Below are 72,089 nucleotides of genomic sequence, written 5' to 3' on the forward strand. Positions count from 1 at the left end.
TGAATAGATGGTATCGATATGCAAGACGCCTTTAATGAAAACTCCAAGAAAAGCTTTGTGCTATTCAATACAATTACAAGAGAGAGCAGAAATAGTGCAAGACAACTGCGTATTATAAGACTGGGGTTATTTTAGGGAATCATCACATTATGTTTGACCACTTGTCTAAGTATTTTGTCATTTGAAATATACAGACTGGACCAGGTGCTCGGGCATTAAGAGTGCCCTAAAAATACTCTGAGAAGCTTGAGGAGAAGGACAGACTGAAGGATAACAGAGAGAGAAGTCGGTCCGCTCAATATCCCAAAGAAATAAACTGAAGCTCCTCTTGCATCTATCATGGGATCCATAAAGCCACAGCCGAGTCTGTTGATGACATTTTAAGCCCATGCAGAGTTTTTGTTAATTCATATAGTGAAGAAGTGTTGAAACAAACGGCATGAGTTCTTATTGAGTTATCTTAGTTATTATGAGATAATGTTATCAGTCAGAAATACGAGAATCCGAGTTGTTCTGTCGTCAGTGACTCTTGGTCCAACACTTTTCTGTGAGGTTGATGGACCTTTCATAGCATACAGTATTAAAGGGCCAATACCCCCGGAATAACCTCATCGGGGTCAAAAAATACCACAGAAATAAAAAATAGCATTAAATGCCTCAATAAATTCTTTCTAATTACCAAAAAATACCATAACAAATTCTTTATTTTAATTTGGTTTATATTTAAGTCAAGTCAAGTCACCGCTTTTTACAATATTGTTTCAAAGCAGCTTTACAGATAGCAGGAAAATAATGCAACAAAATTTATTTCTAGAAGAAAATAGCGTCATAGTTTACCTTCAGTAAGTTCAGTGATGGTTCATTTGTGTTGTAAAAAAGTTATTAATTTAGTTCATTTATATATACTGTATATAGCCGCTGGAGAAAACAGTGATGTCATCGTCCAGCTCAGTTCAGTTCTCATATAATGGTGTCAATGCAGGCAGATCAATAATATTGTTGAATATTAAATGTCCCCAACTAACCAAGCCAAAACACAAAGGCGAAAATTTAACATCTGATGTATTTCTTAAAACTCTCCTTCCAGGCCTATTTTAATGAACTGGTTAAAGTGTAGCCTATATATACAGTAGGCCTATACTAAATTAAAAGATGGAGATGGATTTTTCTATTGCATACATTAGTCATCATAAGGGATCCGATTGAGCGATGCGTTTTGATAACAGAGCGTCACGTCAAAAAACGCGTGCGTTCTGTTCCATTCCGTTGCGCTCAGTGTGTATGAAGACATCTCAAGGAGTTCGCCTTGCCCATCACACCCCTTATATAGACATATAAACGGTCAAATGTCGAGCAGTAGCGAATCGCCACACAGATCCATAAAAAAAGACAGGGGCCTGGAGAAGCAGTCCAATGCGGTTGTTTCCAAAAAAGTATTGAATGTCCAGAGGAATTCAGTAACCCCTCCCGTGAAAGTACGTATTTGAGAGCGCGCACAGGAGCGGGCGCTCGCACTCCAGCACTGCGTTCAGTCCCAAGCGCGTCTGACCGGCACTCCTCTGTGGACATTTATCCGTCTCCGCTCAACAGCCCATAATAAGCAGCCATGGATGCCATTAAGAAGAAGATGCAAATGCTCAAGCTCGACAAGGAGAATGCCTTGGACAGAGCTGAGCAGGCTGAGGGGGACAAAAAGGCAGCGGAGGACAGGAGCAAACAGGTCTGCGGTTTTAATGAGGACTTTAAAAAGTTATCCATAACGCGCACGCGTCGGTCTCGCGCGCTACTTGATAAACGGATTATTACTGCGCCTGAGTGGATTAGTAACGGGAAAAGTGTAAACTTTTCATTGTCAGTTAAAACTATATCTATTTATATCTATCTGTTTAGTGTTGCTGTAATAATAATGTAATAATTTATATGTTGTCATTCATCTAATGCAGGGAAATGTAGGCTATGCTGCCATTAATTAATTTAACCCTCGTGTTATATTGAGATGGACTTTTGTCTTTTGGTCCCCGAGGATAAATATTAAGCCCATGTCTGTAATTTCTACTCGAATTTATTTGGTTTTCAATGTTTCAAAAATATTTTCATTATTGATATGCTACTATTACATTCAAAATGGTTCAAAATGTGTAACTACAAGGTTGTAACCTAACCTTGAGATCACTTACACTTGCTTTCGCTATTTTTAACAGTGTAGTAATGTCTCCCCTTAAAATATTCCTCTGATCAAACCAAAACTCTTCTGGCATATATTAGCCTACTGACAACTCTATATTTTGCTATAAGAGACCACAGATCATGACGAAGGGTTAAATAGCATCCATTTAGTATCCGAAGTAGACATATTTAGTGTTTTAATAGCATTTGTAATAAACGTTTACCTTTTCTGTTGTGAAAACTGTCGTTTATGCATGTGTAGTTAGAAGACGAGCTAATTCAGTTGGAAAAGAGGTTGCGCGTAAGCGAGGACGAGCGTGATAAAGTGCTTGAGGAGTACCAGGGTGTCGAGGAGAAGCTCCTGACCGCCGACGAGGTCGCCACCAAGGTATTTCCCCGTGTGTCCCTGTCTGAATCTCCCTAACTTTTCTTTCTTTCCGTCTCTTTCTCTGCCTCCACACTGCGCGCGCACTCTGCTTCCCGCTCTTCACTGCTGTCAATCACTCATTTGAACACGCGCAGCTTGAGGATGACCTCCTAGCACTGCAGAAGAAACTCAAGGGCACTGAGGATGAGCTCGACAAATATTCCGAGGCTCTTAAAGATGCCCAGGAGAAACTGGAGCTGGCTGAGAAGAAAGCCGCAGATGTGAGTATATGCAGCTTCTTCACCGCCTTCAGTCACGCATCTTTTCCTGACACTTTTGGCATGACACTTTTTTTTTAGGCCTATAGCCAATGTCTGTCATATATCATATTTGAAGATGGTTGTGGTGTGGATATTGTTTTCGGACCCAGGTTGCACTTAGGAAACTTCTCAATTATGTTTCATTTAAGTAACACTTTCCTCACACGTCATTTCTTGAGATAAATAAACAATAAAGTGACGTCACGCCACATGTTTTGGGCTCATGCAGTTGCACTGTATGTGTGACATTATTTCGTGATCAGGTATCTATAAGGGCAAAGAGTCGCCTATGGCTTGGTGATATAAACACAATCTGCATACCTCTGACCAAACATGGAGTGTTAGGGTAAGCAAACATTAACATAAGATTCGCGATTTAAATTACAAGACGTGCATTCCAAGACAGAAGAGAGAGAGAGAGAGAGAGAGAGAGAGAGAGAGAGAGAGAGAGAGCAGCCCGGCTGTTATATTTAGCCCAGTGCTTTATATGGTCAAGACTCAGCTCGAGCTCAACTCCTTGGGCTCTGCCCTCCTCGACACAGACTGAACGCCTGGAATACTGTCTTTTTAAATGGCCATTCATTAAGTGTCCAAACTAAACTGTATTGCGAGTATTGCATGAGTGGATAATCCAAAGTCTTGTGAAGTATTTGCATAGCTTTGCATGATACAAGGTCGTGCTCCGAACATCTAGCTTCAAAGAATCGTTAGAAACGTTCAAAGTCGTTTTGTTCCGGTGATTCGACATCCGTTGTTAAACAATGAAGAGAGTTATCTCGAATAAAATGAAACGCATTAAAATAAGTTATCTGTGAGTAGCAAAATCGTATAAAAAATACATTTTCACTCGGTTTTGTTGTGTGAAAAATAATAGATATTTGACCTGTGGTCTTGGATGGTGCTCACTAGGACTCCCCCTCGTGTACAATGACAAAACTACAATAAGGGTGCGATATTTGGTTGTACTTAAATTTCAAATTAAAATATTACAATATTTTTAAACACATAATATATTTATATAAACACAAACTTTTATGTTACATGCAATAAATCGATATATATTGATTAATTGCATGTAACATAAAAGTTTGTGTTTATATAATGTGTGTAGCCTATATATTATATGTGTGTGTGTGTGTGTGTGTGTGTGTGTGTGTGTGTGTGTGTGTGTGTGTGTGTGTGTGTGTGTGTGTGTGTGTGTGTGTGTGTGTGTGTGTGTGTGTGTGTGTGTGTGTGTGCTTGTGTGTGTGTGTGTATATATATATATATATATTATGTGTAAGTGTATATACACACACACACATAAACTAACTTTTATGTTAAATGTAATTAATCGTGATTAATCGATTTGACAGCACTAATTATATATATATATATATATATATATATATATATATATACACTGTACATACATACATACATGACAATGATCATTTATTATAACAAATTAATGTAATATTAGTAATTAATATAACAATAATAATATAAAGTATATAGCTTAGTAAAATATTATTTTGTCACTTAACAATCTATTACAATATCAAATTGTTTAGAAAAGAATACAACAGCAAAGTCAGATCTGGTCGATGCTGTATTTATCCCTATAGAGGGCGCAACAGGACAGACCAAATAGACTGGAGGCCCAGGACGGCGCACTCCCTCCCAGTGAAGCCATTCCATATTTAGCAGCTCAGTTTCAGCAGCAGCAGCAGCATCCCAGTCCGTGTCCATCAGGCCACTGATTAACGCGTTCATTCAGGTGTGCAGCAGGTAGTGCATATCCTCCAAATGACTTTACAATAACCTACGATTTTAACGAGTTAATAAAAAATAAAATAAGTTTTAACACATTAAACATGCATTACATTTCACCTCTCGTATGTCTCACATGGACATTACTGTTTGATGTAAAGCGGCAGATAAGCCCTAGTTTGTGGTAATGACGTCGTATGGGGCTCGCCTATGAAAACATGGTTACTTCCGGTGTGATCTGTAAACGTTGCTCCGCGCACACACACACATACACAGATCAGAGGCAGCAGCGTCTCTGAGCTGTGCTCTTAAGGAAACGCGGTACAATACGAGGCTTTTAGGGGTTATTTAAAATTATAATGGCGGCTACATCGCTGGAAGCAGTTAAAAGGAAAATAAAGCTGTTGCAAGAGCAAGCAGACGGAGCTGAAGAGAAAGCGGAGAAACTGCAGAGGGACTTGGCGCTCGAGAGGAAAGCCAGAGAAACAGTAAGAACGCCACATTATATAAAGTGTGAATGCATGTGTTGAAACGCGACTCGCTACAGTGTAGCGTCACGCGCATTCCGACGGGAATCTGTTCATTAAACGGTCGCGCATAGAATATGCGGATATGATGTGATGTGCGCGTTAACGTAGCGGAATTTCTCAGACGCCCTCTACGCGCTGTTTGTCTGCCCGTTAAACGGCGAGATGTAGACTACATCACGCCCGGTTTTTAAATATGTAATTTAAGAGCTCCGACTTAATGACAAGCAGGAGACGCGAATCAAATGCTTGCCAATGTGATTATATACTGACGCATCTAAATGGAGTTTAAAGGTGCTGAATAACGATGTCCGACTCGTATTCGAACGAGTCGCAATTTTGAGTCGGATCTTGTTTATGAATCAGTTGAACTGGTCCACAAATTTCGTCGGAATTGAGTCACAAAACGGACTTAAAATCTACGACTGTTTTTCTGATCAACAATTCATTGACTCACTGCGAGATCTATCTCTTTTGGACCGACCCGACTCATAATAAAGCGAAATAATGAACTGGAAACATTTCGTTTAAACATGATCGATTCACAGCAGTGAGCCAACTGATGAGTGAACTCCTAACATCTGATGTGAAACGTTGCCATCATGCAAAAAAACACAATCAAATGTATTTAAAGTAGCTGTTTTCTAAATAGGCCTAGCAAAAACTTAAAGACTAAAGGGTACATTTGTTTAATATGATTGAAAATTATATTGATGCTATAAATTGACTTATTAAATGATTCGTGATTCATGGCTGCAATAAACTGAACAGAGACTTGTTAATTAAAGTTAATCTGAAAAAAAAAAAAAAAAAAAAACGTTTTTGAGTCGGTTCTTTGAATCGAGTCGCTCGAAAGAATCGAGTCGCGGGAGTGAGTCGGACTTCTTGAAACAAGACGTTTAAACAACAGAGACAATATTGTTTTCACCCAAAACTTTACAGACATCCGTGTACAAGACTGTTTTCTGTCTCTTGTTAACTGTTGTAATTGGAGAGTGTGGGGTTATTATAATCCAGTTAGTTGCACTTCTCTGAATAGGTCCTTGTTTGATGACCATTTACATTGAACCAGATGCTCTGAGTGCAATCATTTCAGGCTAATGCCAACAGCAGTTTAGTAGTGGTCCTGGAACTGTTTATGTAGTGGTTTTATCGTAATGAACTGGCAGTGTTGCTGCCTCAGGCTCCGTGTGGACATCTGATAAAGCATTTGAGCAGTTTCCCTTATATGGCCAGTTTGCATTGTCACATACAGTGGGACTCACCTTAACTGTGCAGAAACAAACAGTGACAGCTCTAGTTTCTTGTAGAAACATGACTTTAGTAATTGAGACTCTGGGCCCTAGAAGGAAATGTAGAAGTCAAGGTTATCGGAGTTGCTTTCCAGTTTTTCATATCTCAGCTGACAATATAACATGTACTTTGCCCTATGTAGCTCCCTATAGTATGCCTTTGCCTATCACTGGGCTGGGACTTAAAGGGACAGTTCACCCAAAAATGACAATTCTGTCATCATTTACTCACCCTTAAGTTTCTTTCTTCTGTTGAACACAAAGGAAGATAGGCTATTTAGTAGAATATGGGTAACCAAACAGTTGGACCCCATTGACTTCCATACTATAGAAAATATACTATGGAAGTCAATGGGGTTCATCAACTGTTTGCTTAGATATTTTGCGAAATATCATCTTTTCCATACTTTCCTACTATATAGTAGGTGAAAAACAATTCAAGAAAAACAAGAAAGTCATACAGGTTTGGAACAACTTGAGGGTGAGTAAATGATGACAGCACTATCCCATTAGGCAGAGGTTATTTGTTATTCATGCTATAAAAACATAAATGCAGCTTTGTGGTTTGATGGTGTAACAAGACAAGATAAATTTGCCATAACTCTTATAGCCCAAATTTTATATCTGATGTAAAGTAGAGACTCAACATATAGGCTAGTTTGTCTAAAATGTCAACAACAACAAAGATCATAATTATTAATGTGGCAGATGAGTTTGATTAGGGCTGGGTTTCACTACAGGTTTTCAGATTCAGTTTAATTCAATTCTGATTCATTTAGGAATATATCAATTACTGTATTTACCAAAATGTTACTTTTTTTACTTAATGGTAAATGTCAGACAAATTGAAACCGGTAATTTGTCTTTTTGAATTCTTCATTAAAACAACTGACACATCATTCATTTTAGGAATTGGTTTCAATGCATAATATACGTGGAGCATAAAATTATCTATCTTTTCTATGCATGAATTGTACAGCCAGTTATACTTTATTATTAAAATTTAGCATCGTCAGAACAGAACTGCAATCCAATTTTGCTTTACAGCCACCGGGAACCCACAAGCTTCATAAAGCAGCATTGAGTTTCACTGCAGTCAGCAAAATGATGTTTGTAATGATCCAGCTTCTGTATATGCCAGGTAGCAGGAGCAGCCTGCAGTTCTCCACTGGTCGTGTGTGTTTGGCCTTAGGCAGTGTAATCCGTGTAGGTCCGTTGGGACTCCCTCCCACAGCCCGTTAACTTTGTCCCAGAGGCTCGGTAATGATCTGATGGCCTAGTCCTGTCTCATCCATTAGCATTGCTGCAATTACGTGTTATATGGTGTGTGTGACCACAGCAGAAGGAATCGCTCTGTCTCAGTAGGTCTTAATGGAAGCTAGTGAGCGTAGAGCAGTTTATATCCAAAATACACCATCACCAAAAGCTGCTGGATAGTTACAAATACAAGCTTGACCATTTTTTACGCTGAATGGGAGCTGTCAGCATTTTTGGGGTTTGGGTGTCACAGTCTATGTGACGTGTGTGTGTGTGAGAACATCTGTGGGTTTTATCTGATCTTGAGCATTTATAGCAGTTGCTCTGTGCTCTTCAAGGCTGAGAGTGATGTGGCGTCCCTGAACAGACGTATCCAGCTGGTTGAGGAGGAGTTGGACCGCGCACAGGAGCGTTTGGCCACTGCCCTGCAGAAGCTGGAGGAGGCCGAGAAGGCTGCCGATGAGAGCGAGAGGTTAGTACAGCACTCTCACACTCGCTTTACAGAAAACGTGCATTTGCACTATAGATGAAATGCATTTGATGTCAAATATCTGCAAGGTTATTTTTGTGCAGAGCTAGTAGAATCTCATTTGAATCTGTTTTAAGTGAGTGAATCATTCTTATTTGGTTTTCATTGAAGTGTCTCCTTTCTGAAACACTTGACTTCTTTCTTGCCTACGAAGGCTGAATGTTGCATAAAACATTATGTAGCACAAGTGTGAGCTGAGGACTGTTTCATTGGTTGCACCAACTGGACGAATATGCCGTTTACTGAATGAATCGGCATCTTTGAGTCTGAACATCTTGATGAACGCGGAATCTCATTTGTGAGGAAACCGGATGAACGCCGTATTTTGTTTGAGAACTGAACCGAATGAACGTTTTCGAGCGAACCAAATGAACGCAGTATCTCATTCATGAATGAATAAATGGATCACTCATTCTGGATCGATGAATGAATCATTGAACACATCCAGCAGAAACTCGTTTGTGAACGAACCGAATGAACGCTATATCTTGTTTGTAATCGAATCAAACAGAATGAGCACCGTATATCATTTGTGAGCGAATGAATGAACACTATGGCTGCGTCCAAAATCGCATACTCTTGAGTAATTCCTGGATACAAAAGTATGTTTAATATCAAATGAATGTGTGTAGTATGAATGTAATCTGGACATACTACAATCACCATGTTGTCATTATCATGTGACATACCGACATCAGTTGTCACTTCACTGCCGTTCCTGTGGCCTAGTAAACGGTCCATCGGATGCACACTTCAGAATCTCACTGGAAGTAGTAGGTCATCCAGGTACTTTTTGCCTACACTTTTATAAGTACTGTGATTTCGGAGTCGGACATAGGCCGCCTACTTTTGTCACATACTGTTTTTCACCTTTTATACAGTAGGGAAGTATGCAATTTCGGATGCAGCCCATATCGTGTTTGTGAGTGCACTGAATGAACGCCGTATCTCGTTTGTGAACAAACTTAACTGAATGAACACACCATATTGTTTTTGGGAGCGAACCGAATGATTGCAGGATCTCTTTTGTGATTGAATGGAACCGAATGAACATGGAATCTTGTTTTTAACAGAACCAAACCGTATGAACAAGGAATCTCATTTGTAAGCCAACCAAATGAACACAGTATAAAGCAAACCTAATGAATGGATCACTCATTCTGTATCTATGGGCAAATTCCATCTATGTAGGCGAAAAACGAAAGTGAACAACTGGATCCTTTCACAAAGAGCCCTTCCACAAGGCTGTTAGCGAAAGGAACATGCGATGATCACTTCAAGGAAGTAATTTTATCATGTATGGTCATGTGACCCAGCGAATACTCGTGATTCATTTTAAAGCTAGATGGCGGGATTTTTGTCATTGTATGTTTAAGTTTCATAGGTAAGAAATGTTTAGTAAACGCAGGGTCCAAAGATGACACGGCAAGTTTTAAAGTTGGATGCATTTCATTTAGCGGATTTTCGCTAACAGGATATCGCTCACATATTTCGAACTTCTTTTTACCCCTAAGCAAGAACGAAAAAGAGCTTGCCATTAGTATATTGGGGCCTTAAAAATGACTCGCCCAAAGATTCATTCTCTCTATATCCCTCGAGCCTGCTCTGCTCTGATTGGTCAGACGGCCCAGTCTGTTGTGATTGGTCAATCGCTTATAGCACGTCTAGGAAACCAAACACCCCTTACTATAACTGAACTTCAGCTCTGGAGGCTTCCTCAGTCCTCGGCGATTGTACACACTGTAAAGACCGGATTGATGTCGTTGTTTTACCATATCAATCCGAGTGCTAGTCCGATGATGAAACATTTGAAGAACTAGTTATTCAACCCGAACCTTCATCGCAAGGACGACTCAAGCAGGACGTTTCTTAGGGTGTATTCACACCTGCCTTGTTTGGTTCGATTGAATCGAACTCTAGTTCGTTTCCCCCCTTGGTGCGGACCTTTTGGGCAGGTGTGAATACAGCAATCGAACTCGGGTGCGGACCAAACAACCGAACCGAGACCCAGCTGAAGAGGTGGTCTCGGTACGGTTCCAAACGAACTCTGGTACGGTTCATTTACGGTGTGAACATACCGACCCAATTGCAAGAAAGCACTGCGCCTTTGAGTTAACAGGCTTCCGTAGTCGGAGATTTTGGCATAATGGTTTGTGTTATTGTTGTTCAAGTGCGAAAGAGAATTCCATTCCGGCGCGCTGTCTGGCCACACGATACTGTTGCGCGTCTTTCTGCGCGCCGTGTGTGCGTCATTGGAATGGAATGAATGAATGAGTGTGTGCATCAGGACATTCACATACAGAGCGTTCTCTTTAGTCTAATCGCGCATAGATGCAAAAAAAGCTTTTGCAGTTCATATAATGTAATGATAGTTACAATACAAGGATGATCCTGCGTTAAACTGGACAAACTTAATCGCAAGCGTTAACATTGACAGCACTTGTTAGCAGTATATACAATAAGAATCTCATTATTTGAATGTGTGAACATAGCCCCTCTCTATGAATGAAAACTTTATACCTTATCCGTCTTCTGCGCAGTTTCTTCATATTGCGTTTGTACAGAATAACACAAAATTAGTAAAATAACAAATATTGCAGTACGAAATATCTCCATGCTGAGCCTTTTTTGCACTTCCTGATTTCTCTACTTGAGAATCCTTGTCCAATGAATGGACGACCTTAGCACACGTGTGGTTTTGTTTACAAATTTTGGTTCACTTGCAAAAAGAGCAGTGTGAAAGCGAACCGTAAAAAAAAAAAAAAAAAACTTTTATTTGGTCCGGACCAAAGCAAGTGAACTATCGGACTTTCCTGGTGTGAATACAGTGTGAATTTCCTGGTGTGAATGCTATTCAGTTTGACATACATTATGAGATGTTGCAACTGTAAATCCTCACCATCAGTATCAACAAGTGTATGTCCATAAACAAGCCGATGTGTATATTTCTAATTTATTGAGGTGCACATGTGGGAACTGTATCAATAACAGCGCATACGTTAGCCGAGCACAAACGTGAATGACTGATGTAACATTATAGTTTGTATAACAAATTTTGCTCCATCCTTTATCATGAAGCAAGATTTGCTTCATTTGCATTTCCAGCAAAAAACACTATTTTGTGATATACTGCATTTTACTATTACCATAATTACGTATGGCCATCCATGGCATATGAGATTGTCCATACTGGCCAGCCCTAGTATATACAGTACAGAGCTATAGCATGCCATACAGTTGTGTTGTAGAGTACAAGACTATCAAGTGTGGCGTTCTGCAGGGCTGTCAACCTGATTCACTTAAGCAGAACAAGTCAGTTGACTGGTCCACACCCCGTCCCTCCCCCTCTCGCAGTAACTGTGGTTGCTGTGTGCAGAGGCTCCACCACTGTGTTGCTATTGAAATGACAACATGCTGCCACTTCCTAGCCTGCACCGCACATCTGGTGCCCTGCATAAAGACTGTTTGTGTGCGCGCTGAGTGTAATTCGCTCATCACTAGGACCACGAGCCTACATGAGTAGTTCGGAAACGTCCTAGTTGTATTTAGGCAAGTGATATTATTGCTTTACAGTTGTTGTACACAGTGTGTGTGTGTGTGTATATACAGTTGTGGCCAAAATTATTTTAGAACAGTAAGATTTTTTTAATGTTTTAAAAGAAGTCTCTTCTGATCACCAAGGCTTCATTTATTTGATCCAAAATACAGCAAAAACAGTAACATTGTGAAATATTTTTACAATTTAAAATAACTGTTTTCTATTTGAATATATTAAAATGTAATTTATTTCTGTGATGGCAAAGCTGAATTTTCAGCATCATTACTCCAGTCTTCAGTGTCACATGATCCTTCAGAAATCATTCTAATATGCCAATTTGCTGCTCAAGAAACATTTATTATTTATTATTAAACATTTAACATTAATACATTTTATTATAAAATTAGTTGAAATTAGTCGTTGCGCACATCCCTAGTAGGTATGCATGTACACTCACCTAAAGGTTTATTAGGAACACCTGTTCAATTTCTCATTAATGCAATTATCTAATCAACCAATCACATGGCAGTTGCTTCCATGCATTTAGGGGTGTGGTCCTGGTCAAGACAATCTCCTGAGGTCAGAGGAGAATGGGCCGACTGATTCAAGCTGATAGAAGAGCAACTTTGACTGAAATTTGCAAGGCTACAATTTGCAAGGGCTCACCAAAATTGGACAGTTGAAGACTGGAAAAATGTTGCCTGGTCTGATGAGTCTCGATTTCTGTTGAGACATTCAGATGGTAGAGTCAGAATGAGAACATGGATCCATCATGCCTTGTTACCACTGTGCAGGCTGGTGGTGGTGGTGTAATGGTGTGGGGGATGTTTTCTTGGCACACTTTAGGCCCCTTAGTGCCAATTGGGCATCGTTTAAATGCCACGGCCTACCTGAGCATTGTTTCTGACCATGTCCATCCCTTTATGGCCACCATGTACCCATCCTCTGATTGCTACTTCCAGCAGGATAATGCACCATGTCACAAAGCTCGAATCATTTCAAATTGGTTTCTTGAACATGACAATGAGTTCACTGTACTAAAATGGCCCCCACAGTCACCAGATCTCAACCTAATAGAGCATCTTTGGGATGTGGTGGAACGGGAGCTTCGTGCCCTGGATGTGCATCCCACAAATCTCCATCAACTGCAAGATGCTATCCTATCAATATGGGCCAACATTTCTAAAGAATGCTTTCAGCACCTTGTTGAATCAATGCCACATAAAATTAAGGCAGTTCTGAAGGCGAAAGGGGGTCAAACACAGTATTAGTATGGTGTTCCTAATAATCCTTTAGGTGAAGTGTATATGTGTGTAGATAAACTTCTATGGTTTATTTTTGTATTCAATTAAATGTATACATTATTTAATCTATATAAAAAAATATTTTTTATTTATATTAATAAAATAAAACGTCATTAATATATAAAATATTTGAAAATATATAAAACATTTAGTATTATTTGTCTGTTTAACCTTTTAAAGCATAGACTGTGCTTTTTTAAGCACTTGAAATGCTTCTGCATATAGCATAAAAATCAAGGGCAATGCAGACGGTTGTCATTGTGTGATGCTGTTTTTGGCCTAAACAACTGACGTGAGCTGTGTGCGTAGAGCCAGTGGGTTTCTCTGAATAAACAGCAATTTGTAGAGGCACTAGGCTGCGTTTCCCTTCCTTTGTTTACCCACACAGAGGCCCTCTCTGTGTCCGTCCCAGTGCGCCTGCATAGAACCACTCTGTACCGAGACCTGGTCCAGCTCTTAAGTGCTGCTTCCCTCCCATTCATCTCTGACAGTCACTGTTCTGACATTATGAGCAAACGTGGGTTTAGAAACCAAAAGCTCAAGAAAACTAAAACGGTGTCTTTGATTCCAGAGCTTGTTGGCGTATTTGAATGTAATTTGTGGCGAGTTATCGATCCAGATTGAGTCAGAGAGAGATTTCTTTCTTCCTTTCACTTCATTTCTTGCTTCCTCCTTCCAGAGGCATGAAGGTCATTGAGAACAGAGCTCTGAAGGATGAGGAGAAGATGGAGATCCAGGAGATCCAGCTCAAGGAGGCCAAGCACATCGCTGAGGAGGCCGACCGCAAATACGAGGAGGCAGGTTTCCTCAGCCACCGAAACACATGCACACACACAAAAAAAATGAAACAAATGACTTCCTGCCTTATCACATGACCGCTCACACTTAGTATGAGCAAGCAGATGCTTGCAGTTCAGATTGAAAGATTTGCTGTATTTTGTAATCTGCTTAAAATATCGCTTTGAGGTTGTTGTTTTTTTATTCGTTTTTTGTCTTTTCGTGTTTTTTTGTTTAGGTTTTAGTTTTTTGTCATTTCATGTTTTTGTTTTGTCTTGGGTTTTTATTTTGTCTTGGTTTCATTGTCTTGTGTTTTCGTTTTGTCTTGATTTTTGTCTTCAATCCCCTTTGTATTGTTTTTTTTTGTTTGTTTTGTCTTGTGGTGTTGTTGTTTTTTGTCTTGTTTTCATTTTCTTTTTTGTTAAATCTTTTTTGTTTAATGTGTAGAAAGTGTACTTTTCTTTCTTTGATTGGCCACAAGTCCAGGCTGGTAATTCTCCCGTGATCTGGCCTGTGTGTGCAGGTGGCCCGTAAGCTGGTGATCGTTGAGGCTGAGCTGGAGCGCACAGAGGAGCGTGCTGAGCTGAATGAGGGGTACGAGGCGTTCCCGCAGCCTCTTGCATGTCTGCTCAAACATATACACATTCATATTGATATGCATGTGCCTGACTCACACACACAACCTCTCAGATTTTATGTCAGTATGCCTACACACAGGACACATTCAAAAGACGCTAACTAGCTAGCTAACCTGTTCACTTTTCTGAGGTAAAAGAACCAAAGTGTAGTAATCGCTAAAGATAAAAAAAAGATTAATATAAACATTGTTTTTTCTGTCGTACAGTCCATCGTAACTATAAGAGTCGCAGATAAATGTTACTTTTGTAAACTGTCAAAATTTAGTGCGCGCTGCTTGTCCCGCCCCCTTCTTTTTCTGATTGGTCCATTGTTTAAACTGACACGTATCATGCTGTAATGTGCTTTTTTTAACTTGACATGTAACTGCATTCATGAATGCATCCTCGGGTCTATCCCTCCATCTGAATAGACCTACTTCCCTATTGTCTCGAATGTGAAAAATCAGTACATCAAATAAGTAGTATGTACAAGTATTTATAAAACAGTAGACGAAAAATACCTGGATGAGCTCTTACTTCCGCTGAAACTGAAGTGTGCACCTGACGCAGATACCGACAATTGCTCAGATGTAACTCAAGAATGTGTCCTGTGTGTCCGTCCCCTCAGTGTTTTACTCCCATTTTGCTGTTGGCTAATACCTGCCTCACATTCCTGTTTTGGTTGTCTTTTATAACGTTTTATTTTTTGCATGCACCGTTAACTTGCATGTGGCCCGCGTCTGGAATGGCCTTCCCCCTGCACACACTAACAGAACCAATCGGAGATTACAGGATGAGCTTCGAGTGTTGGATCAAGCCTTTAAGTCATTAAAGGCATCAGAAGAACAGGTACTACTGCACATGACTCATTAGTTCACACATCTAACTGTCCCACCTGAATGTGTGTGCCCTGCTTGCTACCAGTGCAGCCTTGTTTTGGTCCATCTTTTTGTTTTTGTTTTTGGTTTCACGCCCTTCTAACTTAGCAGGAATGCTGCTTCTTGTAAGGTGTAACCGTTTGCATGCAGCAGATCGTCACATTCCTGCTGCGTTAAGGGGATTTGGGATTCCCCTTTGTCCTCCAACCCTGTTTTGATTGATTTTTTGGGGTTTTTGTTTCTTTTGTTCCTCTGTTCTGGTTCCCTGATGTCAATCCATCCAACCTGCTTCTGGTTCTCCTCCTCTCAATGTACCTTTCCTCCTCTTGTTCCTCCTCCTCCTCTCCTCTGCGTTCTGTGTGTAAAACACCAGCAAATGCTCTGAGCTTGAGGAAGAGTTGAAAACTGTGACCAACAACCTGAAGTCCCTGGAAGCCCAGGCTGAGAAGGTAGGTGTGCTTTTGCTGCCCCGGGCACACCATCCACCCCTCCTCCTGAACCAACCGGGATAACCAGTGTGTTATAATGTTTCACAACCCATCTTTGTCTGCAAAATGTCAATGAGCCTGTCAACAGAGGGGTTACGTCCTTTGCTGAAAATAGCAGCTTAATTTTCTGATTTCTACTGCTTTGCTGCTGGTTTAGCTGGTGCATCAGCGTAGCCTCTTTTTAAGCTTGATGGTCTTTCTGAATGACCAAGAAAATCTTGTTAACAGTGAAATCTGGTTAAGCTGGTTAAGCAGCCTAGTGGAGGCACCAGCATACAGAACGCAACATATGCTTGTGACCAGCTAAAGGTCAGGGTCGTCTTCAGTGTAAAGGCCCGTTCACTCCAAGAACTATTATGACGATAACTATATTAGCATCCACACCAGCAGACGATAAAGGTTCTGTTATCATATGCGCGCACTGCAGTTTTGTCATCTGCCGCTTTAAATGCTCGAGCAGCAGGATGGATTCTGATTGGCTGTCAGTGTTTTTATCATTGGGAAAAAAATTGCTCTGAAAGTGATTCCAACGATATTGTTACTTTGAGCCGTTAGTTGTGTTGTGGACTCTGCCATTTCATTTATATTAGGACGATTTTTAGTACTTTATCATTATAGTTATCGTCCTTTGTGTGAACGGGCCTTAAATGGATCGTTCACTTTGAAATTTATTTTTGATATGTTTTAGCTTACCTCAAGGGCATCCAAGATGTAGGTGTCTTTGTGTCCACAGTATTTTCAATTTTGATATTTTTAGGTCAAACCGTTCTTGTCTGTCAGTCATATAATGCAGGTCTATGGTCACCACCTCAAAGAGCATGCACAGAGAAGTCCAAATTAAACATGATTTAATGACTCGTAAATGTAAGTACACATTGATGGCCTAAGACACGAAACGAGCGGTTTGTGTGAGAAAACGAACAGTATTTATATCGTTTTTACCTCTTGTAACCACAGACCGAAGCGCCCGCGCCCTCAGATCACTTGAGGTAAAAACGATATAAATACTGTTCGTTTTCTCACACAAACCGCTCGTTTCGTGTCTTAGGCCATCAATGTGTACTTACATTTACGAGTCATTAAATCATGTTTAATTTGGACTTCTCTGTGTATGCTCTTTGAGGTGGACCCCATAGACCTGCATTATATGACTGACAGACAAGAACGGTTTGACCTAAAAATATCAAAATTGAAACTACTGCGGAAACAAAGACACCTACATCTTGGATGCCCTTGAGGTAAGCTAAAACATATCAAAAATTAATTTCAAAGTGAACTTTCCCTTTAAAGATGAATTATACCATGGTCTGTCTGAGTACTCTATTCTGATTGGCTGGAAGGCGTGCAATAAAACTGTTTAATGCACTGGTAGTTCCAACTCAGTTTAATCACTGTTCTACATTAGAGGAATAGTTCACTTAAAAATGAAAATTCTGTCATAATTTACTCGTCCTCAAGTTGTTTCTTTCTTCTGCTGAAAACAAAAAAAGATATTTTGAAGAATGTCAGTAATCAAACAGTTGATGGACCCCAATGACTTCCATAGTGTTTTTTCCTACTATGGAAGTCAATGGGGTTACAATTGAGAGAAAAAAAAATTCTTAATAAATAATAATAATCAAATGTTGTTGTTGTTAACTCGATTAACTAAATTACTATAATTATTATTATAAATTCTTTCTTTCTACAATGACAAATAATCTGAAATGTCTTGCTGATGCAACCAAAGTAGATATAATTGAATATTGACTACACTGTCCATGATGATTTCATTTACAAAATGTGTAATGTAGGCAGTCCGTCCTTGAGATCAGTTATGGAAAAAAAAAATTAGATTTATGTACAATAACAAGAAGCCTAAGTGTGTTTTTGAGCAAAGCACTAATATAGTGTTAAGTGGTCGTGTGTGCTGGTTTGTCCTAATGTTTGTCGTTCTTGTGATGTCTGCAGTACTCACAGAAAGAAGACAAATATGAGGAGGAGATCAAGGTCCTTACTGACAAACTGAAGGAGGTATGAACTTCTTTATCATAGGCTTTTTAGTCATCCTTCTGTCCAAGGGAGGATAGCCTAATATAACCATTTTTTTTCTCTCCCTATTCTGTTCAGTGCATTTGAATTATTATTTGCTAGAAATGACTCTTTGTTCAGGGCAGTGTTTTTGTTTCCTGCAGGCCGAGACCCGTGCCGAGTTCTCTGAGAGGTCAGTCGCCAAGCTTGAGAAGACCATCGATGATCTTGAAGGTACGACTTTCATTCACTCATTCTCTCATATATCAGTGTCATTTCAGCCCCTGGTGAACTTCCATTCATACGTGTGATTGTGAAGTATTCAGGGAGAAAACCGTTTTCGCTTCAGGTCATAAAGCTTTCAGCCTTTTATTTCTCTGTCGTCACGCTGTTCCTCAAACCTTCTGCCCCACTGGCTTTCTTTCGGCTTCCTTATCGGTTCAGTCACACAATTAAGCATTACTTCTTTTGAAGAGACCAATCGTTGAGCAGGTCCACACACAGACTTCACATTGTTTTGTAAGATGACACCGGTGTTACGGAGGTCCAATTACACGCAGCTTTTAAGCTTGATTTGGCTTTTATGAGCCTGCTCTTAAAGAGTCTATTACTGTTCTACTCATTTAGATTTACACAAGCGCAGGTTCATTTTCATAGTTATACTGCTGTGTTTGCACTGTGATAACGCAACGTCCAGGTCAGAGAGACATCAGTACAAACCTTTACAGGAATAGTTCATCCAGAAATGAAAAATGTCATTTTCTCACCTTCATTTTGTTCCAAACCTGTTTGATTTCATTTTCTTCTGTGGAGCATGAATGATGTTTCACAAACAAATTCCCACAGTGCACTTTTTCCATAATGGGAACTGATGCTGTTGAACTCTCATGAGTGACAATAAAAGCAACATAAACGAACATTTACACTACCTTTCAAAAGTTTGGGGTCTTTTAGGAACGAAAATACTTTTATTCAGCAAGGATTCATTTAATAATCAAAAGTGACAGTCAAAACATTTATGATGTCCATTCATTTGAAATAGAAATCTTTTGTAACGTCTTTTGAACTTTCTATTCGTCAAAGAATCGTGAAAACAAATGCTTCACCATTTCAACAAAATATTCAGCACAACCGTTTTTGAAATTAATAATCAGAAATGTTTCTTGAGCAGCAAATCATCATTTGATGGATCATGACATTGAAGACTGGAGTAATGATGCTGAAATTCAGCTTTGATCACAGTAATAAATTAGAATCTAAAATATAGTCAAATAGTTTTTTTTTTTTATTATTATTATTTATCAATATTAGTGTTTTTGATCAAGTAAATGCAGCCTTGGTGAGCATAAGAGACATTCAAAAACTTACCGACCCCAAACTTTTGAACTGTAGTGTACGTATTATTCATTATTGGTGTGTGTGGTCACACACAGTCTTGGCCATAAGCATCAGGAAATACTGTAAAATTAGTGTATATGACTTAAGTGCACTACATAAAGTGTCCTGTGGTGGTACAAGACATGGAGGTTTGACATCAATGACAGGAAGCCAATAACGCCTGAAATGACATCTAGCCGAACCATATTTGATGTTTGTGAACCGTGCGTGCTGGAAACTAGCATTCTGGGCATTTTGCAAATGTCTGTTTTCCACTGTTTGAAAAAGTCATACATGGTTTGATTGACATGACAGTGAGAAAATAATGACGGAATGTTAATTTTCGCGTAAACTATTCGTATTGACGGGTATTTCACCATGGCTCTGACGAATTTGTCATGTCTTTTCCTTGTTTCAGTTCCTTTCCATTCATTCGTTAACTTTATTTTCTGTTTTCCCTCCACTATATCTCTTCACGTCACTCTCTCGCTGTCTGTCCCTCCGTTCATTGGGGCCTGTCTTGCCGCTGGACTGGATGCTTCACTCCTGCACCTGCTTTTATACCCCTTCCACTTCTTCCTCTCCACCCTCCTCTGTTTCCCTCCATCAAACATACCATCCCGTATCCCGATAGATGAGTTATATTCCCAGAAACTCAAGTACAAAGCCATCAGCGAGGAGCTGGACCACGCTCTCAACGACATGACTTCAATGTAATTCACCTGCGGTCTCTGCCTGTGCCTATGCCCCTCCCCTATTACCCATAACCCCCCTCTCTAAATAAGGTCTTGTATCTTCAGTTCACACACTATGACTTTTCCTTCTGTTTAAAAACTCTATCTCTGTAACTCTACAAGACATGTGGTCTGTTATTTTAGGTATTTGATGTTAAGTCGTTTGCTTATTGCAAATTTGCAATTGAGGCCATTGCTTGTAGAGTCAGTGCATAGGAGTTTTGTGTTTTGAATTCATAACTATTGTATCACTTCATTCAAAATAATCTTGTGAGAAAACAAAAACAAATCCTAACTTTTCTTTTCAGTACTAAGGCTGGGCAATATAGCTTTAAAAGTTTATATATTTATGTTGTGTTATAAATATTTAAATATTTTAACTTTTGTAGAATTTTTTTATTAAATTACAAATTATATAGAAATATTTAACATTTTTTTAAAATAATTATTCACTGAAGAAATGCACAGAATATTTATTAATTTTTTTATATATCAATATAACAAGCATATTATGTTTTTATCTAGACACTACCGTTTAAATGTTTGGGGGCATGACGAATTTATTTTGAATATTAATTATTTTATTCAGCAAGGACGGGTTCAGTTGTTCATAATTTCATAATATAACAAATTTTCTACTTTTGAATAAAAAAAAAATATATATATATATATATATATATATCATGGCCCACAATAATATTCAGCTGTTTTCAACATTAATAATAATAATAAATGTTTTTGAGCATCAAATGGTTGATGACTGGAGTAATGATGCTGAAAATTCAGCTTTACATCACAGGAATAAATTACATTTTATATCAAAATAGAAAACTGATAATATTTCATAATATGACTGTTTTACTGTGTTTTTGATCAAATAAATGCAGACAGACGAAAAAAAATACCTTACCGACCCCGAACTTTTGAACGTTAGTGTATATTTTAAAGGAAAACATGGATTTCTGTGACAGTTATCACAGAATCACAATCTGTTTAAACCGTTTAACTAAAAAAAAGTACAGATTCATGGAATATTGTTGCTATTCTGTCTTAACTTAAGTCACCCATCGAATCTCTCATACTGAAGTCACTTTACTATCTTAAAATAACAATATTCAGGATGTTGCTTAATTTTATAACACAAACAGAATAATTAAAAAATGCCTCATACAGACTATATCACCCAGCCCTGTTAGCAGTACTGTGAAGTCTTAACTCCAATGCATGTGATGAGAATTCAGAAACACACCACGCTTTTACAGTGGGAAGCGCTTCCTGTGTGTGTGTGTGTGTGTGTGTGTGTGTGTGTGTGTGTGTGTGTGTGTGTGTGTGTGTGCGGGGGGTGTTTTCTCTCATCTGGTGTAAAATTGAACTACTAACAAGGTCTCCTTCTGTTCAGAAGACAGGCCCAATGGGTTCTGATCTCATCTGTCGACATCATGTTTGATGCGGTGTCACTATGTAGTAGTTGTTTAGGAGTGTGTGTGTGCTGCTTGGTAAGTCAGCCGTGTGTTTGTGTGGCTCCCCTCTATGGCCATTCAGTGCATTGATAAGATTAATATCATAGAGGCTCTTTATAATAAATATTCGGATGGTAGGCATCGTGGCTCCTGTGTGTGGTGGTTTCTTCCCTTTTTCTTGTGTTTGGTAGTTTTCTCTGTCCCTTGCATCACTCCTTTTTTTTTTTTTTTTTACTTCCCCTGTGCAGATAAATTGTTCCTCAAAGACGCCTCCTGCTGGCTGAACGACATCACTGCTCTTTCCAGCCTTTCCTTTCCTCTCATCCCTCTTATCCCGCTTCCCTCTCTTCATCGATCATCGTGTTTTGTTGCCCATCTCTTCTTGTACAGATCCTTTAATTCTTTCTGCTTTATGTAAAACTATGTAAACCTTGTTGTTTTTTGTTCTTTATTTTCCTTTTCATTTCTATGTGCTTTTATTGCTGTGGCTGTAATAAAGTCAGAAGCATTGGTAGAAGTCGTGGATTTCCTTTATGGTTATTATACGAGCTGTTATTGACATTCAGAGAGGAGAAAGCGAGCTTTTGTTCCTCGAGTGTTTAATAAAGCTGATGTCTTTTCATGTGGGGAACGTTCCTAGAGCTCTGCACGTCGGTTTCGACATTTTTACATGTTAGGCAAATTCGTTCTGCCCTACTATTCAAATTGCTGTGGCTTTTTGATCAAGTTTTGTCATGCAAGTAGATGACGGTGACTTTTGTTCTAACGTCTTCATTAAACCACATGATTACCTGTCGTGCTTGTTTAAAAGAAATGTGTCAACCGCAACTTAAATTTAACCTGTGATAATACACTTATTTTCACCGTTCAGGAAAAGAGTTTTCATGAGCTATCTAATCCTTTGGGTTCAGGTTTTTAGCATACCTTAAACCGTTGATGGGGGATATCTTATAGAATCGAAATAAAGAGTTACACAATCGTTAGAAAATAGGATATGGTGTTGTTATAATGGTATTTTTAAACAAATTCCCCACTTTCTACTAAATGAGACCAATAGATGTCTTTTATATTTCATCATTTTAAAGCTTATAAAATTACTACTATTTTCATTATTCAATCATTTATTTTTAGCTTATATAGTTTATAGTGTATAAACACATTGTGTTTGATACAAAACTATCAAATAAAAAAAACTGTTTTCGTAGTTTTTAATTTTCTCCCAAAAAAATCATCCAGCATGCATTTAAATTGACACCTGCCGTGGTGTTTCTTATGTCATCTCTGATTTAGAGTCTTTTTGTTGTTGCTGTGACACTAGTGGCACAAACATCACATATACAGCTCTTACAGGTGCTTGTGAAGGCACGTCTCAACAGGTCAGAGTAGGCTGCATTCAATAAAAGGCCCAACATATGAGGAATACTTTTAGCTGTGTTGCTATGTGTCATGAGTAAGCAACCGAGTATCTAACACTCTGTATAGAGCGAACGCGAGCGTCTCTTATTAAACCCAGGTGCTTTTTTTTTTTAACGTGACGCACCCAGTATCCCCGGTTAAAGAGGTCACCGCTCTCCACTAATATATATATATATATATATATATGATGTATATCACGTGTTACTAGTCAGGACAGAATTCTTCACTTTGGGTCACTTGTTGTTTTGTGACACTAAGCTCTAAGCTCCTAATCTGCTATTTACATATTCTACTGAGGTATGGGAGTTTAGATTCAAGTATGGTTTTTTTTTCCCTTCTGCTGGCATTTACACTGGGCCTACCACAAAAATGTATTAATAGTATGTTTTTAGCTAAATATTTTATTAATAAATTATTAATTTTAGTTTTAATTAGCAATAATAGCTGCTATAATATAGTGGTTCTCATTTGCTTTGGCCATGGGACCCACATTTTCCCATGGTCACTAACAAGGCTGTAACCAGGGTTTTAAAATTAGTGAGGTCCGTCTGGGGTGTTGTGTAAAGAATTGTGCTATAATAATGGTTAGGCCATTGGACCCACATTTACCCATGGACATTAAGCTGCGACCCTTAAATAAAATAAAAATAAAAAAAGGAATTTGACATAGCCTATATATATATATATATATATATATATATATATATATATATATATATATATATATATATATATATATATATATATATATACAGGGGTTATATTTGGATTTAATTATGTGTGGTGTAGTCTCTAACTAGGGGGGTCCGGGGGTATGCCCCCACCCCCCGGGATTTTCTTTGAAAAATAAACCCTTAAATGGCACTTTCTGTAGAGTTTTGTGCAAAGAAATATAGAAAAAAGTAGGTCTAGCAAGTCTTATATTTCTGTAATTCACACAGATCAAACACAAATATGCTGACTGAATAGATTGCTAGTTGAGAAAGAGTAAAATGTTGCCAGATATTGCTCCGAAAAACAAGCAAAACAAAATAATAATAATAATAATAATAATCCAACTAACATGCAACTTTCCACTTTAATAACTTCCTAAAGTGTCACATTAAATCAGAAAAACAGGTCCAGGAAACTATGACACCTTTCCATTAGGTGGATCTGGCAACACGGAGGCTGCACTCACGCCCTCACTCACACAATGCCCTCAATCCCCGTTCACTGCGCTAGCTTCTCGCAGCAAACACTCATATGAGGTGGTTTAAACACGGCTAATTAATCATTCAGAGAGCTTGACATTTTATTTTTGAATGTAAAAAAAATGACCGAGGTCCGGACCATGGCTACGGCTACGGCCATGGTCACTAACCTGCGAACCAAGTATTTATTTGTTAGAAATGGTTGACATACACAAGCACCGTCCAACTTTACTCATCACACATACATTGTAAGAATATCACTAACACTGATGAACAAACAGTATATGGTAAGGTTATTAAGTCCCAAACTAGTTTTAATAAGTTGACATGAGCCACCACAGTCATCAAAAATATAGAAAATAGCACAAAGTGAAAATTAATGTAACGAAAACTACAGGTACCATGGCAAATACGTACACTAACATGAACTTTCAATGAAACGAATGGACACTGATCCTGCTGAATAGTTGGGCCGGGACTGGAGTTGGGAAACGCTACAGTGTGTTACTACTTTGCTACTTTGGATTAATGATTTGTTTGACACTTCCAAGACTGCTGTAAGTTATTTTTTGCCAATTTCATCCATGTTGGCCGACAACCACACAACACAACACTGTATGTTCTGTTCAACTGGGCCATCTTTATAGTTGAGCCCTGCTAGTGGATACATGAGCTCTTACAAACACCCTGCTGTCTGATCCTTCTCCAGGTTGGTTTCAGTCTGAGTGAAATGTTACTAACTATTCCCTCCAGCTGTTCTCATTTCTTCTTCACTCTGTTCTTTCTCTGTTTCTCTCTTTCTCTTGTCTTAACCTGCTGCGCTGCCCGCTCCTGTAGACCGTCTCTACCAGCAGCTCGAGAAAAACCGCCTTCTTTCTAACGAGCTAAGAATGGCCTTGAATGACGACTAAAACTAGTGTGGACTTTTTGTTTTGTTTTTGTTACTGATCACCAAACGGTGTCTAAAAATGAATGCTGTTGTGATTGAGAGTTCAAGGAATGTGTTTTTGTAACGAAGTTACACTTTTTGCTGCCTTCAAGTCATGTTGGGAAGATCTTATTTACGAGATTAACACAAAAATTAATGTTATGTCGTATTTTGTGCACAATTGAACACACTCGCTCTACCAGTCAAAATATAATTTTTATGAAAAGTCTCTTATGCTCACCAAAGCTACATTTTGTTTGATCAAAATTACAGTAAATAAAAATATTACAATTTAAAATAACTGTTTTCTATCTGAATATATTTTAAAATGTAATTTATTCCTGTGGTCTATCATGATTTCCACAAAAAAACATTAAGCAGCAAATACTGTTTTCAACATAAAAAAAACGTTCACTAATAATAATTGATAAATATAATGTTTATATTATATAAAATAATTTATTTGCTCTTAATTGTAGAGAAAAAACCTTCATGACTTTGTCATTCATTGAAAGAGAAATTTGACCAGTGCCTTTTAGTGCGACCAAAAGCGTAATTGCAACTTCTGAACTCTTCCCAGAAAAACTTGAAGGCAGCATTTGGATGATGGATGGCTACCACTTTAATCAGGATGTCATCTAATGCCTTTTGCTTTATGCAAGAGTCAGCACTCTTTAACTGCCTGTTAGATATTTATATATTAACACATGTATATCGGTGTATATATATAAAATGTATCTCTGCTATGGTTATTTAAATGAAAGCATGAATTGAGTGTGTAAAGTCTGTTATAGGCAGTGTTGGGGGAACGTATTACTATTAAAAGGTTTGTTTGAGCTGCACCCTCTACTGTACAGGCATGGTTTTACATTTCCTTCAGCCTGAGGCTCATTCATTTCACTTCTGGTGTGAATCATTTGCCAAAAATAGAACTTTTGGGCTTTTTGGTGTTAAAAAAAACCCAACCCAGATGAGGAAAAAGTAGCGCATTCCATTATAAAGTAAGTAATGCAGTAAGTTACTTTTTTTTAGGGATTAACTGAATATTGTAACTTTCCCCAACACTGGTTATAGACAGTGACGCGTACGTTTATGAATGACCCTGCTCAAGGTATCCACTGCATGTTATTCCCTACAGGCCTTGCATTGATATTAACGTGTCTTTCACTTGATGTTCTAACAGAAAAACTCTCACATGCTAAAGAAGAGAACCTCGAAATGAACCAGATGTTGGAACAGACTCTATTGGAGCTGAATAACATGTGAATCCTGGTCACATGATGATGATGTCTGCATTTTGTATTCGTTTTTTTTTTTTTTTTTTTTGTCCTGACAACTATCAGATTGAATAACATGTGCCATTTGTTACAAAAGCTTTAGTTTTCCTTGTATTTTATTTTTTTATGTAATATTATGGTACATGTTCATTTTATTCTGATTGTGCACAAATGAAACAAAGTTAGCAGCAATTGCACTTAATTCAATATATGCACATAACGGTTCTAGTGGACACGGTGGAGTCTGATGCCAAGTTGATTTGAAATTGAAAGGTTTTTCTTTTATAGTGTATGTAGGATTGGGTTGTCCTATGTATACTGGTGCTACTGTGAAGGCGGATATCTAGCAGTGTGTAGCTTATAGAGGTTTATGATTAACTTTATACACTTTCCAATTTGGATATCATTCTCTGTGCCAACATTTAGCCCTAAAGGGACTTATTTACACCAACTTTTTATTTATTTTTGTTTCCTTCCCATTTTGCTTCAGGATGTCAGGCAACATTATTTGCAAACACTCTTGAGTTCGCTTGTGCCGAAAACCATGTGGAAAATATGATGAAATCATATTTGGTTGTGCCTCATTCATTTTAGTCATTTTAAATGTAGATGTATTAAATGTATGCCATACATAAATGTACAAAGCTAAAATAAATAAAACCACTCCGTTTGACATTTTCTAAGCCTGGGGGTCTGTTTGTGAGGCGTTCATGGCTTTAAGTGCTCTTCTGCTCTGAATTCTGTTCTGTTAGCCGTTACTAATTACAGAGCCTTATCTTCTCCCACTCATTATGCCAATAGACTCTGTTTAAAAGTCTGTCGGCTTTTTTTTTTTATATAGGGAAATTGGGTTTTAACACATTTGCATAATTTATGCTTTGTTTAATAATCATTTGAAACTTGGCAAAGTGGCAACTCCAGTAGTAATGAAACGATGTATCTTGAACTCTATGGAAACTATGTATGTATCTAACTTTATTTAAACAATTTAATCAATTAAATAGGAATTTATACCTGTATGATATTGGACCGTATCCAGATTGGACCAGCGGTTTGTAAAATGGGTGGATGGATGATTCAGCTGCAGGTGCCATCTTCTGGGCAGATGCGGGATTTCATTCGGCGTGACCTTCAGTGCATTATGGGTATTCTCTGTCTAGCTGTTTAGTGTACCGTACATTGGTTGTACACTCGTAATTGCAGTGCATTATGGGATTGAATGAGTGCACTCGATAATGTCCACTATGGTTTCTGACATCCCTACAAATTGCTGTCCCTTCAAATAGTGCCCAATTTCAGACACAGCCATGCTGTGAGCTATGAGGTTGGTAATCGATATTTGCTTCTGTTGAATGTGCCAGTAATGAAGTATGTAATTGTTCAACAGCAGAATTCCTGGAGAAAAACTACACTACCCATGATACTGTACAGGAAATCCACCAATCAGAGAGTTGAAACGAGTAAAACACGGCAAAAGATCTCATTAGCTCCGCCCACTCCCATGAACAACTGCAAATGTTTGTATACATATGCATATTTTGTATGTTTAGTAGTTTTAAATTTGTAATGCTTTATGGATAGTTATTTTCCTCACAAAAGCCGGTAGTTCCTCACAGTCTACCTTCGTATTTTTATCAGATTTTCAAAAACGTTTTGTTCAAATAAGTTTATAATTTGTATTCACTTTGTAGCTTGTTGGCTTGATTCATGGCTTAAAACACTTTAAGACTGTTTTTAAAATCGCTATGGGAAAAGGCCGCTGAAAAAAGTGGGAGCAGTAGCACATGCTCTCTATAGCAGAGAGGATGTTGCCTAACAACAAATCAGACTATCTGCTTCCTTGTGTTAAATATCATTTGCTGCTTGTTGCATAAATATACCACTGGAGGATTTGAATTGTATGGTGTTGGCAGTTGGAAGGTGTGGCATGTTACAATGCAGGACGTGAACTAACATAATGGGTTCTGCTTGTTAACAGCATGATTACAAAACCAGACACCTAATGATTAAACGTAGCCTAAATCTTGAGGCTGCACAGTTAGACCTGATGCAACGTGTGCTGTTGCTGGTAATGGTGATGATGCATGATAACGTCGAGGTGACGTTTTAGGGAGTATCAGTGTTTTGACTGCAGCTATTTCAAACTGTAAATAGACTTTAAGAGCTGAGAGCTGCTTGACTATTGCAGCATGTCTTCACAAATTGTATACTCAAAGAATCCACTGAGTGTGAATAAATATGGTAGATCAGAAGAAAAAAAATTGTATGTGAAAATGTTGTGACTTTTTCATAACTGGGAACACGTCATGCATATCCACATAAAGAGAAGCTCCTGGCAAGGTGAGCTGGTCCTTAAAACACAGATATCGTGAAAGGTCAGAGGTAAGTCATACACAATTAATGAATAATTCAGAATTCATTGGTGCAGAAAACACGAACATGTGGGTTCATCGGTCGTTTTAGACAAAGCGATATGTTAAGTGATTGGTCCTGTTGTTAATAAACACAATACAACGATCTATAGTTCACTAAACTGCCTATAGGCTGTGTTATGTGACATATTTATTAATATTGTCCTGCAACTGTCCAAGTAGCAGCTGCTCACGCCAAAACAGCCAAATTGAGCTCCGTTGTTGTTGTTGTTGTTGACAGCAGCTAAGGCTGGGCCTGCTGTCAGAACAGAATTCGCACATCTGATTGGCCAACGTCATAGCCACAACTGATATATGAGCCAATCAGCCGTTGGTTTTCAAAGCCTCTACAGTTTTCAAATTAAAATACCTTTCACGTCTCATGGATGTTGAATACCTTATTCCTTACCTGTTCATTTAAACCAAAGACAGGACTTTGTTCAAACTTTTCTAAACAAAAATGTAAAAAGTGGAGATCAGTAGCTTATTTTTTATGAAAAAGGTTTTTAAAATCCGGTGGATTTAAAACAAAAAGAAATTCACATGCTCACAGACTTGTGAAATTTATATTTAACTAAAATAAAGTTCAAATTTTTAGGCATTTGTCTTTAGATTATTTTTTTTAAGATCGTGAGTTTTTCAATGCGCAATACATAATTAAATTGATTTTACATTTATTACAAACATTAGATATAAATATTAAATTATTATTCCATGTAAATTAAAATATGTTAATTTTAAATATAATATAAAGTATTCCAAAAAAATCTATTTGATTACAGTATACTTTCATGTTAAACAAAAGTCATGGACTTTTATTCTGTAAAATAGTGCGGTAGTCAGTCTTTCTGTCGCTTTTGTAGAGTTCAAACGGGAACTCTTTGCTGTTTTCTTCCTACAAACATTTTTCCTTTTTCTACATATATTATTATTATTATTCGTAAAACAGTCATGTCTCGGTTACTGTGTTTATCACGGGGTCTCATATGCACAAAATGTAAATGCAGTGCTCAGAAATCCGAGCCCTTTGTGTCTTTGTTGACACCCAGAGTGAAGTTCAGAGATCAGCTGATGAAGAGATTCATTTCGACACCCAGAAGACCAGTCATCCCCCCCTACAGCAACCGACACACGGCCTTGTGGCTGTTCGGCATCGGGACGGGCTTTGTTCTGGCTCTGGGCCTGAAATATCGTGATTCTGCCTCTGAACACTGTGAATGTAACGCACAGAAGACAGTCTCACAGTACACGGCTGCTATAGAGACCAGCAGAGACCTTCTGCGGCGGATAAAGGTACAGGTATCACGACCACACTAAATTTACTACTCGTAGCATACCATGTCTTTTATTTTTCATCATAGTTTTTAGTTGGTTGAACTAGCCGGATAACATTTCATTGTCAACAAGTTCTGCGATACTTTGGTATATATTTGTATTTATTATTAAGGTTTATTTATTTCAAAATCTGTAATATTGATGATATAATATTTATATTATATGAAAAGTAGTGCCGTCAAATCGATTCATCGCATCTAATATAAAAGTTTGTGTATATATTTATTCGTGTGTGTGTGTGTGTGTGTGTGTGCACTATAATATTTACAAACTTTTATGTTAGATTAATAATAATTAATACTTATTAATCAATCATTTGCGATTAATCGATTTGTCGGCACTAATAAAAACAGAATATTTTGATATTTACATATATATGTTTATGATTAAATATGTTATTAAATAATATTTTATTACTGAAAATTTTCTATTTATTACTAGTATGAGTATAATGTATTAAAAATATTCATTTGAAGTCAAATAATATTCATTTAAATCTATCTAAATGCGTATTTTTGATCTTATTGCAAATGATTCATTTTTTATTTTTTACCTCGTAATTTTTAATCAAATCAAGTCAATATAACTCCATCTTCTGGTGAAAGACAGACATCTCTAGCTTAACGTACGCCAGACGTCTCCAATCATTTATCCCGCATATACAATAACAAAATAATAAAAAAACGAATTAATTAATTAAGATGTACGTCGCAATATGGAAGAAAAGATCTTTTACTACTGACAAGCAATGTATTTATTTAATATTTGTATCTATAGTTATTAATTATATATATTTGAATGAATGTTTCATATATTATTAAACACATTTTATAAGTGAAAAAAGGATTATATATATATATATTAGTATTAATTTCAAAATGTTAAAGGTGATAGTGCGTAGTCCTGTTTTATATGCAAATCTGAGCTATTGGTGTTCTTTTATTTTATTGAATTGTGTTTTTAAGTGTTTTTTGTGTGAAAAAAGTTTATAGTGCAGAATGGTCTATAATTTTTCAGGATGAAGTTGGCGCTCCTGGGATGGTTATTGGAGTCTCGGTGGACGGCAGCCATGTTTGGTGTGAAGGTAGGAAGTCTTCCACTGCACATTTAGGTACGGTCCTGAAAAGGCTCATGGGTAATCTGCGCTACAGTGGGATTTACAGAAAGACGCACATACATATGCAAAGGCCACAAGTTTCCCATGTCTTTAGAAACCGAGGAGTGTTTCAGTGGCTCTGAAAGTGAACCCTAGCTGTGTGTGTTCTCTCTGAGGCGTTGGCTATGCAGATCTGGAGAACAGAGTGCCTTGTGGTCCGGAAACGGTGATGAGAATCGCCAGCATCAGTAAACCTCTGACTGCAGCGGCCGTCGCCAGACTCTGGGAGGAGGGCAAGATCGATCTCGATGCCCCTGTCCAAAAATACCTCCCCGAGTTCCCACACAAGCAATTCGAAGGAGAGAATGTGAGCACATCCATTTAAAAAGAGGTTTTTAATCACATTTATTTATTTAAAATATAATTCATGCAATTCAATACTAATTATATTTACGTAAATGTATGCTCGACTATACAGCGAGTACGTAATCATTTATTAAAAATGAATTTGGTTTTGGCTGAGCATTCTTCCCTTTGTCCTGAAACCAGGTCACGATAACCCCTCGGATGCTCCTGTCCCACTTGAGTGGCATCCGTCATTATGAAAAAGATGGCAAAAAAGTGAGAGAGGACAAGGAGAAAGCGAAACGCCTTCTGAAGCCCCCGGAGAAGAAAGAGGAGAAGGGCTCGGCTGAAAACAAAGAGAAGCCCAAAGCGGAGGACAGCGGCGCTAAAAGCAAAAAGAAGAAAAGGGAGTTTGAGCAGGAGGAGTATTACCTCAAAGACAACTTTGAGAACGTCATCCAGGCTTTGGACTTGTTCAAAGACGATCCTCTGATTTTTAAACCCGGTATGTTTTCATCCAACTCAGAACAGAGCGCTGTTAATGTGTTGGACATCTCCTGAAATGCCTGAAGATCTGACTTTAGATGATGATAGGTTTATTTTTAGAGCATCTTGCATTGAAACCTTCATCTTTTTAAAGGAATAGCATCTCATGTCATTCCAAACCTGACTGAGCAAATTCAAAATGTCTTCGGTGGACTTGACTACATTTACATGCACACTCATAATGCGATTGTAATGAGATTTAGGCAATTCTTCGATCAAATTGATGTGATTGAGCACATAATTGCAGTAAAATATGTGGTGCATGAAGATTTTAAAGTGCTCATATTGTTATTTTAAAGGTTCCTAGTGTTGTTTTAAAGGTCTACTACAACAGGTTTACATGCATCCTAGGTCAAACAACACTTATTGTTATAATTTTCTCATAATACATTGCAGCATCAGCTCTTTTTTCAGTCTCTGGTTTAGGGTTCAATAAAGGATTCAGTCTCTCTAAACCCCTCCTTTCTGGGAGCCTACTCTGCTCTGATTGGTCAGATGGCCCAGTCTGTTGGATTGGTCTACTCTGCTCTGATTGGTCAGATGGCCCAGTCTGTTGGATTGGTCTACTCTGCTCTGATTGGTCAGATGGCCCAGTCTGTTGCGATTGGTCTACTCTGCTCTGATTGGTCAGATGGCCCAGTCTGTTGTGATTGGTCTACTCTGCTCTGATTGGTCAGATGGCCCAGTCTGTTGGATTGGTCTACTCTGCTCTGATTGGTCAGATGGCCCAGTCTGTTGCGATTGGTCTACTCTGCTCTGATTGGTCAGATGGCCCAGTCTGTTGCGATTGGTCTACTCTGCTCTGATTGGTCAGATGGCCCAGTCTGTTGGATTGGTCTACTCTGCTCTGATTGGTCAGATGGCCCAGTCTGTTGCGATTGGTCTACTCTGCTCTGATTGGTCAGATGGCCCAGTCTGTTGCGATTGGTCTACTCTGCTCTGATTGGTCAGATGGCCCAGTCTGTTGGATTGGTCTACTCTGCTCTGATTGGTCAGAAGGCCCAGTCTGTTGGATTGGTCTACTCTGCTCTGATTGGTCAGATGACCCAGTCTGTTGTGATTGGTCTACTCTGCTCTGATTGGTCAGATGACCCAGTCTGTTGCGATTGGTCTACTCTGCTGTGATTGGTCAGATGGCCCAGTCTGTTGCGATTGGTCTACTCTGCTCTGATTGGTCAGATGGCCCAGTCTGTTGCGATTGGTCTACTCTGCTCTGATTGGTCAGATGGCCCCGTCTGTTGCGATTGGTCTACTCTGCTCTGATTGGTCAGATGGCCCAGTCTGTTGTGATTGGTCTACTCTGCTCTGATTGGTTAGATGGCCCAGTCTGTTGCGATTGGTCTACTCTGCTCTGATTGGTCAGATGGCCCAGTCTGTTGCGATTGGTCTACTCTGCTCTGATTGGTCAGATGGCCCAGTCTGTTGCGATTGGTCTACTCTGCTCTGATTGGTCAGATAGCCCAGTCTGTTGTGATTGGTCTACTCTGCTCTGATTGGTCAGATGGCCCAGTCTGTTGTGATTGGGTGAAACTACATTCACCAACAGCTGTATAACACTACATCACATTACTGGTGCACATGTAAACTTAGTCAATGTTGACTTCAGTTGTTGTATTTTGACCTTGTTTTATCTTACACTACCGCTGTAGGTTCTACATTCCTGTATTCCACGCACGCGTTCACTCTGCTGAGCGCCGTGATGGAGAGAGCAGCAGGGCAGCGCTTCCTCGACCACATGATGCAGATGTTTCGTGAGCTGGGCATGCTTAACACTGTACCAGACGAAAACGACCCAATCATATACAACCGCTCGAGGTAAAAGAGACATTACAATTCAAACACATGTGAATCTGCAGCTGTCAGGAGTTTACAAGTTGTAATTAAAGGTTCTGCGAGGACATGAACGCTTTTTACGAGTCGGAACCTCGTAATTACAGTAATTCCGACATGCTGTGAACGCACCTTTACTTAAAGTCCCGCTGTGGTGAAAATCAAGCTTTTAATGTTGTTTTATGTCTATGTGGTGTTTTTAATATGCTTTAAGAACTACCATGTGCAAATTCATTTGAACACACACCATTGCTGAGTATTTTCTCCTTAAATCTGCAGTGAACCAAAGACAGAATTTGTCTTTTTCTGTATGTTGTTTTGTATAAAAAATAGATACAAATTCTTTCCAAAAATGTACTTCTATTTATGAATTAATTATCCATTATAATTGTAATTAAAAATGACGTTTTTCCTTTATTTTATCTTTATATTTAAATATGTTTTGAAATCTTTTTTGAGAAAACGTATTCAAGGTGTAAGGAAAATATGTTGTTACTTTTTAATTGATGGTTTTATTAGATGTTATTATTAGTCAAAATCATTATAAAACCAACATTTGGATTTCATATGATAGCACCATGGATTTTAAACCAGATTTCTAAAGGATTTTTCCTCTTATCAGTCACTGACCTGTATCACATTCTTCCCTGTTTTCTGCAGATTCTACCACTTCAACAAAAGGCGCCGTGTTGTGAACTGCCCCTATGTGGACAATTCGTACAAATGGGCTGGAGGTGGATTTCTGTCCACTGTGAGTGACCTTCTAGTCTTCGGTAACGCTCTGCTCTACAGCTATCAGATGGCCGAAGCGAAGAACACAGACGGGCTGCTTCCTGGCTTCTTCAGACCCCACACAGCCAAAGCCATATGGGCACCGGTGGACAAAACAGAGGCATCGTGGGACAAAGACGGACTGTACGCCCAGGGCTGGCTGGTCGTGGAGAAACGGCAGAAATACGGGCAGTGCCGCAGCCGCAGACATTACGTCTCGCACACAGGGGGCGCTGTGGGGGCGAGTAGCGTCCTGCTGGTGTTGCCCAGAGAGCAGCGCACCAATCAGACGCTGCCTCCTCCACAGGGGGTGGTGGTGACCATCATCACTAACATGCAGTCAGTGGGGCTCAATACCACCGCGCTCAAGATTGCACAAACATTTGACAAGGCCAGGGACGGAGAAATCGCGTCTGCTTGACACACACACACACGGCACTGGTCCGTTTGTAGCCGCTTTGAGAGGTTTGTGGTGAACATCAGGATGCTTCTTTGTTTACAATGCTTCGGTTTTAAGTGAAGTTGTGCCGAGCGCTCATTTTGATAGCTTTTATATGTGATTGAATAAAAAAGTATCAATGAAACTTTGATGACGGCCTCTTTTCATTTTCCTTCCACATTCGGCATCAGCATGTCATGCTCACAATCTGGTGATTTATCACAATTATTAAAGGGTAGTTGGGTTGACAAGCAGTGCAGATTTCATGACCTTGTATTAAGTCTTCATGGAATATTTGTTCTTTTAAAAAAAAATAATTTGGAATAAGTGAAGTGCATAAAGTCAAAACCTGGTTAAAATGGTGTAAAACACTGATCGATTACTGTACCCAAAAACATTTTATTTTACACATTCATTCAAATTTTAACAAATAAAACATTTTATTTGTTATCCTAAAGGAATTATATAATTAAAGGAATTTCTATAATCATTTGAAAACAATCATAAAGGATATTAGTAGGAATTTTGTTCAGGATTCAAGCATGGAACAAAAACTAGTCTGGATTTTTAACTATTATGATTACTTGTAGGTATTTGTTAAACCAACAGTATCCTGTTTGATCAGAATCTTACTGATTGCAAAAGACTAATAATAATATTTATTTGTGTGTATAGATGGATATGAAACGCTATGCTCACTGGTCTCCACTAGATGGCAGCACTGTCATCGGTTCAGTTTCAAGTCTGAATAAACTTAAATTACTATAAATAAAACTATAAATTATTCCATTAGTAGAAAGAGCAGAGTATTTAAACTAAATTCATTCGATATTTGACTTTTGATATTGTCTCCTTTTTTTTTTTTTCCCAATTTACCAGTAGTCAGAAAACAACAAGCAGTCAAATAAAAAGTTACTTTAATAAGTTAAACAGATATTGGTGTGTATAAAAACAAGCAATGGATTTCTTATATATCTTTTAAATATCATTTTTATTCAATTCAGCTTCTTTTTTAACCCATTATAGTTTATGCCTATATAAGAAATTGTTTACATAGAATCTATAGTTATCAACAGTCAATATTAATTCCTCATATATAAAAAATCTTAATTTGTCACATACATGTTCAACTGGTAGCCTACAGCAGTTCAATCATTTACAGCTGTTTGTGGTTTTCCACTGATGTTACCAATTCACCAACATTCATTACAACATACTTCTAATAGTTGTTGTTATGTTTGCTGTTGTTATTGTTTTTGCTATTATTACTTTTATTATTGGTGTTTTTTTTTTTGCCATTAATTTTGTTGTTGTTATTTACATTTTGTTGTTGTTATTTAAATTTTGCTGTTGTTATTACTTTTGTTGTTTTTATTTTTGTAGTAGTTAAAATTTTTGTTGTTGTTATTAAGTTTTTTTTTATTTAAAAAACAACCACCGAGGCCCCGATGGCCAAACATTATTTTTTTAAGCACGAGGGCGAAGGCGCGCGGCAAAAATGACGTCATACTGGCGGCTTCACTTCTGACCAATGGAAGAGGGCGAAGGGGCGTCGTACATCTTTTTTTACAGTCTATCTATGGTCTAAGTTAGTTGCTTATATTTACAAAATGAGTCTACAAAAGCATAATAAGCTTTTTTCATTAACATAAATGTCCATGTTTAATAAAAATGTTCACGAAACTAAATTAAAATGTTTATTGAAATTATAACACGTCCATATATTTGAATCTAATGTCACAAGTAATATCCTCAAGGATTACTGGGTTTTGCACTATTCTTTAGCAGTGTGTTATTGGTGGTAACCCTAACCTAAAATAAACATCGAGGTCATGTGTGTAGCCTACCCCAGAGCCATGGCCTACCCTAATTCTTCTCGCCGGTGCGGTGAAGTGTTATAGATGTTACGCGACAGGCTGCCGTTGTGGCAGACGTTGCCATAGTTACATTCAGCAACAAAACTAACAGATAAATATATCTTAAAGCTGCAGTCGGCAAGTCTGGCAGATTGAGTGGACTTAGGCAAAATTTTGAATGTTTACAACTCTCATGCCCCTCCCCCACAATCAACGGATACCCTCCCACCGAGTTCGTGCTCGTCAGTGCGTGTGCACCAGGTTATCTGTGAACGCGCCCGTCTCATCAGCATCCATCAACACCATGGAGTATTTGGAGGTATGCTGCCCTGGCTAATCTACCGATAGATTCCAATTCGCCTTTGGCTAAGCCACGCCCTAGAATGTAGATTGACCAATCACAGCGCAGCCAAGAACGAGCTCCCACAGAGGTCCGACACTTTTTCACAGCGCTCCATTGACTTTAACACAGGCGTCTCATATTTTTGGTCTCGGCAGGCTATTACCGTCGTAGTTTTATCAAAAATATGGTTAAAAGTTGTGCCTGGGGCATTTGTAACACAGATACGCGTTTCCCAGAGAGGTTGGAGGGGGTGTCCGTTTTTTTCCCTTCCCAAACCGAAGTCAAACCCTGACAAGTGTCGTCTAGCACACGCTGCTAATAAATACAACGTTATACTCGCGTAGTCCGTTTGCTTTGTAATAACGATTATAGAAGTGAACAGAGACCTACCCAGCTTTGCATGAACAGTGTTGCTCCTTGATATTGTTAGTCCCAGCCTCCATCTCGATTAGTAGGATATGCGGTGGTTCATTTTTTGACTGCGACCGGTATGCTTTTGTCTCTATTTGGATGCCTTGTTGTTCCTTGCGTTTCACCTGTATGTCGTGAATATAGCCTTCGAACGTATATTGCAGCCGCTTTTGCCTACTTCTATCGGACACTTTATTTGCTGCTTTATAAAAGTTTGATAAAATTTCAGCAGGAAGAGCTGTCACAGCATAAGCCATGGTGATACCAGAGCCCAGATGAAGTTTGTTTGTCGGACGTAGCAACAGTAACTAAGGGGGGCGGGGCTTAGCCAAAGGCGAATTGCTAACGTCATTTATACTCTAAATTAGCTTACTTGATTTGTTAGTGTTTTGAAAGCGAGATACATCCACCATCACTTTTCGTTACAGCGCGAACTTCAGGCGTGTGCATGTGATTGTAACGTGCGCGAGGGGTGGCGTGTGCCCGATCTGTGATTGACAGTCAGATCTCACACCCCCCTGCGCTGATTGGACCCGATGATCCTGGAGCTGTGGATTTTTGCAAAACAAATAACACGCTCCAGGTGGAGTTAGAAGCTCGGGGTTTTTTTCTCTTTATTTTTGTTGTTCTGTCGGATTATAGTGTCGATATCACTGAATATGATCAGAAAAATGTTGCCGACGGCAGCTTTAACGGAATTTCTTGTGGTGGTGTCATTATTAATTATTGTCATTAATGATTTATCAATCAATTATAACAGGTGAAAGTATAAACAAGGCTTTAGATGTGTCTGGCTTGAAGTGGCGCTGCGCAGACGATCGGTGTGACATCAAAGTACCTCGAGAACAGAGAGCAAACAGCTCCGAATGCTTTCGAATCGCTCTTAAAGTCCCTGTAAAGGCAATTTAAAAAAAAAATTCTAAACACATTATAAATGTTAGAAATGTATTGCTAAAACATATTACAAAGACTGTGAACTGTGAAGTACTGAATTGTGGAGTTAGACCGTTAAACAGTTTTTCACCATTGATATTTTACGGATTTTCTGGGCGGGGCTAAAACAGGGCTCGATGACGCACTGGAGCCCTTGAGCTCCTGGACACGCCCCTACTTGATGACGCTCTGAGGCCACTGAGGCTGGCCGCTCCTAACAATATTATAGAGCACATTCACATCAGTTTGCCGCTCAATCGCGAGTTACTGTCAGTACTATTATTAGTAACAGCCTACAGATTGCTAGCTACTAGCTATGCCTTCGTCACGGAAATGCGTACTACCTGGATGCGATCACCGGATCACGTACAAAACAGATCGGTGTCCTTGTTTAAATTTCCGAAAAACGATTACATCAAGAAGTGGATTAATTTTGTGAAGAGCCACCTTGATGGAGAGCTGAGGATCACCGCCAAAACCCGCCTCTGTAAGTGATCATTTTACACTGGATAGTTTTATAAACTTTCGTCGGAGATAACTGTCTGGGATTCACTGATAATCCGCTGTTACTGGTGAATGGGGCCGAACCGACTCCCGCCTCAGCCTTCATCCTCCCGTCGCGCCGTTCGGCAGTGCGTGCATCCATTCCGGCTGTAGAGTTGAGTGAGGCGAGTCGACGACTGCAGCTTTCCCGCGAGTGGGCGTGGTTTCAGCGCAGCCAGTGGACACGCCCCCAGCGTTTGAGAGCAGAGATTACTGCTCATTTTTTCAAGATTTTGATAGCTTATTTTATGTACTTGCTGGCTTTTTTTATCATTCAAATTTGGCTGGGTGACTAATAACACATTTTTCTGTGGTGTGACAAACTCAAAACACATACTTAATTTTGACTTTACAGGGACTTTAATGTCACACACTGAACGATCTGCGCAGCGCCAGTTCCACTCAAACACACCTTTTCACTCCTGTCACAGAGTGGCGTTCACTGCAGAGCCAATGGGTGGAGGTTTCAAACCCTAAACCTAACTAATTTCAGCTCTACCCATTAGGTCCCCAGAGGTCTCTGTCCCACGTCCAACTCACCACAGCCAGGGAAGGGCGTGTCCTGCCTCCCTCCCGGACTCGCGTCGGCAACCACGAGTAGCTGAAGTGGACCCCATCCGACACCCACCTAGCGAAGCCTTCACTATTGATCTTCACTACTGAGACTGTGAGAGATATAAAGCAGCGTCTCGCTGTAGTAAGAGTGCTTCACCTGGTCAAAGGCGCTGAGGGAGTGAGGGCGCCACACCACCTGACGCCGTGGGTCATTCCCATAGATATGGTTTGGAGTGACACCTCCCACCACCACCCAGCACCGTCCAAAACAGCTATCCCGTGAGAAAGCACAACACAGAGACCCTCCATCACCCTCTGAGCAAACTCTTCTCGGTCTTCTGGTGATCTGCTATTGGTCTTCACTGCAGATATGAAGCAGTCTCTCAGAACGGGTGCTTCATCGGGCACTGTGGTGAGTGGAGGTGTCCATATTATGGCAGTGGTTTTTAATGGTCCCAGCTGGTTAAGAAAGAGCTCTGAACTGAGTGTTCCAGGACCAGGACTGAAAACCACTGCCATTAGACACTGTGCGGGTGCTTTCTTCCTTTAAACCTTCAAAATCTTTCTTCAACTCCCAGCGTGTAGTGGAAAAAGATGGAAATCGAATAATTCCCTAGGCCTACTATATAGTATGCGATAAACAGTACGCCAACAGAGTAGTATGTCCGAACACATACAGTATTCGAAAAACAGTAGGCGAAAAGTCCCCGGATGACCTACTTCTTCCAGCGAGATTCTGAAGAGCACATCCCATGGACACTTTACATCCATGAGGCCACGGGAGAGGATTAACGGAAGTGAAGCGACGCAACTGAAGCTGGTATAGGTCACATGACGTATGAAACATGATGGATGTAGAACGTCCGAATTACATTTATACTACACACATTCATACATAGCCTACTATAAAACGCGAAGTAAGTTCAAATTCAAACTCTGGTGAAACCTTCTCTGAGTACGCACTCACTCATGGTCAGAGAGTTGAGATGCGTCCGAAATAGCACACTGTCAGACAGTTTGCGCTTTCGGAGGCAGCTCAACTCTCTTGAGCACAAGGGAGTACTACTCAGAGGCACTCTACAAGCGACTTTGTCACTGACTGCAGGTCGCCAGTGCCGCGCAGCGCTGGAGGGCGTTCCCACTACTGGTTGCCTAGTAATGTTTGTGAGTGACATTCACGGATGTTACTCTATGTTAGACAACAAATACGTTTTCTTGCCGCTACAAACAAATATTTTGGAAGGAAAAGTCTAAATATAAATGGAATCAGTACATAAAATGCATAATATTAAATATCATAAATTATAGGACAGTTTCTGACTGCTAAAATGACTTTCTCGTTCAACTTACTGCCTCGGTCAGACTCAGCACTGAAGAGTGATGCGCTCCACTGACTTCACTCCTATTGATAGTCGCTCCCGAAAGTCGCTCTTCATTTGCATAAAGTTAAACAGATCTCAACTTTGTGGCGTCGCCAGACACGCCCCACCGGTCGCCAACGGTCGCTGTCGCGCGTGTCGCCGGAAATCGCCCGCTCCCCATCGAAATGAATGGTATCGTGTCGCTTTGTCGCTTGTAGTGTGAACGGGGCTGAGTTTCACCTGCTTTTATACAGAAGTTCTGCTTGTGACGTCATGACGAGGAATTTAGAATGTTATGTGACGCAAAGACGATTTATTCGCGATGTGATTGGTTGTTGAGATCAGCCAATAGTGTGTGGCTGCACACATGCTGCACGTGACGTCACCATATATATGGTGACGTCACTTTCCGCTGCCATAGAGACAGAGCGACATGCGTCGGGGAGGATACAATCCAACCGTCTCCATTGTCTCCTAATTATTATAAGCTATACGGTATGTTTACTTTAAATCGCTGATATGCAATAATTAAAATATTATATTGAATTATGAATTAGTATTATATTGATTTACAAACTGGTCTTTTTGTTTATATGCTATTTATTATGTTTGTGGTAGGACTGGGGGAAAGTGTTTCAATCAACCTGAATTCACTATTGTACCACTCCGTCACTTGAACAGTGTTTCTGAACTGGTGGGTCGCGGAGTGTGCAGTCAAAGAAAAACAAAACAAAAGACGTGCGTGAAAGCTGTTTACACTTCTGTCATGCAGTGAAATGTGTCCCTTAGAAAAATGCGTTGTCTTTTGTATCTTCGTTCAGGTGTTGTCAGGCTATGTCATTATTCTAACGTTATTTTGGTAACTTGTTAAAATTAGCCTCGCCTCAGAAAAGCAAACATAGCCTACTGCACGCGCAAATGACATTACGAGCATGCAAAGTCGTAGCTATGCTGTCAATTAGTAAGTCATGAAATTACCAAAAAGCCCAATTACCAATAAATTACATAACTGGTATGTCGTGTGTAAACTGGGACGGATTTGCATGCAGATGATGTTCAGATCTGTTCATCAGGAGCAGTTTTTATTTTTAATTAACAGTTCATGTTAGTATTGTGTCTATTTGCATGGTAACTGTATTGTTTCCGTATCCCCAAAATGCCACTTTATTTTCACATTGTGTTATTTTGTATATTTCTAAAATGACTGTGGTGGCTACCAAATTGTAGGCCATTCCTCACATTCCTTCAACTTAATAACTCACAATTTCCTGCATAACTCTTTTAATTCAGCTCAAAATATCTTACATTTGTGTGTCTTTGTAGACCTCTTGTGGACGTCACATTCATAGCCTAAAACGCACTTTTTTTAACGGTCGCGAAGTAAGTTCAAATTCAAACTCTGGTGAAATCTACTCTGAGTGGGCACTCACTCATGGTCAGAGAGTTGAGCTGCGTCCGAAATCGCATACTGTCTGAGTACTCAAGAGACTCTTGAGTACTCAGACAGTATGCGATTTCGGAGGCAGCTCAACTCTCTGAGCATGAGTGAGTACCTACTCAGAGTAGGGTTTCACCTGCTTTTATACAGAAGTTCTGCTTGTGACGTCATGACGAGGAATTTAGAATGTTGACGCAAAGACGATTTCTTCGCGATGTGATTGGTTGTTGAGATCAGCCAATAGTGTGTGGCTGCACACTTGCTGCACGTGACGGTGACGTCACTTGCATTCTCCGCTGCCATAGAGACAGAGAACCAAACCCGCACGGGGAGGATACAATCCAACCGTCTCCATTGACTTTGTATTGGTGGAATTTGCTGAAAACAATTTGATTTAAAATGTTTATGAATTTATGAAATATTGCTGTATAACAAGGTATACTGTATAGGACTTTGACAGTTAATTATTAAATAATAAAACAGTAGATCAATATGAAAATCACCACAGTGGTAGTCAGTGAGATGTAGAACAATAATCTGGTGGAATTTGCAGAAAACAATTTGATTTAAAAATTTTATGAATTTATTAAATATTGCTGTATAACAAGGTATACAGTATAGGACTTTGACAGAGAATTATTAAAGAATAAAACAGTAGATCAATATGAAAATCACCACAGTGGTAGTCAGTGAGATGAAGAACAATAATCTGGTGGAATTGGCAGAAAACAATTTGATTCAAATTTTTTATGAACTTATGAAATATTGCTGTATAACAAGGTATACAGTATAGGACTTTGGGAGTTAATTATTAAATAATAAAACAGTAGATCAACATGAAAATCACCACAGTGGTAGTCTGTGAGATGAAGAACAATAATCTGGTGGAATTTGCAGAAAACAATTTGATTTCAAAATGTTATGAATTTATTAAATGTTGCTGTATAACAAGGTATAGGACTTTGACAGACAATTATTAAATAATAAAACAGTAGATCAATTGTTTTATTTGCAGAAAACAATTTGATTTTATTTATTTTATTATGAATATTTTTTTTAAAAGTCTGCCGACACCAAGCGCATACACCTTGAGCCTACCACGCAACCTCGCGTAGACGCGCAATCTATTTTTAAGCGTAGATGGCGTGACCGCGCTTTTCTGAAGCACAGATGGCGTGACCGCAGTCCCGCACGGGTCGGGGAGGATACAATCCAACCGTCTCCATTGACTTTGTATTGCGTGAGTGAGGCTGCCTCTTTGTCTCCTTATTATAACGCTATATATGTTTACTTTAAATCGCTGATATGCAATAATTAAAATATTATATTGAATTGTGAATTAGTATTATATTGATTTACAAACTGGTATTTTTGTTATATGCTATTTATTATGTTTGTGGTAGGACTGGGGAAAAGTGTTTCAATCAACCTGAATTCACTATACGGTACCACTCCGTCACTTGAACAGTGTTTCTGAACTGGTGGGTCGCGGAGTGTGCAGTCAAAGAAAAAAACAAAAGACGTGCGTGAAAGCTGTTTACACTTCTGTCATGCAGTAAAATGTGTCCCTTAGAAAAATGCGTTGTCTTTTGTATCTTCGTTCAGGTGTTGTCAGGCTATGTCGTTATTTTGGTAACTTGATCAAATTAGCCTCGCCTCAGAAAAGCGAGCATGCCTATTAACGAAAACTAGTTTGGGACTGCTATTAACAACGCAAATTCTTGCAAAGTCAGTTTTAAAATTAACACAGATTTAAATGTAATATTCATTTGGTTTTGTTTAGTTTATTTTTAACCCTCATCCTTCCCTCGCACTTTGTAACACATCTTTCCCTCGCGGGTCAAAATGACCCGAAGCCCTAAATCGTAGGCTACTTAATTTTTTTTTTTTTTGTCCAGAAAGCTTATTTTATTTAATTTTGATAATATTGTCAATATGTAAATATTGTATTTTTTAATGCATTTTTTATTTTTTTTATTTACCTTTAAATTACTGATTTGATCCATAAATAATAAATAAATAAATAGTAATTTAAGCACATTCCTCACATTCCTTCAACTTAATAACTCACAATTTCATGCACAACCCTTTTAATTCAGCTCAAAATATCTTTAAATGGGGTGTCTTTGTGTAGACCTCTTGTGGAAATAATATATATAACATAATATTTCAGGACGCCTGCCACTAGATGGCAAATGAGCTCTTCCGCTGGGTCCTAAAGTCAATTTTTCTTCAGTTTGCGTTCTTCGGTCCGTTTGTAGCCGCTTTGAGAGGTTTGTGGTGAACATCAGGATGCTTCTTTGTTTACAATGCTTCGGTTTTAAGTGAACAGTTGTGCCGAGCGCTCATTTTGATAGCTTTTATATGTGATTGAATAAAAAAGTATCAATGAAACTTTGATGACGGCCTCTTTTCATTTTCCTTCCACATTCGGCATCAGCATGTCATGCTCACAATCTGGTGATTTATCACAATTATTAAAGGGTAGTTGGGTTGACAAGCAGTGCAGATTTCATGACCTTGTATTAAGTCTTCATGGAATATTTGTTCTTTTAAAAAAAAATCATTTGGAATAAGTGAAGTGCATAAAGTCAAAACCTGGTTAAAATGGTGTAAAACACTGATCGATTACTGTACCCAAAAACATTTTATTTTACACATTCATTCAAATTTTAACAAATAAAACATTTTATTTGTTATCCTAAAGGAATTATATAATTAAAGGAATTTCTATAATCATTTGAAAACAATCATAAAGGATATTAGTAGGAATTTTGTTCAGGATTCAAGCATGGAACAAAAACTAGTCTGGATTTTTAACTATTATGATTACTTGTAGGTATTTGTTAAACCAACAGTATCCTGTTTGATCAGAATCTTACTGATTGCAAAAGACTAATAATAATATTTATTTGTGTGTATAGATGGATATGAAACGCTATGCTCACTGGTCTCCACTAGATGGCAGCACTGTCATCGGTTCAGTTTCAAGTCTGAATAAACTTAAATTACTATAAATAAAACTATAAATTATTCCATTAGTAGAAAGAGCAGAGTATTTAAACTAAATTCATTCGATATTTGACTTTTGATATTGTCTCCTTTTTTTTTTTTTTACCAATTTACCAGTAGTCAGAAAACAACAAGCAGTCAAATAAAAAGTTACTTTAATAAGTTAAACAGATATTGGTGTGTATAAAAACAAGCAATGGATTTCTTATATATCTTTTAAATATCATTTTTATTCAATTCAGCTTCTTTTTTAACCCATTATAGTTTATGCCTATATAAGAAATTGTTTACATAGAATCTATAGTTATCAACAGTCAATATTAATTCCTCATATATAAAAAATCTTAATTTGTCACATACATGTTCAACTGGTAGCCTACAGCAGTTCAATCATTTACAGCTGTTTGTGGTTTTCCACTGATGTTACCAATTCACCAACATTCATTACAACATACTTCTAATAGTTGTTGTTATATTTGCTGTTGTTATTGTTTTTGCTATTATTACTTTTATTATTGGTGTTTTTTTTTTTTTTGCCATTAATTTTGTTGTTGTTATTTACATTTTGTTGTTGTTATTTAAATTTTGCTGTTGTTATTACTTTTGTTGTTTTTATTTTTGTAGTAGTTAAAATTTTTGTTGTTGTTATTAAGTTTTTTTTATTTAAAAAACAACCACCGAGGCCCCGATGGCCAAACATTATTTTTTTAAGCACGAGGGCGAAGGCGCGCGGCAAAAATGACGTCATACTGGCGGCTTCACTTCTGACCAATGGAAGAGGGCGAAGGGGCGTCGTACATCTTTTTTTACAGTCTATCTATGGTCTAAGTTAGTTGCTTATATTTACAAAATGAGTCTACAAAAGCATAATAAGCTTTTTTCATTAACATAAATGTCCATGTTTAATAAAAATGTTCACGAAACTAAATTAAAATGTTTATTGAAATTATAACACGTCCATATATTTGAATCTAATGTCACAAGTAATATCCTCAAGGATTACTGGGTTTTGCACTATTCTTTAGCAGTGTGTTATTGGTGGTAACCCTAACCTAAAATAAACATCGAGGTCATGTGTGTAGCCTACCCCAGAGCCATGGCCTACCCTAATTCTTCTCGCCGGTGCGGTGAAGTGTTATAGATGTTACGCGACAGGCTGCCGTTGTGGCAGACGTTGCCATAGTTACATTCAGCAACAAAACTAACAGATAAATATATCTTAAAGCTGCAGTCGGCAAGTCTGGCAGATTGAGTGGACTTAGGCAAAATTTTGAATGTTTACAACTCTCATGCCCCTCCCCCACAATCAACGGATACCCTCCCACCGAGTTCGTGCTCGTCAGTGCGTGTGCACCAGGTTATCTGTGAACGCGCCCGTCTCATCAGCATCCATCAACACCATGGAGTATTTGGAGGTATGCTGCCCTGGCTAATCTACCGATAGATTCCAATTCGCCTTTGGCTAAGCCACGCCCTAGAATGTAGATTGACCAATCACAGCGCAGCCAAGAACGAGCTCCCACAGAGGTCCGACACTTTTTCACAGCGCTCCATTGACTTTAACACAGGCGTCTCATATTTTTGGTCTCGGCAGGCTATTACCGTCGTAGTTTTATCAAAAATATGGTTAAAAGTTGTGCCTGGGGCATTTGTAACACAGATACGCGTTTCCCAGAGAGGTTGGAGGGGGTGCCCGTTTTTTTCCCCTTCCCAAACCGAAGTCAAACCCTGACAAGTGTCGTCTAGCACACGCTGCTAATAAATACAACGTTATACTCGCGTAGTCCGTTTGCTTTGTAATAACGATTATAGAAGTGAATAGAGACCTACCCAGCTTTGCATGAACAGTGTTGCTCCTTGATATTGTTAGTCCCAGCCTCCATCTCGATTAGTAGGATATGCGGTGGTTCATTTTTTGACTGCGACCGGTATGCTTTTGCCTATATTTGGATGCCTTGTTGTTCCTTGCGTTTCACCTGTATGTCGTGAATATAGCCTTCGAACGTATATTGCAGCCGCTTTTGCCTACTTCTATCGGACACTTTATTTGCTGCTTTATAAAAGTTTGATAAAATTTCAGCAGGAAGAGCTGTCACAGCATAAGCCATGGTGATACCAGAGCCCAGATGAAGTTTGTTTGTCGGACGTAGCAACAGTAACTAAGGGGGGCGGGGCTTAGCCAAAGGCGAATTGCTAACGTCATTTATACTCTAAATTAGCTTACTTGATTTGTTAGTGTTTTGAAAGCGAGATACATCCACCATCACTTTTCGTTACAGCGCGAACTTCAGGCGTGTGCATGTGATTGTAACGTGCGCGAGGGGTGGCGTGTGCCCGATCTGTGATTGACAGTCAGATCTCACACCCCCCTGCGCTGATTGGACCCGATGATCCGGGAGCTGTGGATTTTTGCAAAACAAATAACACGCTCCAGGTGGAGTTAGAAGCTCGGGGTTTTTTTCTCTTTATTTTTGTTGTTCTGTCGGATTATAGTGTCGATATCACTGAATATGATCAGAAAAATGTTGCCGACGGCAGCTTTAACGGAATTTCTTGTGGTGGTGTCATTATTAATTATTGTCATTAATGATTTATCAATCAATTATAACAGGTGAAAGTATAAACAAGGCTTTAGATGTGTCTGGCTTGAAGTGGCGCTGCGCAGACGATCGGTGTGACATCAAAGTACCTCGAGAACAGAGAGCAAACAGCTCCGAATGCTTTCGAATCGCTCTTAATGTCACACACTGAACGATCTGCGCAGCGCCAGTTCCACTCAAACACACCTTTTCACTCCTGTCACAGAGTGGCGTTCACTGCAGAGCCAATGGGTGGAGCTCCCACTCTCTGGACGTTTTGGGTGGATCTTCAATGTCCAGCCACACTCAAACCCTAAACCTAACTAATTTCAGCTCTACCCATTAGGTCCCCAGAGGTCTCTGTCCCACGTCCAACTCACCACAGCCAGGGAAGGGCGTGTCCTGCCTCCCTCCCGGACTCGCGTCGGCAACCACGAGTAGCTGAAGTGGACCCCATCCGACACCCACCTAGCGAAGCCTTCACTATTGATCTTCACTACTGAGACTGTGAGAGATATAAAGCAGCGTCTCGCTGTAGTAAGAGTGCTTCACCTGGTCAAAGGCGCTGAGGGAGTGAGGGCGCCACACCACCTGACGCCGTGGGTCATTCCCATAGATATGGTGTGGAGTGACACCTCCCACCACCACCCAGCACCGTCCAAAACAGCTATCCCGTGAGAAAGCACAACACAGAGACCCTCCATCACCCTCTGAGCAAACTCTTCTCGGTCTTCTGGTGATCTGCTATTGGTCTTCACTGCAGATATGAAGCAGTCTCTCAGAACGGGTGCTTCATCGGGCACTGTGGTGAGTGGAGGTGTCCATATTATGGCAGTGGTTTTTAATGGTCCCAGCTGGTTAAGAAAGAGCTCTGAACTGAGTGTTCCAGGACCAGGACTGAAAACCACTGCCATTAGACACTGTGCGGGTGCTTTCTTCCTTTAAACCTTCAAAATCTTTCTTCAACTCCCAGCGTGTAGTGGAAAAAGATGGAAATCGAATAATTCCCTAGGCCTACTATATAGTATGCGATAAACAGTACGCCAACAGAGTAGTATGTCCGAACACATACAGTATTCGATGACCTACTTCTTCCAGCGAGATTCTGAAGAGCACATCCCATGGACACTTTACATCCATGAGGCCACGGGAGAGGATTAACGGAAGTGAAGCGACGCAACTGAAGCTGGTATAGGTCACATGACGTATGAAACATGATGGATGTAGAACGTCCGAATTACATTTATACTACACACATTCATACATAGCCTACTATAAAACGCGAAGTAAGTTCAAATTCAAACTCTGGTGAAACCTTCTCTGAGTACGCACTCACTCATGGTCAGAGAGTTGAGATGCGTCCGAAATAGCACACTGTCAGACAGTTTGCGCTTTCGGAGGCAGCTCAACTCTCTTGAGCACAAGGGAGTACTACTCAGAGGCACTCTACAAGCGACTTTGTCACTGACTGCAGGTCGCCAGTGCCGCGCAGCGCTGGAGGGCGTTCCCACTACTGGTTGCCTAGTAATGTTTGTGAGTGACATTCACGGATGTTACTCTATGTTAGACAACAAATACGTTTTCTTGCCGCTACAAACAAATATTTTGGAAGGAAAAGTCTAAATATAAATGGAATCAGTACATAAAATGCATAATATTAAATATCATAAATTATAGGACAGTTTCTGACTGCTAAAATGACTTTCTCGTTCAACTTACTGCCTCGGTCAGACTCAGCACTGAAGAGTGATGCGCTCCACTGACTTCACTCCTATTGATAGTCGCTCCCGAAAGTCGCTCTTCATTTGCATAAAGTTAAACAGATCTCAACTTTGTGGCGTCGCCAGACACGCCCCACCGGTCGCCAACGGTCGCTGTCGCGCGTGTCGCCGGAAATCGCCCGCTCCACATCGAAATGAATGGTATCGTGTCGCTTTGTCGCTTGTAGTGTGAACGGGGCTGAGTTTCACCTGCTTTTATACAGAAGTTCTGCTTGTGACGTCATGACGAGGAATTTAGAATGTTATGTGACGCAAAGACGATTTATTCGCGATGTGATTGGTTGTTGAGATCAGCCAATAGTGTGTGGCTGCACACATGCTGCACGTGACGTCACCATATATGTGGTGACGTCACTTTCCGCTGCCATAGAGACAGAGCGACATGCGTCGGGGAGGATACAATCCAACCGTCTCCATTGTCTCCTAATTATTATAAGCTATACGGTATGTTTACTTTAAATCGCTGATATGCAATAATTAAAATATTATATTGAATTATGAATTAGTATTATATTGATTTACAAACTGGTCTTTTTGTTTATATGCTATTTATTATGTTTGTGGTAGGACTGGGGGAAAGTGTTTCAATCAACCTGAATTCACTATTGTACCACTCCGTCACTTGAACAGTGTTTCTGAACTGGTGGGTCGCGGAGTGTGCAGTCAAAGAAAAACAAAACAAAAGACGTGCGTGAAAGCTGTTTACACTTCTGTCATGCAGTGAAATGTGTCCCTTAGAAAAATGCGTTGTCTTTTGTATCTTCGTTCAGGTGTTGTCAGGCTATGTCATTATTCTAACGTTATTTTGGTAACTTGTTAAAATTAGCCTCGCCTCAGAAAAGCAAACATAGCCTACTGCACGCGCAAATGACATTACGAGCATGCAAAGTCGTAGCTATGCTGTCAATTAGTAAGTCATGAAATTACCAAAAAGCCCAATTACCAATAAATTACATAACTGGTATGTCGTGTGTAAACTGGGACGGATTTGCATGCAGATGATGTTCAGATCTGTTCATCAGGAGCAGTTTTTATTTTTAATTAACAGTTCATGTTAGTATTGTGTCTATTTGCATGGTAACTGTATTGTTTCCGTATCCCCAAAATGCCACTTTATTTTCACATTGTGTTATTTTGTATATTTCTAAAATGACTGTGGTGGCTACCAAATTGTAGGCCATTCCTCACATTCCTTCAACTTAATAACTCACAATTTCCTGCATAACTCTTTTAATTCAGCTCAAAATATCTTACATTTGTGTGTCTTTGTAGACCTCTTGTGGACGTCACATTCATAGCCTAAAACGCACTTTTTTTAACGGTCGCGAAGTAAGTTCAAATTCAAACTCTGGTGAAATCTACTCTGAGTGGGCACTCACTCATGGTCAGAGAGTTGAGCTGCGTCCGAAATCGCATACTGTCTGAGTACTCAAGAGACTCTTGAGTACTCAGACAGTATGCGATTTCGGAGGCAGCTCAACTCTCTGAGCATGAGTGAGTACCTACTCATGGTGCGTTCACACCGGACGCGAATAGCGCGTCAGGCGCGAGTGATTTCAATGTTAAGTCAATGCAAAGACGCGTTACGCGCGTAAAAAATTCCTGCGGCGCGAATGAGGCGTAGAGCGCGGCGCGGTAGACGCGAATACGCCTCATTCGCGCGTCAAGTTCGCGCGAATGGCGCGAATTGAGCGTCTGGCGCGTTAAGCGCGTTACGCGCGAATGATTTAGTTAGTGCTATTTGTGCATTCACGCGTTTGACGCGAATTCGCGTCTGCCGCCCCAGTTGAAAAATCTGAACTTCTGCGTCAATTCGCGCCGCGTTAACCAATCAGGAGCCTAGCTGCTTGCTGCTGTCACATATCTGGATGCTTCAATAAATTATTTTGTAATATATGACTGTGGTTCTAATGCACAACAAAGCAAATATTTTATCACATAAAACTTGATTTCAATATATGAGACATATATTTATTTTGTATTGAATGCTATTTATTCCATATCTAGATTATATGAAATATTATTATAATGTAAAGACAACCAACATATAAGTTCGTGTCTGGACAGTGATGTGTGAGAGAGAGAAAAAAATCACAGGACAGATTAATCACTTTTGGAGGCTGGCTTCGTTTATTATCAAAACAAAAATAAATGACAGATTAGGTGGATGCGGGCGAGGGTAACCTCGCGCCGGGCTGTAGAGCGCGGGCTCGACAGGCATAGCTAGACCACTCGAGGCCGAGGGCTTATACGGCCTACGCTGTCCTCGTCAGCATCCTCACCATTAGGTCCACCAAACCTAGCTCCTGGAGCAAATTGTGAAACTCCTGAAACTCTCCGGAGGTTCTGGTGGACCCGAGTACAGCGACGATGTCCCCTACGCAGCTGTTTCTGCTCTCCAGAGCATATACGAGCGGTGACTCTCTCGAATAATGCTAATGCTAATGCTCGATAAACATCTAAAAAGATGGCCGCCAACGGGTTTCGAAACTTTCGCCTCCGGATTTCGCCTCTGACGCGCGTAAATTTCGCTTCAAACTTTTGTTGTTACGCGCGTCAATTTCGCCATTGACACGCGAATTAACACAAAGTGGTCAAGCGTCAAACTAGACGCGGTAGACGCGAATTTGACGCGCTATTCGCGTCCGGTGTGAACGCACAGTCAGAGTAGGGTTTCACCTGCTTTTATACAGAAGTTCTGCTTGTGACGTCATGACGAGGAATTTAGAATGTTGACGCAAAGACGATTTCTTCGCGATGTGATTGGTTGTTGAGATCAGCCAATAGTGTGTGGCTGCACATTTGCTGCACGTGACGGTGACGTCACTTGCATTCTCCGCTGCCATAGAGACAGAGAACCAAACCCGCACGGGGAGGATACAATCCAACCGTCTCCATTGACTTTGTATTGGTGGAATTTGCTGAAAACAATTTGATTTAAAATGTTTATGAATTTATGAAATATTGCTGTATAACAAGGTATACTGTATAGGACTTTGACAGTTAATTATTAAATAATAAAACAGTAGATCAATATGAAAATCACCACAGTGGTAGTCAGTGAGATGTAGAACAATAATCTGGTGGAATTTGCAGAAAACAATTTGATTTAAAATTTTTATGAATTTATTAAATATTCCTGTATAACAAGGTATACAGTATAGGACTTTGACAGAGAATTATTAAAGAATAAAACAGTAGATCAATATGAAAATCACCACAGTGGTAGTCAGTGAGATGAAGAACAATAATCTGGTGGAATTGGCAGAAAACAATTTGATTTAAAAAAATTATGAATTTATTAAATATTGCTGTATAACAAGGTATACAGTATAGGACTTTGACAGTTAATTATTAAATAATAAAACAGTAGATCAATATGAAAATCACCACAGTGGTAGTCTGTGAGATGAAGAACAATAATCTGGTGGAATTTGCAGAAAACAATTTGATTTCAAAATGTTATGAATTTATTAAATATTGCTGTATAACAAGGTATACTGTATAGGACTTTGACAGACAATTATTAAATAATAAAACAGTAGATCAATTGTTTTATTTGCAGAAAACAATTTGATTTTATTTATTTTATTATGAATATTTTTTTTAAAAGTCTGCCGACACCAAGCGCATACACCTTGAGCCTACCACGCAACCTCGCGTAGACGCGCAATCTATTTTTAAGCGTAGATGGCGTGACCGCGCTTTTCTGAAGCACAGATGGCGTGACCGCAGTCCCGCACGGGTCGGGGAGGATACAATCCAACCGTCTCCATTGACTTTGTATTGCGTGAGTGAGGCTGCCTCTTTGTCTCCTTATTATAACGCTATATATGTTTACTTTAAATCGCTGATATGCAATAATTAAAATATTATATTGAATTGTGAATTAGTATTATATTGATTTACAAACTGGTATTTTTGTTATATGCTATTTATTATGTTTGTGGTAGGACTGGGGAAAAGTGTTTCAATCAACCTGAATTCACTATACGGTACCACTCCGTCACTTGAACAGTGTTTCTGAACTGGTGGGTCGCGGAGTGTGCAGTCAAAGAAAAAAACAAAAGACGTGCGTGAAAGCTGTTTACACTTCTGTCATGCAGTAAAATGTGTCCCTTAGAAAAATGCGTTGTCTTTTGTATCTTCGTTCAGGTGTTGTCAGGCTATGTCTTATTTTGGTAACTTGATCAAATTAGCCTCGCCTCAGAAAAGCGAGCATGCCTATTAACGAAAACTAGTTTGGGACTGCTATTAACAACGCAAATTCTTGCAAAGTCAGTTTTAAAATTAACACAGATTTAAATGTAATATTCATTTGGTTTTGTTTAGTTTATTTTTAACCCTCATCCTTCCCTCGCACTTTGTAACACATCTTTCCCTCGCGGGTCAAAATGACCCGAAGCCCTAAATCGTAGGCTACTTAATTTTTTTTTTTGTCCAGAAAGCTTATTTTATTTAATTTTGATAATATTGTCAATATGTAAATATTGTATTTTTTAATGCATTTTTTTTTATTTTATTTTTTATTTACCTTTAAATTACTGATTTGATCCATAAATAATAAATAAATAAATAGTAATTTAAGCACATTCCTCACATTCCTTCAACTTAATAACTCACAATTTCATGCACAACCCTTTTAATTCAGCTCAAAATATCTTTAAATGGGGTGTCTTTGTGTAGACCTCTTGTGGAAATAATATATATAACATAATATTTCAGGACGCCTGCCACTAGATGGCCTTATAGCTCTATAAGGAGTAAATGAGCTCTTCCGCTGGGTCCTAAAGTAAATTTTTCTTCAGTTTGCATTCATATGCGTGTAGAACATAGACTTTATAAAATAGTTTTTTGGTAAAGTTTTAGCATTTTTAGTGTGCTAAAGCATTCCTCGCATTCAGAGGGGATTTGAAGACAGCCAGCAAGTGGTGTGTGTGGACCTCTCAAATGTGCCCAAATACTGTTAATGAAGGAACAAGACTATCTAACATGTAATTGAAGGTTGAATTTCCAGAGGACTGGATGATGTTTAACTCTCCTATAATCTGAATCGTTATATTCTTGAAAGCTATCATGTTGGTGATTTATTGGTGATTTTATTTATTTATTTATTTATTGATGAAGCATAGAAAATAGGCAAAAAGGGAAACTCAGTAATCTAAACTATTCCACAGAGGATCCACCTCCCCTCCAATTATTCTGACACGACTAGACAACTCAGCTCGCTCAGCGTAAAATAAAACAGCGTTTTTCAAAGGTACTATTAGTTTTAATTGAAGTTATATCTAAAAGTGTGTTACATTCAGATTAATTAGTGGGACAAGAAAGTGCTGGTAAATATTCCAATTCATTTTCATCCATCTGGTTTATTCATCATCTCACTGGAATCACATTGCATTTTGGGATACATTGCCCATTGTACTGTGTTGTATACTGCACATTTTTGCACATACAGTAGAACTTCAATACAGAAAACTTGCCTACTGTGCAGTGTGCACATTGTACATTTCTGTAGAAAAATATATGAGTAGCATAAGCTATGATATGAAAATTGTTGGTTTTTCAAAAGGCTTTGGAAACATTTTCTTTGAATATGCTCTCATTACATTTTATAAAATAATTCTATGTACAGTGATGTGCATTAATGATTGAGGTGCCTGTTGTTACTCTTGTTTAAAGTTAATACATTTCAACAGTATGCAGGAATTACAGTAATCCAGTAGAAATAGAAATAGTTTTCCCAAAAATGTCAATTCTGTCATCATTTACTAACCCTCAAGTTGTTCCAAACCTGTATGAATTTCTTTCTTCTGCTGAACACAAAATAATATATTTTGAAGGATGTCAGTAACCAGTTGGGCCCCATTGACTTCCATAGTATTTTTTTCCCTATATGAAAGTCCATGGGGCCCAACAACTGGTTACTGACATTCTTCAAAATATATTATTTTATGTTCAACAGAAGAAAGAAATTCAATGACGACAGAATTTACATTGTTGGGAGAACTATTCCTTTAAATGACAAAATTAAAACGGATGATATATTATTTAAAACAAAAACAGCACATTGTAAAAAATAGTATATGTAGCCTACATGACACATGTGACTAGTATATTAAATAATATCAAGTCATCTATATCCAATTAAAATGACAAATCTACACTTATGGATGCTGCTTTTGAAATGTATTGCTTTCCATTGAACAGCTGCATGGTAACAGTTTGTTTCAAGAATTTGTTACGTATTTAAATATGTTTTTAAATGACAGAACTATTTACAAAATGTAAAAACATAAGAAAAGTATTTTGTGTGCAATGTGACACATTTTCACATTGAGTTCAAGACTCGCAACATCAAGCCAATGTCGAGTTCACATGCATCAAAAGTCGATTCACACTGTTTGAGAGTTCGCACTTGATTTGCCTCTCTTATATCCCTCAGGTTTTGGTTGGCTCTGGGTATTTTTCTTAATTCTGGGAATAAATGGAAAGACAACAGTTACTTATTGCAGTTTTTTAGGGGTTAAAAATAGCTCTTGCCCATAATATGAAAGCTTGTTTCCGCCATGAAATAAAAAGCTAAAAACAATTCTGATATTTGTTTTCCTCTCACAATTGCGAGTTTAAAGCTCTCAATAACGTGCAATTGTGAGATATAAACTTGTAATTCGGAGAAAAAGTATAGCAATATCTCGGACACAAGCATTCCATAAGTAGGCTATACAAGTTGGCAGATTCGACAGCATTTAAAACAAAGTTGATTACCCCCCCCCCCCCCAAAAAAAATTTATTTCGACTTGCCCTTCGTTTTGAGCATAGACGGTTTTGAGCTTTTAAGCTTTAGTAATATAATTAGATAACTTTATAAAATGTTTGTTGGTTTCCACACTAAAATGTTATTAATTTTTTCCAAACACGCATGTTAACAGGCATATTGTTTACATCTAGCGGCTAGGCTACTTTAAATTGTGAGTACAAATCGGCACTTTCACTTCCATTGTAACTGTCACGTGTGCTGAATTGTTCACTCAACCGATTCAATCAACCAACAAAACAAACGGTTCTGCAGTGGCTTCGCTTGGAACAACTTTAATTGGCGGCGCAGAAACAGTTGAAGCAACTGGCAATATTGTGTGAAAAATGTAAGTTATTCAATAGTGACTTCTTGTTTACTAAAACTGCTGTTTAAAAGCGAGAAATATCGCACTCGCAATCTCTTTTTTCTGCATATGAGCCCTCCACCGATTTCCCGCGGCGTGCTCGTGTGATATTCCATTGTAAATACATTACTGTTGCTAATCAGTCGAGGGATGAGAAACAGTTTTCTGTGGTAATCTATCATATGTGTCTTTATCATGTTGATCAAATTTGTACTGAATCCGAAACCAGTGTGAAAAGCTCACGTGACTCACTTGTAGATGTAATAGATGACCACCCCAAGCACCGCTAAAATGAGCAGGACCATGATGACCACAGCAGCGACCATGCCCTTCTCCTCACTGCTGTGTGAGAAACTGAACAGCTGATACTGCTCACATCTGCTGCCCTCATAGTGCGCACTGCAGCTACACGACAGGGAAAGGGTTTCAAGCCAAACAAGGTATGCCAAACGATAAGTCATCAAATAAAACAATAGATTTTCTGTTCGTTAGGACACTTACACACAGGTGGGGGTTGACACAGAAGGTATTTTAAAGCATGTTCCTCCATTCATGCAAAAGTTGGCTTCGGACCCAGTGCAAGGGTCACCGTGTTCTGTAATAAGAGGAAATACAAAGGAAAAAAAATAAAATAGATGCATCATTTATCAAGCTTTCCCCCACAGAGAAGTTTTTATTTTGTTTTGCATTTTATTTGCATTTTAAGAATTCCACATCATGGAAACACAACATCATGTGTGAAGTGCACATGATAATGTATTTTATATCTATAATGTTTATGTGTGCTGTTATTAATTACCTGCCATCATGGGAAACGCTAAATAGATCTTCTTATATGGGAACTTTAACAGCAGTCTCTTATAATCACCTGAGAACAAAGGAAATATTATGGTCAGATTACATTACATTTTACATTTGTTACACAGTGTCCACATTAACTATATTGGTTGTTTGTTAAAGATGTCAACGTTCCTACAGAATATAAATGCTCTCTGTAAGGGATGATGTTCGTAATTTTTAATTCGTCAACATTAATCTGGATAATGTTGATTAAATAATATGTATTATTAAAACTGGAATATTAAATAATATTAATTTAAAATGTTATAGTATTTTAATATATATATATATGTGTGTGTGTGTGTCTGTATAAATATACATATACACACACACATATATTATATAAACAAACTTTTATGTTAGATGCGATAAATCGATTTGACCACTAAATATAATGGTTAATATAATAAAATACTATTTAATATTTCAGTTTTAATAATATACATATATTAGTGCTGTTAAATTAATAATCGCAATTAATTGCATCTAACATAAGTTTGTTTATATAATATGTGTGTGTATATGATTTTTTTATATATATATATATATGCATACATATATGTGTGTGTGCACTCATATATACATACATATACTGTATAATGTACTGTAAACTTTTAATGTTAGATGTGATTAATCGCGATTAATAGATTTGACAGCTCTAATATTCATATACTACAATTAATTATATTAAGTATAACAATATTGTTAACACCTAGTTGAGTGTATAGGGGCTATGTGCAACTTAACTTCCGTATTCTGTAAAACAGATCGCATCGCTTCCGGTTCAGGTCTTTAGTGTGTGCTTCGTGAAAAAAATGAGCTGCTTTATACAAGATAACTTAAAAGGAGCAAGTAAAGATGAGCATAACTAATGTCCCTCGCATATGCAGATTGATATCTAAAAGTATTTTAATTTTTCTCTTTTTCACAGTAACGTTTAGTATTTAAATGATAAAAACGCCAATAACAAAGTGAACTGGGTAGGTTAGCCGATTGCCTTAAAAGTCACTGGATATCTGTGTCAGTTCACACTGCTGTTCACACTTTCTCTGACAAGCGGATGCGATGAGACCAGTGTTCGACATATACCCTATTGGCACTGTAATATATTTTATTTATAATTAAAAAGACATTTTATTTATAAATAAAAGCGATTTCTTGAATGGCTCAATTGTTTCTCCTAGACAGCAATACATTTAGATAGAGAACAAATCAAGTCTCCTGCTTTTTTTCTTTTTCTTGAGCAAGATATCCTAATAATATCACGTCTCGTCTAAAGTTTCAGAAGAGATCTCAACTGTTGCATAAACTGCTTAGGCTAGCCTTAAAACTTAGGCATCTGTTTTTTCTTCTTCAAGACTAGTCCTTACCTCTTTTTTTTTTAAAGCGAGTTACATAAGAAAGTCGATTGGTCTAATTTGAATCAGAAAAGTAAGACTGATTATCATCTCTTGTGAAACTGCTAGTTGGCCAAACTTGTTCTTAAGACTCAGTCTTAATGGCTAAGTTTATGCAACTCGCCCATCGCAGGATCTCAAACTGTGCTCAGATTTACCAAGATCCAAAGACTAGAATCCAACGTCAAACATTTCAATTTAAACTCATATTTCTAATCAAATTCACATTGTTGAAATAGCTCTGCACTCATGTCTCATATTGGTTTCTCCCAAGAAATTTGAGGATAAACTTCTAAGACAAAGTTGATATTTAAATTAAACATTACAGAGAGCTCCATTAAGTCTCTCAGGCTTTATCTGAGCAATACAATTCTTCAAAAAAACACCTGTCTCAGTCAGGACTCACCTGCTGACAAGTTTTGCGCTTGACTACATGCAATTTTACAAGGCTTCAGTTTTATAAATCTAGCAAATCCTATTGACACGCAGGGAAATGTTAGTAGACTTACCTTCCAGGTGAAATGCAGTGCAGGTGAGTCACCTCGTCCTCCTCAAATAAGTTCTGAGCTAAACGTCAGCATGCGACTCAGTCACATAAGAACGGTGGGCGGATCCTTTTGAGCGCAGAAATGTTGTGATTGCTGTTTGTCCACATTTGTGAATGAAACGATTCTCCTTGTGCGTCGGTGGAACGTAACGATGAGAGTTTATTTATAGGGAATTACCTGCTGTTGCATCACAAACTTCTAAGAGAAAAGACATTAAAGGCACGTTTAGAATTGAACTAAGGCTTAATCCTGGCTTAATCTAAGCCCTGTTTGTGAAACCAGGCCTAAAACTTTCTGTAAAGTAGAAGCCGCTCTGAGTGCATTGCCACATTTATTCCATTTTGTTTATTTTGAAAGGGTTTAAACGTCTAAGATTGGGTCATGAAGTGATTATGGATTGTAAAGCTTTAGGTTTTATTCAGATATGTATTTATAGAAACTGTGTGGGGTGTTACTGTTATTTTTAGTGCATTAAGAGCAGGTGTGGTCCAGTACTCTCAGTGAGACTGCTTTGCTCTTTCTCTGTGTGTGTGTGTGTGTGTAGACCGGATGGGTTTGGTGTCAGACTCTGGTATGCCAGGTATGCTAATGGGGAAGTTTTGTGCGCTGCAGGTATGCGTGGAATCGTGGGAACTTTGCAGACTTTAATCGGATTGTTTACATTCCTCGTTTAAAGAGCACACGAGGGACAAAAGTAGACGTCATGTTGTGTCATCAAAAACCGTTAGAACGGCATAGTTTTGAGGTGCAACAAGGCCAAATTACTACAACTTAAAGTAATGACAAAAAACACTTTTTTTTTCTTTTCTTTTTTTTTGCAGTGCAATGAAATGAATTAAAAAAATATAACTAATGAAGTTTGCCACATAGAAACAGCAACTTAACATTGAAAGAGATAGGCTATGATGTCTTAGGCCCAGTAAGATTTGTATCTAAAGAAATTCATATTTTTATTGAGCAAAAAATGTTATGTTGATCAGAAGTGACAGTAAAGGCATTTATAATATTAGAAATGTATATTTCTAACAAAATAAATACTGTTCTTTTCAACTTTCTGTAGATCCAAGAATCATGGAAAATGTATATTGGTTTACACAAACATATTAAACAGCACTGTTTTCAACATTGATAATTATTAAAAATGTTTCTTGAGCAGCTAAATATCATATTAGGATCATGTGACACTGAAGACTGCTAATGATGCTGAAAAGCCAGCTTTACTATCATAGGAATATTTAAGAATGTAAAATATAATAAATATTAAAATGGTTATTTTATTTGTAATATTTCACAATATTACCGGTTCACTGTATTTTGATCAAAATATGTTATGCTTGGTGATCATAAAAGACGTATATTACTTGAATATAAGTAAATTATTATAGGCTATTTTCAGCTTTATGTATAATATGAATATGACAGAATAGTGGAATGATATTATTAAAGTAGTTTGATCACACCATAAATATGATATGCATTAGTATAATGGTATGATGACGGGTTAGTATTATAGTTGAATGATGTGCATTAGTATGATAAATAAAAATAAAGGTTCCAAAAGAAACTTTGGTCCCACTTTATATTAAGTAGCTTTAAGTATGTACTTCATGCTCATGTTGTATTGTAAAACACTTTTGCTGCTATTGAGGTGTGATACGGGTAAGGTTAGGGACGTGTGTGGTGGTATAGGTCGGTTAAAGGGAGGGTTAAGGTGTAAATACAAATGCAATTACATAAATGAATTACAGCTGTAATTACATGCAGGTATTTTCTAAATATAAGTACAATGTAAAAACATGTATGTACACAATAAGTCTGTTGTATCAAATTATTAATTTCAATGTAAGTGCATACTTAAAGCCACTTAATATAAAGTGGGACAGGAACTTTTTCTCTTAGTGTGAAGAACATTTAAAAAATCTAAAGAACCAAATTTTCCACTCGAAAGAACATTTTGTGGAATGGAATCTTCCATGGATTCTTCTTTGAACCATAAAGAACCTTTATTTTCAAGACTGATATGTAGGCAGGCCTACTGTATAGTGTGATATGATGGCATTAATATAGTAAGATAGTATTGTTGTAGTGTTATCTGAATTCTGAAGCAGTTTTGTACAAAGGCAGTCAATAGACCTTTTTATGTCTTTCTTACTTGGTGGTCTTCATCTCTCTCACTGTCTCACGCGCACATCCCCGATCAATAGTCATCTTCGAAACGCATTTCTCACATCTCAAAGTCACCCCTGCCATCTCCATATGCTCAGTCATGACTCATGACTGCTGTTGGCGTTATTCTACATGACTGATGTGTGTTTGCAGTAAATGACACGCGCAGAATGAGACATTGGCATGGAAATGCACGCGAGATACTCGCACCTCAGCGGCCAGTGAGGTGTTTTGATGGATGCGAGGTTATCCCGAAGAACATTTGCCATCCCTCGAACAGAAAACCAATAGAATAGCGTTTTCTCTGCGTAATGAATCTCCTCCTCCTCCTCCTCATCCTCCTCCTCCGACATAACGGAGCGATGCTGGCGTTCACGCTTCAAACGAATCGCGTCAAATCGACTCGCGCCTTCAGCGCGATGGAGAAGACTGAGTCCCTGGCGTGAATTGAAGAGGGGAGCCCGACACTCAGCACAACACAAAACACACACAATGCGCTCCTCCTGTCGCGAATACGATGCCTTTCTCTGGATGGTTGGACTCCTAATATCACCTCGCTGAGCGATGATGCTCGTTTCACGGCTCGCCTTTGCTCGTCGTCCGCTTTATTCGCGAAAGAAGCAGCAGAACGGATGCTTGACCACTGCGAAACTGTCTTCACGCATCAAGCCTCTTCTGAATATTGGCAAGGGACACGTTATCTTAACCACGAGGGCCAGGGAGACACGATTAAAGTTTCAACGATGTAAATCGAGGTAGGTCAGCCCTTGGAGACGAGCGTTTCATCACTGCTTATTCTTCCTTTCATTCCGCCAATTATTGGCTTAATTAGTGTTTGCTGTTATTTTGGTAATTGCATCACTAAATCAGCTGTCATTGTGCTGAGTAGCATTTAATCAGAAGACCTCACTCCATCCAATCTTTAGGCCTGGGAAATACAAGACATGTCTTCCATTTTTGAATGCAATAGCCTTTATTACGTGCGCATCAAATGCTGTGTTTATGGGGGATTTTTTGGTCACTCCTGACAAGTAAGGAAATTTTGTTGCAAGTAGGTTGTAGCTTGGCATCACGTCAAAATGACACGAAATTGTTTCATCGCCATGTTGCATGTTTTGCTTTTCATGTTGCCTGAATATGTTCCGTCTGATCAAGTTCATTGCTAAACTTTTGATAGGCTACTGAACTGATAGTGGCATGCGAACTTTGATTCTGTAGGTCTTTGGGCACGTGGTCAACACAACAAATCAAAATGAGCATTGATGTGAGACGTGCATGATTCAAATCTGTTTAACTGACCCATAAGTAATTCGTTATATTTATTGTCATTAATCTGGAAGACCTCATGCACTGCAGGTACACAACCTGAATTGCCCTTAAGCCATAGTAGCCTATTGAAGAGTAGACTGCTTTCTGTGTAATACGGAATCATCCCATACTTAAAGGGTTAGTTCACCCAAAAAACTAAATTATCCCATGATGTACTCTGCCTTAAGGCATCTTAGGTGAATATGACTTTCTTCCTTCAGTCAAACTCAATCGGAGTTATATTAAAAAATATCCTCTTCCAAGCTTTATAATGGGAGTGAATACAATAGTAACTGAGATTTGGAAATCCAAAAAAGCGCATCCATCATAAAAGTAATCCATACAGCTGCAGGGTTTTAATAAAGGCTTCAATGGTTTTTGTTAGAAAAATAACACTTTATTTTACAGTGTCCTTGTTACATATGTTGCATGTACTTACCATAGTAATTACAGTAAATTATGCATAATTGCATGCAACTAACCCTCAACCAAATCCTAATCCTATCCTAACCTAGTAAGTACATGTAGTTCATTAATATTACTCCGTATTTAAATGTATAGTTACTCTGTAACACTGACACCTTAAAATAAAGTGTAACCAAATATCCGTATTTATGACTTTATTCCGGTAGTGGCCATACGCGAGTCTAGATCCAACAGAAGAGTGACCTCTGACCCGAAGCATGGCGTATTGACGAACGTGGATGCGCAGAAGATCGAGCAAAACAAAACAACGGTCACTATTAGAAGTCTTAAACGTGAATTTTTAAAGTGAAATTTTGTAGGATCTTGAGTTTGTTTGAACCACGAGAGCTGTCTACTCTCACCTAAGCTTACGCTACATCATGCATCAGGTTAGAGGTCACTCTTCCACCGAAACTAGACTCGCGTAGTTACTATTCACTTCAATTATAAAGCTCAGATTGTGTTTGGCTGAAAGAAGAAAGTCATACTAGGATAGCTTGAGGGCGAGTAAATTATAGGATAATTTTCATTTTTGGGTGAACTAACCCTTTAAGATATCAGAATTGTCTTCCATATTTAACCCAAACGGAGCGCAGTTTGTCCTGTATTTTGCGAAGTCAAGGCAAGAATGGACAGTCATTGATTTGAACTTATTTTAACTTGACCGCCGCGTTTGAGACGCTGCAAAAGACGCATTGAAAAACGATGGAAGTATCGCAGTGGAATGAAAAAACCCGTTCTGTGTGAACAGTTGTATCTGTTAATATTATTTATTGGGCCTGAACTAACATGAATGAACAATGACAGTGACTGACTTTTCTTTCAGGTCACTTAAAATGTGCTTTATGTCCTAACATATAAACCAACAAATTTATATAACCAACAAAAAATACAGACCATTAAACACATGTTGAGTTTCTGTGACAACATGCCCCAATAGTGTCACAATAGGAACTTTCGATTAAACAATCTATAATAGGCTTTTCAACTAAATATAATTATGGAAAAAATAATTAGTGAAATGGTAAAAATCAAAAAAAGGAACATACAAAAATAGCTTTGTTTCGATTCACATACTTTAATGATCTAATTAAATTAATTAGAAAAGCAAGAAAACAGTTCAACCTCTGTTTATATCTGTAAATCTAGTTTGGACAGGATTCACAAAAATGATATTTCAGACAGTTATCCATGCATTTGGACTTGACTCACTTTGTGAAAATGTTAATCAAATTTAACATAAATGTAAACATTTTAAATGCATATATAATAATCTGTTAATGCTATTTAGAAAAGGTATTGCAAAGTGTTTTTTCACCTTTTATCAATTTTTCATTATCATGAGTCGCAGATAGCACCTTTCGCCTACAAGAATGCAAAAATGAACCCTCCCTCACATCATCTTCTCTCCTCTACCTCGTCCCACTTCCATCTATTCAGATTTACTGTCTCAGTGACCTGTGTACGGTATGCCTTATTTGGCCTAATATGATTTGTCTTGTGTACTAGTTTCACCTCATCCCCCAGCCCGAGGTAATACCTCTTGTAAAACCGCTAGAGTTTGAGACACCATGCGTTTGTCAAGCGGTCTCAGTAAATGAAGCTTTCATCACAGTGCTTGAGTTATTGAAGCTGGTGGTAACCGAGCGCTACAGACCATTCTATTTATTGATGGCCGTCCGTACCGAGGTTGACAACTTCATCGCACCTTGACACCAAAAAAGGCAATCGCAGGCAGGAGTTTTGTGTAATGCTTAGCCAGCTGAAAATCATGCTGTTTGTACAATAACAACTTTTTTTTTTTCGAGGTCGAGGTGGTTATTAAATGTGAATGAAGCACTATGCACTCAGCTCTCACATGTAGGACAATAGGAATTCTGGGAATTCAAAAGGCTGGTCTTCGCTTCAAGAATATGTCTTGTCCTGTTTGAGAGACCCCTTAAAGAATCTTCTTTAGCTCTGGACACCCTTTTTGTTTGTATGATTGTCAATTTAAAGGCGCAGTTCACCCAAAAATGAAAATTCGTCATTATTCACTCGTCCTCATGTTGTTTTAAACCTGTGTGGTGTTATTTTTTTCTATGGAACACAAAATGTGAATCTTGCATCAGTTCTTTTTAATACAACAATAGTTCACAGTGAACATGTTTAAGCGCCAAGATAAAAAAAAAAAAAACATAAAAGTAGCCCATATGGCTCATATACCCTTTTCTTTTGTCTTCTCTCATATTATAGCTGTGTGTAATTAAAATACTGAAGTTTAAGTCTTGTTATTCACTGAAAATAGCTGAAAAATAGATCAGTGAGAGACTAACTGTGTTCTGTTTGATTTGTGAAATAGATCAACTGGTTCATTGACACAAATCGACTCGAAATAACAATTTATTTAATGATTCAACTGGATTAGTGCACAAAATGTTTTATATCAGGCAATTCTTTTCAATTAACTGGAATGAATGATTCGTTCATGAACTAGGCTGATTTGTCATGAATCAGACATGATTCAACATTGCAGTTATCAAATTAAAGTCGACATGAAAATTCACCCTATCTATATTATATCTATTTTCATCTCATTGGGAATGCTTCATATTTTATTTTCACCTTAAATGTTTCACCTAATCAAAATATCATAACCAGACATGGTGACAATCATTCAATCCAATCATTTACTCCGCCCCTTTTTTACAATTGACTGCAGACTCGCATTCAGATCTGCCTCCATCCATCCAGTCAACAACAACTGATGGACAGAACCAAGTCTACGCCATACATTTTAAGGGAAGATTATCAGTGAATAATAACTTTCATAGATGTATGATTTTAAAAAACTCGGAATAAAGTGCACAATTCATACAAAGTTCTGTCATGAAACTCTGGATGGCGCAGGCTGATAGGTCCTTTACTCAATATGCTTGCAATCACATTCTCTATAGGACACAGCTGATTGGTTCCTGCTGTATCAGTAGCCAATGAGCTCGCTGCTCAACCTTCAAATACTGGCCAGCGTTTGTTGTAGCAGTGCAGCGCGCTTTCAGAAACCCTCCACCTTCCCCAGCTCCACCTGTTTAGATCTGCTACGGGTAATTCATATACGTGCCAAGACCAAACATATCAACATTGCCATATACATTACCATGCCAAACACTCAGAGTTGTCATGACAGAACTACACTGTAAAAAAAATATATGATTAATAATTTATGACAATATGTTTTTACATTGCATTACCTCATCAAAATAACAACTTTTTTTATAAGTTATACAAGATTCAACTAATTTAAGTCAGTTTAATTTAATTTAAGTTGAAATGACTTAAACATCAATGTTGATTGTACTCAATTTAAGGCAGCAACTTTTTTTACTTTTATGCTGCATATCAAATATTCTGTTAAATGGGGTATGAAGCTTTGCTGAATCATGTAGTAAGCTTATAGCTGTAAACGGTTTCTTCGCTTGATTTCAATCACAGGTCAGAGGTAAAACTGTGAAGTTAAGCGAGTATTTGATTTCATAACAGATCCAATATCTCGCTTCATTGATTTTATTGCATAAGCTACTTTTCCTCGCTTCAAAATGATAACTGTGTCATGACTGAACTTGATGTTCATGCATTCATAATAAACACATAGTACATTTCAGTTTTAACACGCACAGTAGTTCCTACAGTATTTACTTTATATTATGATGTGGTCAAAGAGAGTATGTTGATTTCTTTTTTTCCTGCTTTTCTTCTCAGGTCTGGTATGAGTGAAGTCGCCTCCGTCTAGCACAAACTAGAGCTCACGTTTAAGAGAAGTGAAAGAGGAAGTCCGTTCAGCGTTTGCTGCGTATCGCACCATGAGCCAGCCACAGTGAGTGTTCAAGCTACATCCTACCCGCTTTATAATGATGTGGAGTGGTGTGTGAGGAACGCCGCTGTGTATTGGGCGCAGGAGAGTGTGTTAAATTGTGTTTGTGTGTGTTTACACTCCAGTAACACTAATTATGTGTTAAGCATTGTATTGTTTAGACTTTTCTGTCCCCCTTTTTTCCGTTTGAATACTTTTTGGAGTGTAGATTTGTTTGTTACATTTTGTCTGAGTAGGTTTTGCTTTATCTCATTTTTTTACATTTTTGCATGAGCAATACAATTCGTCAAACAAATCTGGTCCTACCAAAAATAGGTCATAAATTGAGTACTGTTGTTAAATAGTGATAATATACATTATATATATGGCTGTAAATATCCTAATCATATATTTTATCATGAAAAATAGTTTATGGTTGGGAAGTTTTTTTCAATGTTTTTGAAAGAAGTATCTTCTGCTCATCAAGGCTGGATTTATTTGATCAAAAATACAGTAATAAAAGTAATATTGTGAGATAATATTACAATTTAAAGTAAAGTAACTGATTATTATCAATGTTGAAGACAGTTGTGCTGTGTAATATTTTTGTGGAAATCGTAATACGTTTTAAGGATTCTTTAATGAATAGAAAATGAAAAAGTATATGCGAGATGCAGGATGTGGCTACATTAGAATTGGGAAGTATTTAACCGTAAAAAATACATCACCAATAGATAGATGTTAAGAAATCTTTCATGACAGGGTCAGTCCAGCATATGAATGTTCTTAATTGACTCGTCATCTTCACCAGCAGGAACCGCAGCACATCTCACTCGACATCCATGTGTTTGCTCTGCAGCAGGAGGCGTATGATATCGTAATTTATAGTCGCACACTGTTCTGCAGTCAGGTGCTCAGCATGTCCTCAGATTCATGTGGAGAATGCCCTTTCCACATCCTTCCAGCTCACAACTGTCCCAGGATCAGCAGCACCGGTGCTGACTAAGCCTTCTTGGGTGTAGTCTTCATGGCGCGACTTTTCGTTGTCTTCTCCCCGAGTCAGAATCAGGCCACCTTATCCAATTTAATTTGATGCCAGTGAAAATGGGTCTGTGAGGTAGATGTACAGTCTGTTCAGTATATTGCATTGCCTTGTACAGTAGCTGCTGGCGTTGATCACTAAATCTAAGAAACTTTATTCATAGTGGACTTCAAACACGACATATAGTGAACGAAGGAAGTTTCAATCGTGTTCGTAGGTATTTGCACGTGCGCTTTGTACATTTCTATAGGCACTGAAACTCGTATAACTTTTTGACTGCATCTATAACATAACCTTGTACTCGTAACTTTTAAATAAATACAAATGTTTACAAATCCTTTAAAGTTGATGGTGTTGTTTGACAAAGGTACAACAGCATCATTTTGACAGCACATAATGCGTAAACTCTTTTATGTACAAATGTTTACAAATCATTTGAGGTTGATGTTCTTGATAAACATACAATAGCACATATCAACACGCCTACAACCCTTTTGTCTATGTAAACATTTACAAACAAACGAGATCCTTTTGATGTGAATGTTGTTGATAAACATGCAATAGCATTGTATCAACATCGCCTAAAAAGTAAATCATTTTATGTGCAACTTTACAGAAATGTTTACAACTCCTTTGATGTTTATGTTGTTGATAAATGTACAATAGCATTGTTTCAAAAAAGACACAAGAAAAGGTTCTCTTTAGAACCCTAAATTGTAAAGAACCCTTTATGCCAAAAAAGGTAGGAGAAATGTCTTAATAACATAATACTTTCATGTTTACCATGTAAACATAAAGTATGTTTACAAGCGGTTTAATTCATGAATTTAATTAAAATAAAAAATGAATTAAAGCTAGGGTTAGAGTTAGGGTTAGACCTAATTTTTTTGTCGCTAGGGGTCGCTAACCTCTTACAATAACAAAAGCGTAGGTTGATGACGCATAAGTGGAATTATGGAACTTGTCGTTATGCTGATGAGCTAATAATGTTTATGGATGAGTGAATACATTGATGTTTTTAACACGACTGTGGTATGAAGCAGGTCGCGATTGCTAATGAGAGATAGATATCAGCGCCACACGGGAGTCCCGCGGATATAAAGGAATAAGAACATTTCATTCTACCGAACCACCCGCAAGTGCAGAATTACTCACACAGTTCAGTTTATTAGACGAATGAAACTTGAGGTAACGCAGCGCTGTTTCACTTGGTCTACACTATCACACTAAACTGCATTTGAGTGTGTTGAAAGTTATAATGTTATTCTATGTGTTAGTTTGTCTGTATGAGACTAGCAGGAAGCTAGATCAACATAATAAAATAACATGCTGATCATTTCTAACATTTCATCATGTTGAGCTATATAACATTGATTAGTTTCATGTACATTCGCTCACCTGTCTAATAAAGTACATGCAAGAGCGGCGTCTAGTCAAGTCGAAGTTTGTCACGGACGTGGAGCCCTCGGTATCTCGAAAACGTCACGCTGATATTGATCCTCGTTTTAGTTCTCCTTTTGTCCCAAAGTCTGCTTGCCATGGTCCATAATGTTTGAACGAAACAACAACAGTGTGAGCGTACCACTTGTCCACGTCTGTCGCGGTTACTACGGAAACCAGGGATATCGCGGATATTACGTCATCGATAGGCGACATGTGCACATGGACGAGCCATTATTTAAAATGGGAATTTCTCTGAAATTAAAAATCTTTGGGAACTTTTGGGATATTGTAAGTACACAACTGCAGGAAATATATTACACTGTGCAAGTGATTTTTGAATATTTTATTACAAAAATCTTACATATTTTAGCTTTAAAGCCAAATGAATTTTCTTAAACTAAATCCATAAAATGATCCCATAATGGAAACCCCTAAAAGGTTCTATATAATATATATATATATATATATATAGATAAGAACCTTTTCTTTGAAGAGTAATAAACCCTTTTTTGCATGTACAACTTTAGAGACATACTAATTATTACAAATCCTTTGATGTTCTTAACATAGACATGTCTATCCAAATGTTTGAAAAATAATGTGTGCTTGAAACACACTTTACATACAAATATATGAATACCGATGAGATAATGTTAATTGAATGGACAGTACTTCTATCCCTCACAGCCTTGTTTCTGTTCGCGTCAAATTAAATATGGTGAAGGAATATTAAACGAGAGTACAACCAATACTAACACCGGTGTCAGTATATATATTGTTTTATGAAGAAGTGCTTGGTGTGTGGCCCTCACAGGAACCTCCTGTATTCTGATGGCAGTGGTTTCGGTGTCCAGGGAGAGGAGGAGAGGGAGGTTTGGGAGGTTGGTAGTGAATGCAGAGTGGATTACTTCAGCGGCCGTCTTTGTTCATCAGAGCTGCACTTGTGTACTGTGCATTCAGAGCAAGTCTGAGACACAGGAGTAAGCAGCAAAGAATAACATGATACTTTTGACTCAATTACACACCACGGGATAGATTGCAAGTACACCGCAAAAGACACCTTATATTAAATCAAACCGCTTTTCCAAAACCACCATGTGGATATTATTTACATATGTAGCATGTACTGCCGATCTTGTGTTGTGAGAAATAGATATACAAATGCTTAAAGTGCCCCTATTATTCTGTATTAAAGGTTCCTAATGTTGTTTTAAAGGTCTCCTACAATAGATTTACATCCATCCAAGGTAAAAAAACAAAACAAAACAAAAAACACTAAAGTTTTCTTATAATATACATTGCAGCATCCGCTCTTTTCTCACAGTATCTGAAACGGTACCCAATTATGTTACGTCCACATATATACTTGGCATCTAGAGGTTATGGGACGCAACATACAATAAATAAAGAAAATAGAAAGTTGTTTAATAGTAATATGTTTTTACTCTATTAAGGAAATGTGTGGTGAGAAATTAAGAAACAGGCAGAGACCAAACTGAATTTGTACTTGCTTTTAGTAAGTAAAGTAGTTGGATGTAACAAGACACCCAATAACACAATAAACCGTGAATCAAATATACTTCCAAACCACAAACATCTATTTACAAATTATATACAACATAAAAGATTATGTTGTATATAATCGGTTCAAAAGAGGATTCAGTCTCTATAAACCCCTTCTTTCTGAGAGCTTACTCTGTTTTGATTGGTCAGATGGCCCAGTCTGTTGTGATTAGTCTACCGCTTACAGCGCATGTCGGAAACGAAACGCCCATTATCTGAATTTCAGATCGGGATCTTCCTCAGCACTTTATACACAGTGATACGAACAGTAACGATGGCGTCGGTTTTATCATATCTATTCAAGCTCGAGTCTTCATCCTTTGGATGTTCATGCAAAGTGGATTTGCTTTTATATCGCAGAAAACGGCATCTTCTCGACATGTCAAAAGCACGAACCAAACTCTTCCAGTCTCAGCTACAACTGCAGTGTTTGAGGGTCAAAGTATGTAGACGTTGTTTTCACGAGCAGCCAATGAAGACCATAGACTGACATTATGCACATTTTTAGAAATCTACATAGTTTTGAGCAAGAC

General features: G+C 38.3%; 4 protein-coding genes across 24 annotated transcripts in view; 3 read left to right on the forward strand and 1 right to left on the reverse strand.

Moving 5' to 3' along the window:
- The first annotated feature begins 1,484 nt into the window (after nucleotides 1-1,484).
- On the forward strand, nucleotides 1,485-26,885 carry tpm1 (tropomyosin 1 (alpha)). Of its 20 annotated transcripts, none has more exons than XM_056264971.1 (10): nucleotides 1,488-1,720; nucleotides 2,429-2,554; nucleotides 2,689-2,814; nucleotides 8,020-8,153; nucleotides 13,732-13,849; nucleotides 14,353-14,423; nucleotides 15,220-15,295; nucleotides 17,763-17,825; nucleotides 17,987-18,056; nucleotides 19,834-19,916. In XM_056264971.1, exons 1-10 carry the CDS (start codon nucleotides 1,607-1,609, stop codon nucleotides 19,914-19,916), a joined length of 981 nt encoding a protein of 326 aa, XP_056120946.1. In that variant the 5' UTR covers nucleotides 1,488-1,606. The 20 variants fall into 20 exon arrangements, with proteins under 20 accessions (XP_056120937.1, XP_056120930.1, XP_056120946.1 ...); XM_056264970.1 differs by lacking the exons at nucleotides 15,220-15,295; nucleotides 19,834-19,916 and adding exons at nucleotides 15,698-15,773; nucleotides 26,114-26,885 and having other exon boundaries at nucleotides 1,491-1,720; XM_056264953.1 differs by lacking the exon at nucleotides 2,429-2,554 and adding an exon at nucleotides 21,642-21,910 and having other exon boundaries at nucleotides 1,492-1,720; nucleotides 19,834-19,912.
- Nucleotides 26,886-29,461: 2,576 nt separating this feature from the next.
- lactb (lactamase, beta) lies at nucleotides 29,462-35,043 on the forward strand. Its single transcript, XM_056264972.1, has 6 exons — nucleotides 29,462-29,911; nucleotides 30,971-31,037; nucleotides 31,226-31,416; nucleotides 31,599-31,899; nucleotides 33,590-33,755; nucleotides 34,431-35,043. Exons 1-6 carry the CDS (start codon nucleotides 29,570-29,572, stop codon nucleotides 34,960-34,962), a joined length of 1,599 nt encoding a protein of 532 aa, XP_056120947.1. The 5' UTR covers nucleotides 29,462-29,569; the 3' UTR covers nucleotides 34,963-35,043.
- Nucleotides 35,044-56,147: 21,104 nt separating this feature from the next.
- LOC130099287 (pro-neuregulin-4, membrane-bound isoform-like) lies at nucleotides 56,148-59,832 on the reverse strand. The gene is made up of 5 exons (XM_056264896.1): nucleotides 59,702-59,832; nucleotides 57,755-57,823; nucleotides 57,457-57,550; nucleotides 57,208-57,360; nucleotides 56,148-56,269 (listed from the first exon to the last, which is right to left on the reverse strand). Exons 2-5 carry the CDS (start codon nucleotides 57,762-57,764, stop codon nucleotides 56,188-56,190), a joined length of 339 nt encoding a protein of 112 aa, XP_056120871.1. The 5' UTR covers nucleotides 57,765-57,823; nucleotides 59,702-59,832; the 3' UTR covers nucleotides 56,148-56,187.
- A 2,260-nt stretch (nucleotides 59,833-62,092) lies between these two features.
- tmem266 (transmembrane protein 266) overlaps nucleotides 62,093-72,089 on the forward strand; it is a 74,215-nt gene continuing 64,218 nt past the window's right edge. Inside the window, exons 1-2 of one of the 2 annotated variants that reach the window (XM_056264974.1) lie at nucleotides 62,093-62,661; nucleotides 67,418-67,532. In XM_056264974.1, coding sequence (XP_056120949.1) covers nucleotides 67,519-67,532 — 14 coding nt within the window. In that variant the 5' untranslated portion in view covers nucleotides 62,093-62,661; nucleotides 67,418-67,518. The remainder of the gene's footprint in view (nucleotides 62,662-67,417; nucleotides 67,533-72,089) is intronic. The other variant, XM_056264973.1, reaches the window with a different exon arrangement.

Source organism: Rhinichthys klamathensis, unplaced genomic scaffold, assembly GCF_029890125.1.
Source record: "Rhinichthys klamathensis goyatoka isolate OS25496 unplaced genomic scaffold, OSU_Roscu_1.1 h1tg000228l_1, whole genome shotgun sequence".
Classification (NCBI taxonomy): domain Eukaryota; kingdom Metazoa; phylum Chordata; class Actinopteri; order Cypriniformes; family Leuciscidae; genus Rhinichthys; species Rhinichthys klamathensis.

Excerpts from the sequence above, each read along its gene's own strand:
- tpm1 (XM_056264971.1), top strand. The coding sequence starts at position 1,607 with ATGGATGCCATTAAGAAGAAGATGCAAATGCTCAAGCTCGACAAGGAG. Across the intron at positions 2,815-8,019 it reads CTGAGAAGAAAGCCGCAGAT|GCTGAGAGTGATGTGGCGTC; the intron begins GTGAGTATATGC and ends GTGCTCTTCAAG. Across the intron at positions 15,296-17,762 it reads TAAAGGCATCAGAAGAACAG|TACTCACAGAAAGAAGACAA; the intron begins GTACTACTGCAC and ends TGATGTCTGCAG.
- lactb (XM_056264972.1), top strand. The coding sequence starts at position 29,570 with ATGTCTCGGTTACTGTGTTTATCACGGGGTCTCATATGCACAAAATGT. Across the intron at positions 31,038-31,225 it reads CAGCCATGTTTGGTGTGAAG|GCGTTGGCTATGCAGATCTG; the intron begins GTAGGAAGTCTT and ends GTTCTCTCTGAG. Across the intron at positions 31,900-33,589 it reads TCCTCTGATTTTTAAACCCG|GTTCTACATTCCTGTATTCC; the intron begins GTATGTTTTCAT and ends CTACCGCTGTAG.
- LOC130099287 (XM_056264896.1), bottom strand. Across the intron at positions 57,361-57,456 it reads GTGTCAACCCCCACCTGTGT|CTGCAGTGCGCACTATGAGG; the intron begins GTAAGTGTCCTA and ends CCTGTCGTGTAG. Across the intron at positions 56,270-57,207 it reads GTCATCTATTACATCTACAA|AATTAAGAAAAATACCCAGA; the intron begins GTGAGTCACGTG and ends ATTTATTCCCAG.